General features: G+C 54.9%; 2 protein-coding genes across 2 annotated transcripts in view; both read left to right on the forward strand.

The window, feature by feature from the left end:
* LOC309679501 (glutamine synthetase) overlaps positions 1-4765 on the forward strand; it is a gene marked incomplete at its 5' end in the record, with an annotated part of 6860 nt that extends 2095 nt beyond the window's left edge. The window contains 4 exons of the mRNA XM_082492829.1: positions 555-701; positions 1615-1742; positions 2930-3129; positions 4026-4765. Of these exons, the coding sequence (XP_082348955.1) occupies positions 555-701; positions 1615-1742; positions 2930-3129; positions 4026-4347 (797 nt within the window). The 3' untranslated portion in view covers positions 4348-4765. The remainder of the gene's footprint in view (positions 1-554; positions 702-1614; positions 1743-2929; positions 3130-4025) is intronic.
* A 14891-nt stretch (positions 4766-19656) lies between these two features.
* On the forward strand, positions 19657-55981 carry ARRDC1 (arrestin domain containing 1; the record flags this gene model as incomplete). The annotated part of the gene is made up of 8 exons (XM_082492613.1): positions 19657-19774; positions 37374-37484; positions 52305-52355; positions 52913-53067; positions 53538-53720; positions 54097-54273; positions 54452-54863; positions 55818-55981. The coding sequence occupies 8 exons, from the start codon at positions 19657-19659 to the stop codon at positions 55880-55882; spliced, it is 1272 nt and encodes a 423-aa protein (XP_082348739.1). The 3' UTR covers positions 55883-55981.
* Between the last annotated feature and the right edge of the window lie 7208 nt (positions 55982-63189).

The raw sequence follows: 63189 nt of genomic DNA on the forward strand, positions 1-63189 counted from the left end.
CTGGCACGTTGTCCCATATCAGGATGGTTCTCTGATATCTGCATCTCCCTGGCAAAGCCCCGGTTGCCCTGAGCACTGCTGCCACCACGAAGAGCCAAGCCACGGTCAGCCAGCCTGGATGCTAAGAAAAAACGTGGAGCAGGAGAAAGATAAGGATAATTAAGCTGAGGCTGGTAGAAAAAGGAGGGGGTGAAGTAGTGATGGGAGATGTATAATCCCTGTTTCCAGATCTGGATGTCTGTAGGATGGGGCTGGGGTACGGCTCCTGGTCTCTCGGTGTGAGAGGAGGATGTTCATGGACCGTTGGTGGTTGTTTGGGGAGTAGGTGAATAAAACCTCTGTGGCCTGATGCTGTGGCAATGGAGTAGCTCTGCAAGGAGGAAACCAGTGAGCAGAGGACGTCACAGAAAGGGGGGATCTGCTCGCTGGTTTCCTTAAGGCTTCTGTGGGAAGCACTTGGCAGTGGTGGAGTCTCAACCTCTGAGTGGGATGGAGCGGAACATGGTGGGTGCCTGCCAACAACGTGGGTCTAACTTGGACCTCTCTGCTCCCAGAGACCAACCTGAGACACACGTGCAAGAAAGTCATGGACTTGGTTAAAGACAGCCACCCCTGGTTCGGGATGGAGCAGGAGTACACGCTGCTGGGCATCAATGGCCACCCCTACGGCTGGCCCGACAACGGCTTCCCCGGCCCCCAGGGTAAGTGCTCCCTCCCTTCCCCAACCCAAGTGCTCCCTTCGGCTCCCACCCCGCTGCTGCCCGGCACCAGGTGTCCCATCCCCGACCTTGGGCACAGCTTTCCAATCGCGGCTGACACCAGGCAGGAGCCAGAATGGGGTCAGGAGCCAGAATGGGGTCAGGAGCCAGAATGGGGTCAGGAGCTGTTTGCCAAGAGTGCCGGTTCCCCCGCAGCTCACGTGAGCCGGCCGGCAATGCCGCTCCCGCCGGACCCCAGTTGCACAAACAGCTCAGCTGCACGACTTGTTTGGCAAGGGCTGGAGAACTGGGCTGGAAAAACCTCCTCCCCGTGGCTGTTCAGGAAAGGGCCAGCACATTGTGCCCTCCTGCAGCGGGAAGCGAGCCCCAAGAGCTTCAGCTGCCTCCTGGGAGAGGGCCAGTGGTTTCCCAACCTGACTTAATCAGCCTTTTTGTGGAGACTGGCCACTTTCAACATCTCCCTTCCCCCAGGCGGGGAGAAGATCTTCATCTGACCTGCCTGAATGAGGAAGAGCCATATAAAACCACGGCAAGTTGAATTTTCTAGCCATGAACAATGTCGGTTGTTGTCAGAACAATCTCGGACGCTTGACGTGCTCCGAGGGTCAGTGAGGTGCCGCGGGGCAGACCAAGCCAAGCTTTCCTTATCTCCTGGCCACCTCCCAGTTGATGCATTACAAGTCCTGTTGAACTGCCCTAGATAAGGCTGAGGTTGTGCAGATGAATTGCTCCCGCTGCTGGTCCTGGAGCAGGGGTCGGTGGCTCAATGCACCATTTAATTCCCATAAATCCTCTGCAGATGGTGGCTGGTACCTGGGAGCCGTGGGACTGTGCTGCAGTGCTGCTGTTGCTCCCAAAAGCTTTACTTGGGTGGTGACTCCTCTTTCCTTTCCAGGCCCCTATTACTGCGGGGTTGGAGCAGATAAGGTGTATGGGCGTGATATCGTGGAGTCCCACTACAAGGCATGTCTCTACGCGGGGGTGAAGATCTGTGGCACCAATGCAGAGGTGATGCCCTCCCAGGTATGTGGGGACGGCCCCGCGCAGCCCCTGTTTCCACTGATGGATGCGAGTTAGTGTGAGACTGGGATAACCCAGCAACTCCCAGTTCCTCTGCAATGCCAAATCCAGTGACTCCCCACATGGGTTTTGTCTAGATAGGAGCAGTTGCGCTGCTCGGATGAAAATGTGCACGTTTGATTTTTCTCCTAACTCACCCCAGCGTGCAAATCCCTCCTTTTTGGGGCAGGCAAGTGAAATCGCAGCCGAGCCAAACTGCAGTGAACTCCTTGCACAGCTCAGCCAGAGCTCGGGCAGCCTGTGCGGAGCTGGATGCTCCCCTCGGCTTTCCTTCCCCTGTGGAGCATGGACGCGGGGGACGGGGTGAGCTGGGATGGGCTGCGGGAGCAGAATGTGGAGCGACGGGTGTCTGCGTCCTGCTTCTCCACCCCTGGAGCTGGGAAGCTCGGGTGGGACACAGCCTTGGGAAGCAGTTGTGGGGGATTTAGGTTTATTTAGGAGTTAGCCGGAGGGACTCCCTGATTGCGTTAAGGCGGGTGGCCAGACTGACCGCCGGCGATTTGGCCCTGCGAATCGCTGACTCTCCTGCTGCTGATGTGGCGGCGATAAGCAGGGGGGGGGCCTTATCTGCAGTGTGGCTGAGGCAGGACTTTTAACGACCCTGCTGTTTGCCCTGGCTTTTTCAGGGTCCTTCTTGGCTGCTTTCTGCATCCTGGGCTCGGTCTCGGCCAGGCCATGCCAGCAGCTGTAAATGCGTCACCCACTGCTTAGTCACCGTGGGTGGCACAACCCTGTCTCCGGCCGGGGAGGGAGCAGCCTGGAGAAGGACTAACAGGGTCGTCGTTAGTCACCTGCCCTGTTTGCAGTGTGGGTTGGGGGGTCCAGCACGCCAGCGGCTCCAGCACCAGCCTCGAAGGCAGGCGTGGTGCTTATTTACCTCCATTTTGATTTACATCCCCCTCCCCGATTTGCTCTATTTAGTCATAAGCAGTTTATTCCCAATTTTTTTTGCATGCCAAAGCTGTCCTGTTGCTTAACTCGATGCTCCTCATCCCCATCGCTGATTCTTGAGGGGTAAAGCTCAGCCGTAGCCCAGGCTGGCAGCCCGTGCCAGGGGGTGACAGGGATGTGATGGCTGGGGAGGCACGAACCTGCCCATCCTCACCAACGCATCCGCTCGCCTCTTCCAGTGGGAATTCCAGGTGGGCCCGTGTGAAGGCATCGAGATGGGGGATCACCTCTGGATGGCTCGGTTCATCCTCCACCGTGTCTGCGAGGACTTTGGCGTTGTGGCTACTCTGGACCCCAAACCAATGACCGGCAACTGGAACGGCGCTGGGTGTCACACCAACTACAGCACCGAGGAGATGAGGAGAGAAGGGGGTCTTAAGTGAGTCCTGGGGGGGTCCCTGGGATGTACCTGGGAGGTTTAAAGAATCCCAGACTGGGGGGGGGCTGGGAGGACCCTCTGGAGCTCCCCCAGTCCCACCCCCCGCCAGAGCAGGGGCACCTCCAGCAGTGGCACGGGACACGTCCAGGCGGGTTTGGAATGGCTCCAGAGGGGGAGACTCCCCCCCTCTCTGGGCAGCTGTGCCAGTGCTCTGCCGCCCTCACAGGAAAGAAGTTCCTCCTCATGTGTAGATGGAACTTCCTGTGGTCAAGTTTGTGCCTGTTCCCTCTTGTCCTGTCACTGGGCACCACTGAAAAAACCCGGTTCCCATCCCCCCGGCACCCTCCCTTTGAGTATTGATAAGCATTTATAAGATCCCCCCTCAGTCTTCTCTTCTCCAGACTAAAAAGCCCCAACTCCCTCAGCCTTTCCTCATCAGAAAGATGCTCCAGTCTCCTCATCATCTCCGTAGCCCTCTGCTGGACCCTCCCCAGCAGTTCCCTGTCCTTCTTGACCCGGGGAGCCCAGAACTGGACACAGTGCTCCAGATGTGGCCTCCCCAGGGCAGAGCAGAGGGGGAGGATGACCTCCTGCCACACTCTTCTTGATGCCCCCCAGGATGCCATTGGCCTTCTTGGCCACCAGGGTACATTGGGATGTCCTTGGCCATGTGGCAGCTCTCCATAGCACGTGTGTCTCGCTACCTGGGGGGCTGCACCAGGCAGTGCTGGGGCTGTCCCAGCTCTTCTTGTTTTAAAAGCAGCCGGTCATATGAGAGTGTCCCTTGGGCTGTCCTCGTCCCCGCACAGAAGGAGGGGATGACAGCCTTTCTGGCTGTGGGAACACCCCCTAAATGGACCTACTGAGAAACCCAACCCCGTTCTCCTCTCCCACAGACACATCGAAGCTGCCATCGAGAAGCTGAGCAAGCGGCACGACTACCACATCTGCGTCTACGACCCGCGGGGCGGCAGGGACAACTCCCGGCGGCTCACTGGCCACCACGAGACATCCAACATCTTCGAGTTTTCTGCTGGTGTGGCCAACCGAGGTGCCAGCATCCGCATCCCGCGCCAGGTAGGCCAGGATGGCTACGGCTACTTTGAGGATCGGCGGCCGGCAGCCAACTGCGACCCCTATGCAGTCACTGAGGCCATCATGAGGACAACAGTGCTCAACGAGACCGGGGTGGAGACCAAGGACTATGCTGACCACTGAGGCTGTGGGGTGGGTGGAGGTTTTTGTTTCTACATTAGCTTCTCACGTGGGATTTGTGCCCCTGTGGTGTCCTCGGCTGCAAGCTCAGACTCTTTAGGAACCTCGCTTCTGGTTTTGTGAAACGTCGCCTTAGAAATATATATATATTTTATAGTAAGAGGGAGGGACCCAACCTATTTTCTCAACCACTTTTTTTCTGGTTCCTGGTTTTAGGTCATATGTGGGGAGGTTTTTTTTAACACTTGGATTGAAATTTTTCCCGATGGACTTTACACTGTGATGTACATAGATCCCTACGTGGAAGCTGCAGCTGCTGCTGTTTGCACCTGGGGAGGGCGGGTGCTTTTTTTCCGTATCTCTGTTGCAAGGAAATGATAATAAATAATTTTCCTGGCTGCGTGGCAGCCGGGTTATGCTGCGGCGGGTGCGTTTTTCTGTAGCAACTAGAGCTCCATGGAGGGTTTAATTTGGGTCGCGATGGGTTGCAGCCACTGAACAGCCTGCACCAACCCTGGGCAGAGGCTGGAGGAGCGGAGATGCTGAAGGACCCCTTGGGCAGGTGCCTGGAGCTGCTTTGTCCCATTTGCTGGTAGCCGAAAGGCCATCTCCTTCCATCGTGATCCCCCGAAAGGCAAACAGAGCGGCGCAGGCTGAGCAAACAGCGGCTGGGGCAGCAGCTGGCGAGCGTTTACACAGGGCGTGCGCTGCTGAGTCAGCAAAACCAGCCCGGCACTGGGCACAGCCAGCAGCAGCCCTCCCCTCTGAGGACGCCTTTGGGTGAGGGAGCGGAGCCCCGGGGACGTCCCCCTGCTGCACCCCAGGGCAATGCCCCACTGAACCGCAGGGATGTGGCACAGCTCCTGTGGTTGGAGCCTCTTTACGAGGCGGGGTCATATATTTTATTCACGGAGCAAAAACCCCCAGCTGGGGACACGTCCATGTGTCAACAGGATCTCCAGCAGCCAGGTCCTGGGCGTCCCTCCATGCTGCAACTGTGGGGAGGGGTCGGATGCAAGCGCAGGGGACAGCTCTCGTGCCAGGGACACCTTGAAGAGGCGGGGCAGGTCCCTGGGACAGACCCGCAGGATGTGACCCAGCTGCAATCACCAACGGGGGTGTTACCTGGAGGCAAGAGGTACCAGCAGCATGAACGGACAGGGGACATCATGTCTGCTCCAGTGCAGTCATGGGGAAACTGGTATTACCTTTATCTTTGAATCCGACTCAGGTGATGAGCTGAGATGGAGGACCCCAAGTCCTTCCTGCAGGTCACGGCGCTGCCAGCAGAGAGCGGAGCGAGGGCAGCGGGAGCCGGGGAAGTGGCCGTGTCCTGGACCGCAAGCAGCCAGGAGCCCTCGGTGTCTCTGAGCTGTTCAAGAATAAATGTAACCCGGTCCCCGCCCTAAGAAGGACAAATTTTTCTTCCAGAAATTGCTGTTTGGGATGTTTAACGTTTTTCACCAAACCCACAAAGCTGTCTTGTTTTCCTCTCATTTCTGTGATGCCTTTAATGGGTAATTTGAGCACTGGGACAGCGACTGCTGGATGCAGCTGGAAAATCAATGAAGAGCTAAATCTGGAGCAGGAAGGCTCATGTTTGTTTCCCTGACTGTACCAGTGGCTTAAAGTACTTCAGCTTTCATCATACTGTGCTGTACAGCCCCTGCTAAATTTGGGGAATCATGTGAATCTGCATTGCCAACATGCATACATCTTTGGCCGGACACAGCACTGTGGTACATCCGAACACTTTGTACCTGTTCCCGGCTGTCACCCTGCGATTCCCCTCTGATAGAGGATGTTCCTCTTTGGCAGACGACAGTGGAGACCCAAGGACTCACCCAAAGCCACAGCCAGGAATTTTCCCTGAGTTGGGATCAGGCCTGGCCACTGTTTGCTGGGGATGCTGCCCACCAGTCCCCATGCAGCTGGAGCTGCTGTGCGCTTGGATGCTTTCAAGCTATCCTTTGCCAAAACACAGATCTTGCTTGTACTTTTTGAGGTCAAAATGAGCCAGAAACCATATGTCAGGTTGGGTTTTTTTCTCCTAAAGCAGGAGTGATTCCCACCCACGGGCCCTGCAGCACAGGGGAAACAAGGACGCTGGCAAGTTTCCACAAGAGCTTTTCTTCTCGTTTTGGTGTGCCCACTGCTGTCGAAGGCGGGTTCAGCCAGCGGAGCAGGTGCTGGGGATGGAGCCAGCCCTCAGGCCGGGGCTTGAGGCCATGGGGGGAAACAGTGTCCCCATCCCCATCCGAGGGCTGGACGGTGCTGGGAGGAGCACCCAGCATCACCCGGTGCTCCATGCCGGACCACGATGGGTGGGAGCAGTGCCGGGACCCCCAGGTGGAATTCTCCCCAGGATGAGAGGCTGCTGCAAATTGGGTAATCGTTAGGTGGGGCTTTCCCGGAAGATCCCCCCAAGGAGACTGGGCAGGGGCCTGCGAAGCCCGCGGGGGTGGCAGACGCGGGGCCGGAGGGTTATGCGGGCCCCGGCGGCGGTTCCCGGGGGTTTGCTGCCCTCCGCAGGCGCAGGCACACACCGCCCGAGGCTTTGCCCGGCTGCTCCCGGGGCTGTGCTGGGAGAGGGCGGAGGAGCCGGCTGACAAAAGTCTTGTTTCTAAAAAAGCCTTGGGTGGGCGATGCCGGCAAGCCCCTTTTTCTCAGGCTCTGGCGGTGCCCACCACCCCCAGGACCACCGTACGCACTCACCCGCCGGAGAGACGCACCCGCCTTTACCAAATCTTGCATTTCCGCACAAGCACTCACAGATAGTGGCAAATAAATACCCCTTTGGGTTCTTTCCTATAGCCATCCCATCGTGGAGGCACAGAGCTGGGTGCTGCCGAGGGGTGCGTTACCCCTCGGGACAGGGGTCCGGGGGCTGCGACTCAGCAGACTGATGAGTGGCTCCGGCAGACAGCTCCGGCGGGCTGCCAAGCTGGGACACAAGAGGACCAGGTGTCCACTGTGGTGCCATCCTTCATCCCCCACCACCGAGCGCCCCAGGAAGGCGCTGCAGAGGAGGACACCCAGGGCGGGCGAGCATGGTGACCACCCCGTGATGGGGAGCATCGGCGCGGGGGCTTGCAGGTTTCGCCATCTTCAGATCTCTTTTCATCGCTATAAATTCCATTACTCTGAATTCAGTCAAAGCCTTCAGGATTTTTTTTTTTTTTCTGAGCCTGTTATAAAAAGGACATTAGAATTACAATTCTCGTGCTAACAATAGCATTACTCAAAGCCGCTGGCCAGAAGTAGGGAGCTGTGGGTAGAATAAAGACCTAAACTAAAATGTCAATAACTTCTTTTTTCCCCTCCCCATCTCCCAGCCTGCACAATCTGCTTGGGTCTCTCGATCTTAATGAGCATTAAAATGGTTTCAAATTAGATCTACAGAAAATTGAATTTTTTTCCCTCAGAAGCTTAGTCTGGCCTTTAAAGGCCAGTGATCATATTTTGGTTTTGTATAAGAGCATCTTTGATCTCGAAGGCTCTCAGCTCGCAGAGAGACACGGCTCATTACCAGCAATGCACTGCTGTTGAAATGCAGCCACAACTGGAGGGGAACAGGCATCACGCAGCGGCACCCGATGTGCCAGGAGCAGAGTCTGGGAGAGGTTTGGCTGGGGGACGCTTGGTCCTGGCCCCCCACTGGCCCTGCGCGGCTCTCCTGGTCTGAACCTCACTCCCAAGGAGCCCGGCTGGCACGTAGGTAGGTGGTCAACCTCCACCAGGCTGGTGCTGGGTTTGCAGCCCGCTGCTTTCAGCTCAATTTAGTCCCTAAAAGTATGGGATGAAAGAGCCCCAGCAGTCCACCCTCAGCTCCAGGTCCTCGGGGACACCCTGGGTGACAGCAGTGTCTTGCTGAGAGGGTGATGCAGCCCAGCCCCTGGCAATGCACGATGGGTCTTCTCATGTATGTGATTGACTCGCGTGGCATCGCCGCTGCTCAAACCCCTCTCCACATGCAAGCATGGGGCTCGGCCACAGGTGCTGTGCGGGGAAGGGGGTCATGCAGGCTGCCAGAAACCTGTCGCTGGCTCACTGCTGGGAAGATACAGCAATTAGACTTTCCAGGAAAGCCCGTTACCATGGCAGGGCACTGGGAGCAGACGGTCACTTACCTCATCCACAAAACGAGGGGGATTTAGTCTGGGGGGACTACATGGGCGCAGCAGCTGCAATTACACCCCCTGCCTGCTTTGCATCTGGGTGATGCACCGCAGTGCAATCACGAGCAGCACGATGCCCTGTGGCAGCACCCACTGTTGGGGGGTTGGTTAGGGGCACTGGGGACGGGTGACTTTGTGGTGAGTGGCGGAGGGTAATTTGGGGCTTGCACCTGGGCGTAAGAGGAGCCAAAGGGTCTGCCCTGGGAGAGGAGCCAGCAGAGGCTGGTACCATGCAGAGCAGGTGAGCCCCGTGTCCCCATCAGCCCCATGTCTCCATCAGCCCCCACAGGACTGCACCATTCCTGCTCATCTCAGCCACGATGGGACAGGCAGAGAGTCCCCGGGCCCCTGGCGAGGACGGGGCAGGGTCTGCCTTGGTGGTCCCAGCTGCAGCAGGCACTGCTGGTTTGCATGGAGGAGATTTTTTCATCGAGGAGCGCCATGAAGCCCACAGCAGCGGTTTGATGGTTGGCTTGAGAAAGATCTGCTCCCTCAGGTGTCCCTAAAGCAGCCTCCACAAACGAGTCCTTAATGACCTGGAGCAGCCACCTCTGCTCACCCCAGCACCCCCTCTGAGCACCCAGTCCTACTGATGAGACAGATAAACTACAAAAAGTGCCATACCAGCTGGAGGCAGGGGGCTCCATGAGAGCTGGGGGGGGGGTGGGGGGGGGGGTGGGCAAGAGCCGCACAGGGTGTCAGGGCACTAACAGGCTTTAATGGCCCTGACCAGCCTCACCTGGAGGCCCAGCCCATGGACCCTGGGGGTCTATTTAAGCTCTGCCAGGGCCATCACTCCCTGCCTGGGTTGTATTGAGGAGTGTTGGTCTCCCAGACCATCACCCATGGACTGATTTCCTAGCTTGACCCGTCTTACTGCTGTGGACCTGCCAGAAGATCACCAGGCTGTGTCTCACCCTGACTACCCTCACTGACCCTGATCCTGAACTGCAGGTTGATTTTCTGGCTTGATTTTAGACCCACCTCATTGTGGGGGACTTTCCTGAGGGTCTGGGCTCCTGGTTGAACCTTTCTACTATCTCTGGATCTGCCATGCTTGGGAGCAGAGGGATGTGGCTCTTGCTTGTGAGACTCTGCCCTGTAGCTGTGGTGTCTCTTCTGGCCTCCTGGACCTTTGGGAGCTCTTGGCTCCTGCTGTGCCTGGGGGGGGGGACACTGTACAAAGGGCTACAGGAGAAAATATTGCATGGGGAGAAGGGGGATGGGGGGGACTATGGGATATAGGTGCTAGAGGGAAGTGTCTGCTGGGATGGGGGACCTCCTCTGTGGTGACCCTTGCTGTGCTTCTTCAGTGCAAGGTCCTCGGAGGCTGGTGGTACCCACCGCGGGGGTGCCCGGTGTGGAGGAGGGAGGTGACCCGTTAAGCTGTGCAGGAGTGGTGGAGCTGTGAAGCTGCAGCTGATTTCTCAGGTGCTGCTGGTGGGTAGGTACAGGACCAGATTCCTCACTGGTATCTGTTGGTCCTGCTGCCTTTTGAAACTGCACATCTGTCTGGTTAAAGGCTGCTAAGGATGTGGCCTTGGCATTTGCCAGGCTTAAGAGAGAGGGACAATAGCCTTAAATTTCTTCTGGCTGCCCTTGAGGTGGGAGGACATGTGCTCTGCATTGTCATAGTGTCAGTCTCTGCAGGGCTCTGTTGCAACACTGAGAAGTTTCCAGTATGGGGTCAGCTTCCCACAGTGCCACCTTGTGCACAGGCACGTGTGAGGAGATGGGAAACAAAAAAACTGGACCCTACAGGATGTGCACACTGGAGAAGTCTGACTGTGCATGGGGACAGGCAGTGGCAAACTGGGTCTGAGGAATTCAATTTCTTCTTCAATCCTGCTTCCTACAGCAGCTGAGAAGTGATGCCAGTGATGGGGTGCCATGAGCAGGAACGTACTTGCAGAGGAAGATGAGATGCAATTGCCGGGATGTCTTTCTCTTTTTCAAGCCCATTTTGTTTCAGCTCTTTGCAGCTCCTGCAGGTGCTTGGGTTGCAGCAAGGGAAGGCAAGCGGGGAAATTATCACGGCAGAGCTTGCTAAGAGCAGGAGGGACAGGTCAAGCTGTCCTGTAGTCAGGCAGGTGTCTGGTGGAGAGATGATTCAAACCCAAATGAAGCAATTTCTTCTGGTGCTGCTGTAGGCTGATAGCTGTGATAACACAAATCGAATGCATTTGTTGGCCTTGATTCACATCATGGTAGGTGTTTTCAGTGGCCGAAATGTCAATGCAAGGCGGGCGTTAGGATGACAGTGTAAAAATAGCTGTAGAGAGGAGTGGGCTTTGAATATTTGCCCATGGGAGGAGCATGCAAAGGTGATGGGTGCTGCTGGGGAAACAGAGCTGCTAGTGAAAGAACCGGTTTCATCCTAAACCGTCTCGGGCTCACAGGATACAGGGAGAATGAGGAAATACAGCTGTCATGCTGTAGCTCAGGGAAAGTAAAAAGTTCTGACAATATCTGGCAGCAGCTGATCTAAGGCAAACACCAGCCCCGGGGAGAATAGTGAAATAAGATCAATCTGGGAAGTCTTAGCTAGGATGAGTCTGTCTTCTCCATGGAGCTTAATCCAGGACATGGACCCACACTGAGCCTGGGATGTTTCCACCTCACCCCCATATTCACAGGGAACTGAAGCATGCTGTTAACAGCCATCCTGGCTGTATTAATCAGGCATACCATGTTTTTTTCCTCCTTGTCCTCAGACAAGGGTCCCATGGCTTGTTACACCAGCTCTTTGGCGCCTAGTCCTTCTCCCAGCATTCCAGGGAAGGCTACCGGGTCCTGTACACAGCTCACTGCTGGTCTGCCCCGAGCTGGCTTGCTGCGCTTGCTCACCGGTTGTGCTGTTGTAACACACTGATCTGCTCTTTGCTTTCAGTTTAATGGGTAATCTTAGATCTCTTAGATCGCCGTCTGTGGCTCTCCAAGGCGTGTGCTCTGCCTGCCTGGCTGCGCCCGCTGGGTGTTTCTCTGCCTCTTTCTTGCCAGGCTGCACCCTTGTACCTCCCCTGGGTACCAGAGGCTCTTGCCACTGCCTCTGTGCTGCTTGGCTCAGCCCCTTTGGGCCCCTGTGCTAGGACAGGTCCCTGGGGTGGCATGGTGGCTTCAGCACACGCTGTCCCAGTGGGTAAACTGCGTGATAGCTTGGCAGGTTTCCCTCACAGGGGTAGTGTGGGCAGAGCAGACACGGACATGCAGAAGCTCACCACGCTCAGCTCCCACCAGCATAAGTGGCGTGGAGGCAGACAAAGCAGTGAGGATGTACCCACAGCTTTTTGCCTTCACTTACCTATGGTGGCAGGTGCTGGCTGCTTCCCCGGGGCGGTTTTGCACCCAGGTCCAGCCCTGGGCCACACCAAAGTCAGGTGTATTTTCTTCTGTTGCCACCCTGCACCTCCCAATGGACCTGTGTAGATGGGCTGGGCAGTTATCCTCCGTGCAGAGAGCTGGGGGTTGCTGGCAGGAGCAGTGTCCCAGGAGCTGCTCCTTGAATCTGTCATGAGCTGCTGTCCTCTGCTCGTCACTCCCTGGGGACAGCGGGTTTGATTTTTGCCAACTGGCCCAGTACAAGGGCCACAAAGCAGCTGGCTGCACAAGTGTCATTGTTGCCTGGTCACTTGGTGAAAATGGGTTGTAGACCCATCTTCAACTACTTTATTTGCCACCAGCTCACCTGGCAGTGTTGTGGGCTGGTAGGAGATGTCCAGCACATGGTTCTAACATGGGCAGAGCCTCCACCAGCTCCTTCTGCGAGCAGCACCATGCGGATGTGTGGATGGGGCAGAAATTACTCATGCCGTGGCAGTAGAGGACTTCTTAATGATGTGTCCTGCTCCAGCCAAGGTAGGTTTGTCAGATGTGACTCACCTGCTTCGTCACAAGTCTGGGTGGCCTCAGACCAGCGACCTTTGAGTCTTGTGTATTAGCTCATGGAAACCCAAATCAATATTAACTGGGAAAAGGGAAATACCCAAAGAGGAACAATTCCAGGGCAGCCCTGCTGCGGGCAGAGGGTGAGTGCAGGGACTAGCAGGGGTAGGAAGAGCAAGGTGCCTTGGTTGGGGATGCCTGTGCCCCCCCTGCTCTTCCACCCAGCATCCACCCATGATGCAGCCAGACAGCAAACTCTTTTGGAAAGCATTACTTCACAAAGAAAAATGTTCAGCGGCTGACAGTGCCCTCAGGCAGAGCACTGCTCTAACAGCAGCTTGGGCTGAGAGATTAACTCCTTCCCCTGCATGCCTGGATCTGGGTGGCTTTGGGGTCCCCCCCCATGGCATGTCCCCAGGGCCAGCACTGCTGGTGTGCCATCCTGTCCCTTACCCAGGTCGCGGGTGATGGAGAAGGGGCTCTGCATGTCACCTCATGCTATGGAGGTGTGGTTTTGTTCAGAAGGGGACCCTGAGCTGTGGTACCGGGTGCTGGGCTGCTCGCCCCGCCAGAGCTGCTCGCAGCAGGAGGTGGGGGGGTGTCAGTGTCACCCTGAGCCCCTGTCGTCTGGACGCATTGAGCCATGGTTTGACTCTGATGTTCTGCTTTGATGTGTGCCAAGAGGGTTGCTCTCTGTGTTCCTGCGGGAGCAGGTGCTGGGACATGTTTCTCCATGCTGGGAATTGATATATTTTGCTCTGGACACATGGAGTGACTGATGACAAGCAGGAAAATGAAGTGTTTCTCTTGGCAGCAGGGGAAAACGTGTGCTGAGAGAGGGCGTGGGATTGTCTGTGTGCTGGTGGAGGCAGCTGGGTGTGGGAGATGAGCATGGGTGTTGTGGGGTGCCCCCACCCCAGAGCTCTCAAGCTGGGTCACTGACGTGATCCTTGCTGCACAGTCTCCTCTCCCCACACACCTCCTCCTGGGCTGCATGGGGAGTTGGGGGACTTCTTGGTGATTTTTTGCCCCTGGTATCTAGGGCAGGGTCCATCCCACAGCTTTTTACCAGCTAGAAGTGGGACATCTGGGCTGGCTAAGGAAACTAGTCCTAGCAGGAGGCTGCTGAGCTGCGTAGAGATCCACTCCTCTCGTTGGCAGCTGTGATAGTCTCGGATATCACCACTGCTGCCTTATGTCCCTGGGTATTCACCGCTGCCTTTCTGCTGGAGGTTATCTCCACAACAGTCAGCAACGTAGGAGTGCTCCTCAGCCTTTTTGGGGGAGGGGTGGGGAATTCAGTGGATTTAGGTGAAAGCGCTGCAGGAGGTGGGGTGGTGGACTTTGCATGGGAGTGGGTGATGAGATGTTGCATCCCTGATGGTGAGTCCATGGTGGGGCATCCCAGCAGGTACAGTACCAAACATGGGAGTGTGGGCAGGGCTGAGCGCTGCTGGCTGGGGTCATAGCAGGTTGCTCTCTTGAACTGTGCTGGGGAGATGTTAGAGGAACCTGTTACAGGGAGAAAGGCAAGTAGAAGAATTAGGCAGTGAAGGGATGGGAGATGTGTGCCAGGTCAAATATGGGATCCAATTGTCTTGCACCTCAGGTGAGGATCAGGCAGGGTTAGTGATCTTGCTGCTGTTGGACCCTCTGCCTGCTCAGGACATCTCTCGGGATGGCAAATACCCGGGTGTTGGGCTGCCCTGCTCCCACAGCACAGCCTTTCCCTGAAGAAGCCCCCCTGGGGTCCCCACGAGCTTTGACATCATACGTGCTAAATGGCAGCTGCTGCCTTTCCCACACGTTGTGGCAACCCGAGCCCAACCACACATAGCTGTACAATGAGGGAGAAATGCAAAATGCTGCATGGTGCTGTGGGAGTCCAGCCCCTGGTTTCAATGTGGTCCTCTTCTCAGGCAAGGTCCTGCTGGGATCACTGAGGGTGAGTGAGTGAATCCTCCTCTTCCCAGAGCCTGTAGGCGAGAGCAAACCAACCGCTGTCCCCACTCTGCCTGGGTGTGGATATCAAATGCCGTGGAGAAAGGGAGGACAGGCATCCCACCACCTGATCCTCCTCCTCCTCCTCCCCAGGCCCACGCTGAGCAACGGAGGCTCTTCCAGTGAAGCAAGAGATCAGAAATCCAGGCAGCGCGATTAGAATTATAATAATGGTAATTAATGCCTTACCTCTCTCTAAGGATTTTCTAGTGAGGCTTGCCAGGTGCTGGCTGGGCATTAACTAATTAAAGCAATAGCACCCATGTGAAGGGGATGGGCATCAGGTGGGTCAGGGGATGGCAGGGGCTCAGCTGGGGGCTCGCTCTCCCTGCCCTCATCTTCCTCCATGGCTTGGGGGGATGATTAAAAGGGAGGAGCTAGCTTAGGAGGGATGGCCCCGAGTCTGCCCTCTTCCCCTGGGGGTGAAAGTTAATGTATGGGGGAGAAGAATGGGCCAGGATCACCCCTGTGTCACCCAGGGATGCTCACCGGGTCCCTAGTGATGTAAGCGAAAGGGCTTGCACGTACCTCTGTGTGCATTTGGGGACAAATAAACTCTAATGCATCAACTCCTGTGCGTGCGTGTGCCTGTACGTGGGAGGCTGCTCCTGCGTGCAGATTTTCATCGATACACAAATGCCAGTATGTGGGCTTGCATAGACACAAGCCAGCACAATAACACCAAGGCTGGAGAAAATGCTTTACAGGGAGAGACTTGAAGAGCTCAAATTGCTCAGTTTATCAAGGAAATTGAGAGGTGTGTTGATTTTGGTGTGTAAGTACCATCAGAAGGACAAATTACTCGGCACTAAAGGACCCTTTAATGTCAGAGAAAGACAGAACAAGAATCAGCGGCTGAAGCCTGCCGAAGTCAGACTAAAAAGCAGGCATGCACGTTAGCAGCAAAAGCAAACTGCCAAGGGACATGGCAGGGATTTTTGTCCCTTGGCGAAGGACAGTCTCAGCTCTCTGGTGGAGGTGTCTCAGCAAAACTATTCTGTAACCAGGCACACAGTATGAAGATAAGCAGGTGATACTATGCTGTTACAGCCCCTGAGGTTTTCTTTTTGTTGTTGTTGTTTTCCTTACTCCTTGAATGAGGTCTGGGACACTGTCTCAGGGCACAGGGTCGTGAAGCACCCACGGAATGGAGCCCAAAGCTGCTGCCTGTCCCCCTCACAGGGGTGCCTGCAATCTCTCCTGTGTGGGTTGTTCCTCATCACTGCTCCCTTCTCATCATCCCCAGGAGTGGGGCTGTGGTAGGGCTAGTTGTCCTCACATCTGGGAGGCTTGGTGCAACCGTGGGGTGTATCAGGCAAGACGCAGTTCCAGGAATGGCTGAAGGCTGCTGCAGAGTCCTAGGACATTGAGATCCTAGAGCTTTGTACACCACCAGTGGGACATTTAGCTCCAATGCCGCCATGTGCCCTTGGGGAAGCTGCCTGGGACCTTGGCTGTGGCCGCCTGCGAGGGGAGGGTGGGTGTGCAGGAAGGTGTGGCTGAATAATGCTCTGTATGTGAACTGGTAAAAGGTGTCAGCACAAACCAAATGAGTAACCCTTGTTGCTCTCAGTATCAGATGACGTAGTTGACTGGCCAGGGAATCAGCTGAGAAGCTGTGACGTACTTGGCAAAGCAGGGAAATGATTTGGGAAGGTAATAAATGTAAGTGTAATATAAAGATATCAGTATTATGGATTTTATTTACATTCATAGGTATATAGAATCGTTATCAGTGGTGTATATAGTGTAACTATATCAGCAGTGAGCACTCTTGCTGTTCACATGTATTTCAGTTCAAGGGAAATTTAAGAAACCTAATGGGTAACTTCCTTGGCCACGCTGCTCTGCTGCTTGATCCCTTCCTCCAACGCAGCTGACCCCTTACAGGGTGCGGTGGGCAGACCCAGCCAGCGGCAAAGCCCGCACCCCATCACCCGCTCGCTTCCCTCAGTAGGATGGGGGAGAGGTTGGAAAAGCAAAAGCGAGAAAACTTGAGGGTTGAGAGAAAGACTCCTCATCCCCTTGTAAGAGAGGGGCTAGAAAGCAGGGGAGGCCAGGCAGCACCCGGTGAGGCTGGCCCGTCTCCCCAGCACCCATGTACCCCGAAGCAACAGAGCGGGTGGAAATGACCTTGCAAACTACAAATTGCCCCAGGGGTAACGTGCTGCTGCCTCACCCAGAAGTGTTCACATCATTAAATCCTGTATCAGTCATGGCTCAGGTATGCCGGGGCATTTCCGCGGTGTCTCTCCCTGAGGACTCCTGGAGTCCCTCGCTCGGCTCAGCCCCACCGGGAGAGGTGTCCGCATCCAGTGCAGGGGAAACTGAGGCACAGTCAGGTGGGGCTGTGCCTTCTCTGTGTCACCAGGCACAGCTGCAGGACAACATCTGCAACGCCAAAAGAGGAACAGAGTTAAGTCACAAGACAACGCCTACGACTTAATCGTGAAGTCTTTTGCATATATATAACAATACGTATATAGGTAGTACCAGACCTGCAGCTACAGCTGATCCCTTCGTCGGCATATTTTGCCCACGTGTGAGAGCACTCACAGCCGCTCTCCCAGAGCCTGTGGTCAAAGCTCGGCTGTGCAGAGCACAGCTCAGGTGTCAGTGGGAGTGTTTTATCAATAAATGTTTTGGTTTTTTTTTAATAACTAGTATGTTCTTTGTCAAGAATTTTCATGTTCCTTGAAGTTAGGGGAGCTTGATGACATCTAAAAGGAAAATTTTATTCTAAAACCAGGGCTGACATTTGTTTTTCTTTTCTCTTTTTAAATTTCCCTTTTAATAAGGGGAAAAAGGAGGAAGGGAGAGCAGACTGAACCCAGAGGAAGTAAGATTTCCCACCACCGCAGCAAACCCTTCAAAACATTTTTTTTTTAAGCAGAACAATAGCCCAAAATAGCAGGAAAGTGAATCTTTTACAGTTTACCAAACATCCTTAGCCTTTTTTTTTTTTTTATCCGCTCCAGATTTTGGTGCTGTTGACTCCACACGAAATTAGATAACAGGGGTGACTCCAGGGCACATGCAGGTGAGCAGGGAGACAGGAATGCAAATACGCATTTGACTCCAATGAGTAAAATCCTCCTGAGCCCAGCACCACTGGGCCACATATGGGGAGCGCAGGCACCAAATATATTGAATTATACCCGTCTAGTTACATCTCGGAAACTGCTACACATGGTGCACCTGTGGTCCAGGGGATAGATTAATGTCATGGCATCACTGCCAGCCATGTCACGAGAGGGGCTCCTGTATTTGTGTCTAAGCGCACAGTGCCTGTCTTGCAGTACTGTAGCTGTGCCACAGCGAGCAGAGCCGTGGCCGGAGCGCCTTTGTTCAGCTTCTGGCGCAGGAATCGTTTTTATTCACGTTGTGACCTTGGGCGAGCAACTTCACCGTGCTTAAAATTAACTTTTCTGCAAACAAGGCGCAGAAACCTCTTTGTGTCAGGAGAGCTGTGCTGCAGCGTGTGGGGCTTGGTTTTGGTGAAGGGTTTTTTTTCCACGCCGAGTTTTTTTTGCATGCAGCGGTCCCCCTAGGGTGAGGGTGCCGCCGCAGCGATGGGGTGGCCTCAGTGGTGCACAAAGCCCTGAGTGAGGCCACTTTCAACTGAGGAAGGGGGTTCAGTAAAACCTGCTGTAGCTCAGGGTGCTTTTGCCCCCCCCCCCCCAGTTTGTTCGGAATTGCTGGCAGAGCTAAACAGGGGCTGCAGAGTCTGATGAGAGAGGCTGCAGGCTCTTCTTACAAAAAAAAAGAGATGAGAAAACCGGCGTGCGTAGCCTGGCAAAACAAAAGCTAAGGGCAGCACAAGGAGAGTGGTGTATGGATGCGTCCCAGGGTACGCCCCGCAGGAGGAGACGGGCTGCTGAACTACACGCGGGCTGGAAAAATAAGAGGTAGCTTTTAAACACTGGAGGAGGGAGGGCCTGGAAGAGCTTCCCAGTGGGAACCCTGTGCTCTGGGAATACACAAACTCCCCTGGTGCTTTATGAGGGGTTTCACATTGCGACACCCACCGTACGGTGGCACGGAGGGTCCCGCAGCCCTGTGTGGTGTCACTGCAGGTCTGCGGGAGGACATCTGGCCACCCGGCCAGGTCCGGGCTGGGTGTGCTCTGCAGACAAACAGCTCATTTTATACTTAATCATTCTGTCCGTGTATGCAGCCTGCTCGTCAGTGGCCGGGAGGCCTCACCAGGAGGTGCCTTTCCCCAGCGCTGCGTTCAGTGTGGGTTTTACAGATGGTTTTTATTCGGTCACACAGTGCTGAGGGGAGACACGGCAAGTGTGACGGAGGGACGCCCCGCTGCTCGCTCCCTGGCTCTCCGGGATGTCCCAGCCGGGTCAGACACCTTCACCCCGCTGATCTGCGGGGAGCACGGTGCTGTCCTTCACCCCTCAGCCCCCGTCCCGAGCAGCCATCGGGCCCCCTGTATTTGCCTCTTGCTGGACACTTACAGCAATTGGGGTTATAAAAATAGGAGGGGGGAGAGGTGACAGCTGGGCTGGGAGAATTACAGGGAGGAGATCAGATTAGAGGGAGCAGGGAGCACCAGGAGGCAAGATGGCCCCATGCTGGGGCAGACAGCTCCTTCCCTCAGAGCCTGGCCCCACAACCTGCTCCTTCCCTCACACCCTGGACCCACATCCCTCACAGCACAACCCGACCCCACCAGTTACCCCGTCCCTCGCAACCTGGCTTCACAGCCAGCTCTTTCCCTCACAGCTCAGCCCCACAAGCTGCCCCGTCCCTCACAGTATAGCCCCACATCCGGCTCCTCCCCTCATAGCACAGCCTGGACCCACAACTGGCCTCATCCCTCACAGCTCGGCCCCACAGACTGCCCCTTCCCTCAGAGCCCGGCCTCACAACGGACCCCTTCCCTCACAGATCAGCCCCACAGCCAGCTCCTTCCCTCACAGCACAGATCAGCCCCACAGGCTGCCCCGTCCCTCACACTATAGCCCCAGAACCGGCTCCTTCCCTCATAGCACAGCCTAGACCCACAACCGGCTCCCTCCCTCACAGCTCGGCCCCCCTTCAGCCGCTCAGTCCCTCAGGGCCCGCCCCGGCCCCACGGCGCGGCCGGGCCGGGGCGGGAGGAGGCGGGGCGGGGCGGAGCCGGCCCGCCGGGGCAGGGACGTCGCGGGCCGGCGCGGCGCGGCGGGGCGCGGGGTGGCAGGTATCGCTGCCGGCGGAGCGGGCCGGGTTGGGCCGGGCCGGTTGGGACGGCGCGGTCATGGGGAAGGTGCAGCTCTTCGAGATCCGCCTGGGCGAGAGCCGCGTCGTCTACAGCCCCGGCGAGCCGCTGGCCGGCACCGTCACCGTGCGCCTCTCGGGCTCGCTGCAGTACCGAGGTGAGCCCGCGGCCTGCCCGCCGCCTCCCGGGCTGGGGGTGCCCCCTGCCCGCCTATCCCGGGCGGCGGGGCCGGGGCGGGGTGGGCCGGGCCGGGTCCCCGCCGCCCGCGGAGCCCGAGGGTGGTGCGGGAGCCCCGGGGGCCGGGGGGGGCCGGGGAGCCGAAGCCTGGGCGGGGGGGGGCGCGGGGAGGAGCCGGGTGTCCCCCCCCCCCCCCCGGGCGCTGGGGACCGTGTGCTTCGGGGGTTGCGCTTCGCTTCTCCCCCTCCTGCCACGGTAGGAGCAACCTGCTGGATTATTTCCTCCTCTCTTTCCTCTTACTTTTTCCTCCCATCCCATGAAAACCAAAAAGACACAACCCAAAACCAACACCCCGGCCCCCCCAAAATAAAGCCTCCCCCCCAAAAAAAAGGGGCTTGTTTCGCAGGATCCCCTGAAGCTGGTGGGTGCCCATGGTGGTGGTACTGAGGGTGGTCGGAGGAGCCTGGCCCCCGCGTCAGCCTTTCCCGCAGCCCTGCAGCCTCCCTGGGCTGCCAGCATCGCTGTGGTGGTGGCCACTGAACGCCGGGCCCTTGTGCTCCTGGGTCTGACAGGGCACCAGAATGTATTTTTTTATGGGACGAGGCCCAGAGGAGATACACGATGGGGTGTCCTGGCTGGTGGCTGCCCCTGCCCCAGCAGGAGGGGTGTCCACCTGTTTGCCAGCACGGCCCGCAGCTAGCGACCATTTCGTAACATCTCGAATGAACTTGGACAGTTTTGAGTTGTGGAAGTACCAGATTGGGAGACGTCCAGGCTGAGGACACGGCCCTGTGTGTGCAGGGAGAGAGCGCCTGCCTGCGGGGCAGGCAGCGGTGGTCTCTGCTGCCTTCGTGGTGCAGGAGGTATTGGGGGACGTGGGTGGCTGTTGCTGCAAGTGAGACCCAGGGCCTGTCGGTGGCTTGTGCAGTCCATCGGGATGGCGATGGACTGGGGGGAGGTGAGCTGCTGTGGTCAGATCATCCAAACTGGGAATTTGCTCCCCCACCCTAGAGGAGTCATTTGCATTTAGAAGTTAGTTTTGTGCTCAGTGCTGTGCAAATGCAAACTGATTTGCTGTTTCCCCTGAGGTTGTCTTGCTTGCTTCTCCTTTGTGCACACTTCTTCCTTTATAACAAATTATTGGGGGGGAAAAAAAGGACCAAAGAATGTAAAATGAAAAGTCTCTGGAACAGAGGCTTCAGCCTGGATGATGGTGCCTATGCTTGCCTATGTCTTGCTTTTGCGAGCACCTTTCCCAGTTGTCTGCAATAGCATTTTGGAAGCTTCCTCGGGAAAATAATACCTAGGACAAGTGCAGACTTGTAGCCTGTTTAACTCCTGTCGGAGCAAAACAGTTGCACATCCAGTGTTCATCTCTTTGGAGGATACTCCCAGCCGCACTTCTTCCAGCAAAGACGTTCTTAACAAAGTGTGGCTGACTTCCACCCTCGGCCCATCCCGTTGACTTCCACCCCTGTTCCTGAAGGCGCCTCTTGGGCGAGATGAGAGCGTTTGGCCTTGGAGGGCTTGGTTGTGCTGGCCCCTTGCGCTGCCAGCTGGCTGGGGCTGGCCACGGTTACACCTTGCTGTTGCCTGTACAACTCCCATCTTGGAGAAGAGCTCCAAGGTTCTGCTCTACGCCAAATCTCCTTTGCTTCCCAGTGTGCTGCAGCTGGTTGTTGTGGGGAAGGAGGAAGATGTCTCTTTGTTTTGGACTTTCTTTCTCCTTCCTTATTGCTTTGACTCTGAAACTTCAGGGTTGGGCATAAGTCATGGTCCTGCAGCCAGGAGGGGTTTTGCTCTTGGATCTGGTGTTTGATGCTAATGCACGGATTTTTGGTAAGAAGCTGGCGCAGCTGAGCAGGGCTCTAGGAGAGCTGCCAGAAGCATCGAGCCAAAATCTGCGGTGGGCTGTGTATGGCTGTCATTCTGCTTCTGTGCAGAGGTGACCTGAGCGGCTCTTTTGGGCTGATGTCCCTGCAAATTGGCTTCACCAGCTGGGGTGGAAACTTTCCATAACTGGTGTCTGAGCCTGCCCAAATAAGTCACGTTGGGATGCGACACCAACGTCTGCAAAGCACAAGGTGACTCTTTGCTGTGTGTCCTCCCTGCTGCCCTGTATCCTACGGTCTCTGGTGTTTAAACCCTCCATGTTGGGGCTGGAGGTCTCTCGGATGGGCGCCCTCTCCTTCCTTCTGGCTGAAAGAAATGTCTCACTTCAGAGGAGGCGGCTTGTGTAGCTGCTGAAACATCCTTCTTGGTATGACAGCAGGCAACTACTTGCTGGAAAGAGGCCTTAAAGGAACTAGTCAGCCCTGTTGAGCTCCATGGGCTCGGCAGCAGAGGAATTGAACAACCTCTGAGATGCTGTGGCTTTCTGCTGGGGTGTGGGGACAGGTGGGTGGCATCAATTTGTCTTATATAGTATATACACCTGCACCTTCTGTGACCAGCAATGACTTTTCAGACTGATAAACAGCTCCCAGGAGAAGACATGAAGTCCTCGCCCATTGCAGTATGACCCACAGCACCAAGGCTTGGTGCTTTCCATTTCCTGAGCCGGGCCAGTCTGGTGTGGTGGCTTCTCTCTGTTGTGGTTTTGGAGATCACACGTGCAAACAAGCCTGTAGATGACTGCTTCACATGGTAACTCATTTTATGGCTCTTGGAAATGGCACCTTCTGAAAGGTGGACAGTACAAACAAACAAAGCTTGTTCTGCCTTGCTAAACACGCCAGAAATCTTGGGTCATAGGAAAGCGTAACTGGAGACACACCTTTCGGGATCATAAATGCTCCCACCTACACTGTGTTCTGTGCCAGCCCTGCTGACTAGCTTTTCAGTGTGACTATGTTCAGCAGTACATCTTCTTGAGCTGACCATACAGCAGCATCACCAATGATGACTGGCCTTTGGTGACCCACGCAGACCTGCTGGGGAGGCATGCTTCTTGCTGTGTCTGTGCCAGGCTGAAGGTCCTTTCCTGAAAACTTCTGAGCCTCGAGGGAGAGAGCTGATGAGAATTCAGAATTCCTAATCATTGTGCCTGGCTTGCTGGGTAAATCATCAAACATGAGTGTACAAAGAATAATTAATCTTAACAGGAAGCTGGCACTGGGACAGCTGGAGATGGAGTTAATTTGGGGGGAGGGAGGAGGGAAATAAGTTTGTTCAGAGCAGGGCAGGCAGCCCCGGTCGCTGGCAGGAGCGTGCTGGAACAAAGGCTTGTGCTGCTCGGGGATGCTGGAGCACTTTCCTCTCAACTCAGCGGCTTCCAGGGGCCATGCGGATTATTTCGGTCCTGCTGCCTGCCATTTAGCGAGGCTTCTTGCAGGCAGAAGTGTAATGTTAAAATAATAGCCCTCTCTCTCAGGTCACTAAGAGTAAAGAAACTGCAAGTGCTTTCCAGCGCAGATTTCAGCACTTTGCTATTCTCCACTCTATTATTTAGTTGTCCAGGTTTATGCAGTGATGACTTGACTTTAAATTCACTCCCTTGAACTACAAAGCTCCAGACACAAGTACCTACGTCTGTTCATGCTCTAGAAGTACGCAGGTACATAATTCCCATTTCTGCAGAGCAGAAATCATAATTTCCTTATCTATTCTTACCTCTTGTATAGAGAACTGAGAAAGCTAGTGGTTTTTCACCACCAAGCTTTCAACCAAACTGGGGGTTGAAAAGCAGGTCATTCGAATCCCAAGTCATGTGTCCAAACTAAAAGATGACTTCTGTTTCCTTAGGAGGGCAGTGGAAAGAAGTTTGGGTTTAGCTAATGTGTAAGGTGGTTCTTATGTGCCCTTCCTGGGGGAAAGCGGTGACACTGAGTTGGCCACAATTCTCTGCACCACTTGACCTCCTAAACAGAGGAAGACATTGGTCCTGCAGAAAGGCTGTGGGCTGCATAGGAAAGTAATGTTGAAAGGATGGATTCTGTCCCTGGTTAGCAGCCTGAAGCTTGCTGTACCCTGAGATGGAAGTCTGTCTTCTGTAGAAGTGGATTTCAAATGTCAGTGCTTGACGGCATATGTCACCTATAACTCATCAGGGTGGGGGAAACCCCACAGCTAGTCTCTGCTTCGGGGTGCAGTGTGCCAAGGGAGCGTGGTGGCTGCAGGACACCCGCAAACTTGGTGGGGTTGGAAGGCAGGACCAGATCCAAAGCTGTCACTGTCCCCGGCGATACCGGCAGTGCCCGGTGAGGTCCTCGAGCCGTCTGGCATCCGCTAGCGGTGGTGGGTGCCAGGACAAGGCGAGGCTGGCAGTGATGCGCAGGAATGCTCACGTATCGTTCAGCAGTATCGCTCCGGCAGGCTGGATGGCTCCTGCTATAGGGGAAGTGGATTAACTTTCTTTTCTCATTGTCTGGAGTGAGACAGCAGGGAGCTGTGTGGCCAAGTCTGTCTGAGGCGTGGAACAAAAGAGGGATTTTTGCTCTCCTGGCTGGCTTGCTGCTAGAGCTGCAACTCCTCTGGAGTCAATAACTAATCACGAGATTGTTTTGTGTCTCATCGCTGCAGTGTGTGCCTCTGTCTGCTGCTCCCCCCACCCGTGCACCACTTGTGCTCATCTGAAAAACTCTTGTTTGCCGCTCTCCTTGGTGAGGAGACTGCTGCGGCCTCCCCTCTCTTGTTTAACAAAATGGGAGAACAAGTGGAGTGAAGTTCTGTTTGTCTGATTTGCTTCCAAGTGTGACAAATGGGGTGTGAGTGCTTATTCCTTCCCTGGAGCAGAGCAGAGCTGGCAGAGATGTAGCTTGTCTTTCAGGGCTGGAGTCAGGTAGGCAGTAGGGAGGCTCCCTGGCTGGAAGGAAGGAGTCCGTGGGTTTATGTCCCCGCCCTGCGGAGGCAGCTCCCCATTCTCAGCACGGCCCCGCAGGCAGGTTTGGGTGAGGGGGAGCAGCCGGGGGTGGTGGTGGCTCGGGCCAGCCCCTCTGCCAGGGGAGGTGTGGGTGCATGGATGGGCGTGCGCCGCTCCTAGGGTGTTGTGGAATAGCTTTTGCTGAAGGTCATCTTCAAGGAAGAAGTATGTCTGTAGAAGCTGCATAGCTGCCACTTGACTTGGCAAAGTGTTGCTAGAGGCTCTTATCACCAGGAAGAGTAGGACAGACATGTAGACCATCCTCAGCCAAGAGAAGAAGGGCAGTGGGGTGGTTGGGTTGTGCTGCAAGGCTGCTGCAGACCCGACCTGTGCAAAAACATAGAGAAGGATGCTCTGCCAGGCATTGGGGCAAGTCTTTCCTCCTCCCGCTCAGCTCAGATGCTCCTGAAATGGCCTGCCAGGCACACCAGGGGCTGGGTTTTGGTTTGGTGCCTCTTCTCTTGAGGGCTGATTGCCGAGATATCCAAGGTACAGCCTTTAGGCTACTGTTCTGACCTCTGAAATCTGGTGGCGGGGATTGCTGTGGAAGTTAATTACCTCTTTGTGCTGCTTTTATAATCTGTTGCTCTTCAAATCTCTGGTGTGGAAGTGCAAAGTGCTTAGGAGAGGAGAAAATGAGCAAAGGACCAGACTGCTGCCAGTCAGCGGATTTTTGTCTTGTGCATGGTTGTGCCTGTGTGTGCTCAGTCCCCGGGTCTTGTTCAGGATTTGAAACAAGAGGTGAAATGGCTTCAGACCACCAAGATGTGCAGGCTTCTGCTTCCTTGTGACAGCTTTTAAACACCAACTCCACATCCCCCAGCTCTCTTTGGCTGGTTAAAATTAGCTGATGGGGTGCCAGTGTGAAGTGTGAGCTGGGTATTTTGCTGTGAATAGAGGTTTTTCTCCAGAAAGTGCTTAGCTGTGGCTGGGTACTGCTTTGTCCAGCATCAGGTACTGCGTTCAGAAGGGTGGTCAATGCCATGGGGTTAAATCTGAATGGCTTCAGCAAACTCCCGCAGGTGTATCGGGACCCTGAGATGCTGGATGATGGCAGTGGAGAGGATTTGGGGGGTGTCCTGAGGTAAGGATGGATGCTGCATTTGACCCCCTTGACAGGGTGAGGGTGGCAAGCTAGTGCCAGTCTGGAATTATTCAGACCTAGTGTAAAAACACCCAGACCTTTGAGCACCTTTAATCTCGATTATCAGATATCCATAGCAAAAAGGCTGTTTCCAAGAAGCATAAATCATTTCTGGAGCACTAGTGCTTATAACTTCCAACCCTTTGTTCTTGCTGACGGAACTGTGCTCTTGGTCGTTCCGGCTCCAGCAACTCAGGCCAGAGGTAACAGTGCTGCTGCAGCATGCTCTCCATCCCTCCTGCCTGAATCCCAAATGCTCCCTGCAATAAGACTTGAATAAAACTGGCTCAGAAGGCAACATCTCCAGGGAGGAAAGCTCAGCATGTGGGTATGAGTTGGTGCCTTCTTGATAGGGAGTGTCAGTATAAGATTGAATATCAGATCCAGGGGTTTTACTCTCAGTTCCAAATTCTCCGTTTTCTGTCTGCTTGGACCTCTGCAGGTGTCCAGCCTGACCGTGAGGACTTAGCAACTTGTAGCACTCCTAGCATAGCGGGGATTTGTTATGTATCTTGTGCTGTGATAATAACAAGAACATAAGTCGTTTTTCCAAACTGATGATCTTGCTATAAATAGAATTCCAGCTGCTTGCATTGAATGGCATCAAAGAAAATCATAGGAGCAGCTCTTATGCAGAATGAAGTGGATTCTGGCTGCTTTCTGCGAAGATGCTGGGGCTGGGGGAGGGGGATTTCTTGACAACCAAGACGTGCGAAAGCAGTGCTCGAGAGCTCTCTGTGGCATGTGAAATTTTCAGCGGGGAGCAGGTGAGGCGAGGCAGCCGGGATTTCCCATCACGCCATCCCACGCTGCACCTTCCTGCCTCTCCACTGGAGAACCTGCCTGCGCTGGTACCCAGGCGGAATGAGGAGTCACTAAATGCAGGATTGCTTTACTGCTTATAAACAAGGCTTTTCAGGAAAATGCACTTGAAACCTCCTCTGCTAGGGGGAGGTGAGCTGGCTCTGGGCTTATGCCTGGGAGCTGCAGCAGTGCTAAATCACTTGGAGGTGTCTCAACAAATTCTCGCTGCTGACTTGTGAGTTCAGTGCCTGGAGAGGAGTGGAGGGGAGCCTTCACGCAGAGTTACGCGCAGTTGCTTGTCCCCTGTACTCTTCTCTCCTAGTACGCGCACTCCACCCCCTCACACCAAAACCATTATTTCCAGGATGGCTGAGCAGTCCTGGACTTGCTGCTTTAGTCCTCCTCAGTCCCTCGGAGACAGAGGCTCTCTCAGGACCCCTGGTTATGGTGATACTGTCTGTGCTCGACCCAGGTGCGTGTGGTAGGGGTGTCCAGCCTGAAACAGGTCTTTTTCTGGCCGTCAGGGTGCTGACCTGACTTTGCAGGTGCTGCTGTCTGAGAACAATGAGCGTGTGCTGGGGAGTTCATGCCCAGGAGCATCCCTGGAGCCCCAGGAGGGGATGAAGGAGCATCACCACCTCTCCTGAGCATCTGCATTGCATCTGCAGGGCTGGCCATTGCTGAGAAGACCAGGCGACCTGTGTCAGGCCATGTTTTGGGTGGCAGCAAGGATCTGTCAAAATGAGCATCAGCCAACAGGACTTGTTCTGGCCTTCACTCCTAGACAAGTGTATCTGAGAGTCTCAGAAGAAAATGAGCGTGACTCAGTCCTGCAGCAGAGTCTGGCCCACAGGAGCCCTTGTGCTCTGGCATTACAGTAAGCCTGTTAAGCATGAATTTCCAGAACTCTTTGAAGCCTTTATTTAGAAAGAGCCTGAAAAGGGAGTAGGCTCTGGTGAATCAACCTCTTTGTGGTAACTAGAGAAACCTGATCAGTCGTCTGTTTATCTGCCTACAGTGGCTTTTGCACTCATTGTGGAGGGGTGATGCTCCTGCAGTGGGGGCAGAGGGGCTGTCTGGGGGGGGAGGGGGAGCTCGTTAAACCTGCTCTGAGGTGTGGGAAGAACGATGAGATGCGGAGCCGGTGGTGGTCAAAAACAGAGGTGTGTTCCCAGGACATCAGAGAGCTTGGCCTCCCTGGCTGCTCCTCATGTCAGGTGAATTGCCGGCTTGTTCTGCCAGTGAGGTGGGAGAAGGTGCCTGGCTTTGCACTTGCTGGGAGAGGACAAAAGAGCTTGTTAATGAGTTTAAAGGGGCAGTTTGTTACAGTGTGGACCTGACTGGTCTTAAAGCACCCAGCAAATGCATCTTGGGACCTGCAGTGCTGTGTGGTAGACTGTGGTGGGGTTTCTTGCCCTTTTCTTCCATTTTTAGATGACCATGAAGTGTACCGGAATATCATAACTGCTTTGGCTTAAAGTAGTGCTAAGTGCTGGGTGGAAACTTATTTCAGTTTGGGCAAGCAATTAAAAAAGAAGTTCCTCTCTTCTGTTTAAGCACTGCTCAGCCCGAGGAAGCGTGGCTGTGGTCCCTGGCTGGCTGAAGTGTTGAGAGTTGGCAGGTCCTGGCATCTGTCAGCATTCCTGTGAGCCGGGGCGAGCTGCTGGCTCTGCTCCACTTGTCTGGCTGCACGTTGGGCATCGGGGACTTGCATTCCCCTCCCACAGGGTTGTTCTAGGGACCAAACACTAAAGATCAAGATGCTTTGACTGCTTATGTATGTACAGCCTTGTTTTGAAGAGCACAGCTTGCTTCAATTGAGGTTGTCCAAGGCTCACAAAAGCAAATTTAAGTTGTCCAGATCCCCTGAGAAAGATGATGGTGAATTAGGACCTGCCTTGTTCAGGAGATCATGAGTAAACCTTGCCTGGACCTCACTGAGATCCTAAATACGAGGTGTTTCTGCACCAAGCTGACAGCATCTGCTGCTCAGAGGTGCCGATGCTGGCAGGCAGCCTCCAGCCCCACAGAGCTGGGGGTAATGGCTCGGGGCAGCGAGGCAAGGGTGAGATGAGGAGCTGGGCTGTACCAAGCTGTACCGAGCTCTGTGCAGGAAGGAGGATAAGGAAGAGAGCGCTCAGGAGGTGGCAGAGGTCATGTTATTTGCTGGGATCTGCTGGGTAAGACGCTGAGCTGCTCTTAGCCAGCATGAGATTTGCTGCAAGCCCTGCCTGCAGCTCAGTCCTGCCCTAGTAAAAGTGCAGCCTGCTCTCTTCTGGATGGGGCAAAGGGGAGCGTGTCTCGAGCATAGCTTTAGAAGGAGGGCAGGCACACTAGTCTCCAAGCAGATCAGTCTGTCCCTCTGAATATCTGTCCAGAGAATTAGAAAGAAGTGTCTTGAGACTGAAAGTTGGCTTCACACACCAGAGCAGTTGAAGATCCACATGAAATGCTGCTGCTATCTCCTCCAGCCTTCTGCTCCTCTGCATTTCCCCTCTGATGCTCGGAGAGATGCGTATTAGGAGAGGAGGCTCTGAGTGCTGGCAGTGCAGCTGAGGTGGGTGGCTAGCATGGAGATTTTCATAGTGAGCTGTGAGATCTACTTCTCCCTGCCCAATACTTAGTTTCCCTCGGTGCCTCCTGTACTGCTGTCTGATCTGGCTGTTCCCAGCACTCAGGGGCGTCCGCATCTGCTGTCCTGGCTTGAGAGGAAAAGTCTGGTCCCTCAGCATGCTGCTGTGGTGCTCAGTCGCTCTCCTTGCACGAGAACCTGAGGGCTGGCATTGCCAACCCCTGCCCCGTGTGTGACAGCAGGCGTTGCATGTAGTAGTTCTGCTGGGCCATGCCACCTATTTAGAATGGGGCGAGAGTTTGGGCTCTCAAAACTGGTCCAAGGTACAACTTTTTCCTTCCCTGCTTCCTCCATAGCCGCCATCAAGGGACCGAGCCCGGGCTGTTCCTGAAGCAAGCCTGGGGGTGTGTTGGTTGGCAGCCTGGCTCCGTGTCCCTGGCGGGGAGGTTGGGGTAGGTGGCACGGCGAGGGGAGTGATAGCTGTGCGGCTCTACGCCTCTGCCAGACCTCACGCACGGGCTCTTGTGCTGCCTGGCTGTTACAGTGCAACCACCTCTGCCCTTGTGGGCTCCCAAGGCAGAGTAACTACATTCCTCCCCAGTTCTCTTCCCAGCCTGTTTGAGTGATGCAGCACTGGGACCTACATCAACCCAAAGCTTCAAAATAAAACAACTTGTCCTTTTTTTTGGCAAGAGCCAGATTTGGAGAAAGGAGGTGCTGGAGGAGTCCTTTCTGGAGGGTGCGTGGTGAGCAGCAAGGTGGTTGTGGCAGCAGCAGCGTGGCAGGGATCAGGAAGAAGGGCCGGACGGGGTGCAGCCCCTCAGTCGGGCCCTGCATGCAGATGCTGTGGCGTTTCGTGCCTGTTGCTAAGGAGCTGCGGTTGCCTTTGGCAGCAGAACTGGCAGATCCAATGCAGAAACTTCATGGCATTGTGGCCGTCCCCCTCCCGCAGCCCTTTTGGCCTTGTTCGACAGTCAGTTTTTCACCTGCATCCCAACGTGTGCGCAGACAGGCTTGTTAAATGTACTCAACCAGGGATTTTGTTCCAGATGTTCGAGATGACCCCCTTCCTCTGAGGGCAGCCGGCGTGCTGATAAAACACTGTGATGCTATAAATAAACCTGTCAGGTCTGCAAGGGAGAAGAGCTTTCAGTTTGAACAGGAGTTTGTTCTAAACAGGAACCCAAGTGTTTGCTTTCTTCCCTTGGGATGTATGTTGACCCCTGATTGTGGGGAGGAGCTGGAAAACCTAAGTTTCTCAGTTGCTCTCAACCTGATGGAAGAAAGTGCTTGCAAAGGGGAGAGGATGGACCTGCCTGGAAGAGGACTTGTAGAAGATTTTGGAGGCTTCTGCATTTGCTAAAATGAGGACATCCTCTGTGTGTCGATACCACCTGCACAGATGTGCCCCTTCTTGTGCTGGCCTAGGACTCTGGCTAAAATAACTCGTGCAGCCAGAATAATGGCTCTGGGTCACTTTGCCTGTGTATCAGAGCCGACACTCCACTGTTGTTGCTACAGGTGGAGTTTTTACAGGCTGTGTTTGGGAGCTGGTCCAGCCTTCCTGCAGCGTGGGGCTGCATTGAAGGGGTCTGGGTGTCCTGCCCTGGAAATCAGCTCACCGAAAGGTCAGGGCCAGGAAGGGAGGGACTGTCCCTTCCACTGCTGTCAGTGATTTGGCTGGTTCAGTCTCTTGCAGGGCACAGAGGGTAAGTGCCAGCCTGGGGGAGGAACGGCTGAGCAGCAGATCTTGCTTCTGGAGACTAAACGGTGCTAAAGCTTGTGCCACTGCAGAGGTGACTGAAGGGTGGTCCTGAGCCCCAGCTGGGCTCGCGTGTGGCAGGACCATTGCCCACAGAGACAAAGATGGGTCAAACTATAGCAAGGACTCGGTATTTCACTGGGAGCCTGTCCGCAGTCTCAGAGAAGAGAGCTGTGTTGGACTTGTGCAATGGGCTGGCAGGCTGCAGGAGGTGGCATGTCCCCCTGGGTCATGGGGAGCAGCAGCCGAGTCCTCTGTGTGCTGGAGGCTGCTGGTGGTGTGGGAGATGCTGCTTGACATGTGTCAGCTCCAGACAAGTCTCTTCCAGGGGCCGGGCTACAGGCTGGGTTTTAGTTGAGACGGAAAGTATGAACTACTGTTTTAGACAACTCCTCTCCTTCCATGTTAGAGGCCAAATCCCCCTCCTGCCCCTGTGCTGCGCTCTTGGGAAGGAAGAAGATAAAAACCTCCCCAGACAATTGTTAACCTTGTGCCAAACCCGCCGCTGCCTCCAGCATTCAGTGTAAGCTCTGCTCTTGCCTCACTGGCTTATGAAATGCCCAAGACTGTTTGTGTCTCAAGAACTGACAAGATAGACCCAGAAGGATAGGGACAGCTAAGAATTAATTAGGAGCTGTTGGTTTAATTAGTAGTGTCTCAGTATATTTGTGTGCATGAGGGCTGGGCGCCGGGGGAGTCGTGTATCTTGTGAGCTTCCAGCCTTCCTGCTTAGAGGACATGAGCCCTTTGTGTTGGAGGTTGTACCAGTGCGTTTCTGTGTCAGGGCCATCAGTACAGAAGCCTCATCCTGCTCCTCTTTGGGGTTTCACCTTTCTTGGTGTCCACTTCTCATGGAGCTTTTCTAGGAATTACTCAGTCTCTATGAACTCATTGAGAGTAACTTGCTCTGTCTGCAGGTCTTGCTGACTCCTAGGCTTTCCATCTTTCCAGCACCATCTGGCCCTGCTTTGCTGGGAGCATTGGTAACCCCCAAGCCCGTCTTCTTCATCCAGATCCAGGGCAGGGGCGTTACGGGGACAGAAGATCTCAGGCCTTACCAAAACTTGAGCTCTTTACCTCTTGAACCCAGAGGTCTCGCTCCAGGGTGGAGCTGTGGTGCTGCATGTTGAAGTGGCCTCTTGCTGCTGCCCCAACAGCTCATCGATCTGTCAAGGGCACGTCCCCACTGCCATCGGTCGGGGAGTCATTGGGGCTCAGGGCGATCCATCACCCCCTTCTCCCAGGGCTGTTTCTGGCCCTGGTGGCTTGTGGAGCCAGAGGAGGTGGCTCTTTCCCACCTCATGGGAGACTCTGTGCATACAGCTCTGTGCATACAGATGGCAATTTGAGGGAATCTAATTAAAACATGGTGATAGCTGCCTGCCACGGCTCTGGTGGAGAGGGATGAGGAAAGGGGGCTCTGGCTTCCCGTGGCTGGTTTCCATGAAATGAAGACTTACCTGATGGAGATTCGCTCATCTCCCACAGCACTTTCTCCCCCTCTCCTCCCCTGTTATCTGGATCCAGGTGTGCACAAGTTTTACAAAGGGTATCTCAGTCCCTGGGTACCCTCTGAGCCTGTTATGAACACATGCCCCAGTCCCTTGTGCTGTGCGTGGTTGGTGCAGACACACGGAATGGCTTTGCCATCCATCTCATCCCATGCTCACAGGGCCGGGCAGCCCCTTCCCTGCAGCAGGGACGGCTGGAGCCTCCGGGTCCAACAGACTTGTCTGAGCCTGTGTGCTGACTTGAGTAGGCTTCAGCTGGCAAAAACCCAGCTCATCAGCTCTTCTTCTGTCTTGCAGAGCAAGAATAATGATGGGACAGTCTGTTTGTCCTGTGTAAGCTGCTGCCACCCCTGACTGTTGTAGCTTTTTGTTGCTTCCTCTCCCACCCCAGAAAACCTAAACCAACCAAGCTGTCGGCATCTCCTTCCCCCCACCGCTGTCTGTTGCCTGTACCTGTTGCAGCGGGTGTGTGACATAGATGGAACTTGAAGCCGGAGGGGGTTGCTTGTGACTGGGGCTGTCCCTGCTGCTAAGTGCAGGGTGGCTGGTGACACTCCACTTGCCTAGCACGTGACTGGATTTTGGAAGTAGGGATGTGCATGTACAACCTGCTGCTGGCAGGGGAGGCGGATATGTGTCCTATGCTTTCCTCTCACCCAAGGTGCAACACCAGCTCCCCTGAGAAGGGCGGCTCACTGGGTCACCAGAAAAAGTAATTGGAAGTCTATGGCTGCTCTCCTTAAATCACCTTGGAAGAGGGCAGACGTGCCCAGCTCTTGGCATCTCTATTTTTACTTTGTGCAGAGATGGATATGGCTGAGCTGTCTCATTTTATTTCCAGTGTTTGGCGTGTGCTGTAGCGCATTGCTAAAGATGTCTGCTGAATGCAAAGCTGCCCGCTTCCCTGAATCCCCGGGGGACTGCAGAGGTGAAGGGCTCTTGTCTTCTGTATGACTTTGTAATTCATTTCTTCTCTGCTGCTCTTTGCTTCCCCCTTCCACTTGCCTTACAGTTTTTGGAATATTTATTTATTTATTTATTCAAAGCAGCCTGGGTAAACAGGGAGCGGGAATGTGGTAACTGGGGCCACTGGTAGCACTGGATTCCAGAGACATTTTTATTGGGTTTCTAATAACTGGAACTGGCCTGTTCTGACGTAGAAAGTTTTCTTCTTTGCTCTATCTGCAGCTTGGCACAGAGATTCCCTTGGAAAGGCTCAGACTGCTCATTTCCCTTCCCGACAGTCGAGCTGACAAGCTTTGCACCTCAGGTGGCTCTAGTTGCAGCAGCTCTGATGGTGCCAGTTTGCCAGACCTGTCCCACCAACACCATTTTTAGTTTGCAGCTGCCCCCAGCACCACGTGCCCGAGTTGTGCCTGTCAGCTGCCCCATGTCCTTCCTCCTGCTCGTGGGCAGGAGCCCATACGCAGCAGCCAGGCAAGTCCCCAGTATCTTCCTTTGCCCATGGGATGTTCGTGGAGAGGCTAATTTCATGGTTAGCTGCTCCAAAACCTGGTTAGGAACAAGAAGAATGCTTTGACCTGTTGAACTGATCACCTCTGAAACCTCCTGGATCGCCTGAGCAGCCTCCAGGCTTTTCTGCTGTGGCTGCGGGGATGAAATGGGGGGGGGCTCTCTGGCTGCCCTGGACCCACTGCCCCCCAGCGTCACCCACCCTGTGGGGGCCTGGGGATCTGCTGGCTCCTCCAGGAGCCTGAGGGGGTGAGCTGGGACATGCGATCCCTGTATCCAGTCACAGCCCCGTTCCCACAATGCATCTGCTTGGAGTTGTCGTCTGTCTCGTTTCTCCCCCAGTGAGGCTGGGAGAGCTCGTGTTTCTGGAGTAGGTTTGGAGAAGATGCTCCAGAAAAAAAAAATCCCCTGCCACTTGAACTGCCCTGAGTCTTGTCCTTGTCTTACATCTGGTGACTTGGTGTGCCTGGTAATGGTATGCTGGCAACTTTGGAGAGTGTAGAGGATAAGAGAGAGAGTTTCTCCACTGCTGTGAGAGGGCCTTCAAACTTTTTGGCTTGAAATGTTGCTTTCTGCCCCTTCAGTTGCCCTCACACACCTGGAATGGCAACCCCAGGGTATGTGACAGTCAGGAATGTGGCTGGAGAGGGCTGCCCTAGGTGGGGACGAAGGGCTGGGATGCCTGCGAGCCACGGAGCTCTGCATCCAGGAGCCGTCCCTCCTCTGTAGGCACAGGCTGGCTGCAGCCACACCAGTGTGGCATGTCAGTGGTTAACTGAGAAGTCTTGGAGCTGACAGCTCCTGTGCCTGCAGTGGAGAACTCATGGAGAACTCGTTAGCTAGCTGCAATGAGACTTTTGGACATGGTCTGACTTTAGCCCTTATGGTGGGTTAGAGGGGGGTCCACCAGGCTGCAAACCCACTGCCTTTGGTTGCTGAGTCCATCTCCTGTGGTAAGGGAGAAGGGCCATAGCGTGTATGTGCTTGAACGTGCCCACCCACCCGCCTCCCAGGAAGGAGAGTGCCTCAGCACCGCAATGCAGCAAGCAGGCTTGAATTAAAGACCGTCATCCCCTTATCTAGGCATTGCAACAGATGGTGGTGATCTATAAACTTCTGTGGTGAAGGGAGGCTGAGGGGGAGCCTGTTCAGGGGCTGTTGCTCCTGAAGGATGTGAATGTTCTCCAGTTCTTGGTTGGGCTTTTCTCGCTCGCATCTCCTGTGTGAAAATGTGAGAGTGGAAAATTTAAGCCTGGGGTTGGTTTGACTTGAGCCGTCCAAGTTATCTGGGCTAACTCAGAGTAGGGCAGGCTCATGGTGAGCCCAGAGTTGTGGCAGTATGTCCGAGGTGAGACCAGGAGAGCTGGTACCAGTGCCTGGGTGCGCAGGATGCCACCCTGCTAAAACCACTTCCTGCTCCTTCTGATGCTGAAACCCCACGTGGTTTTGGCTCTGCCATCGGGCAAAAGAGAGGATTGGATGTCAGCTGGGGGTTCAGGGGGGTTCAGTGTTGTGGTTTGCTTTGGGAGGGACCTGTGTCACCTCAGACTGGGTGTGCTGTGGTGCAGGTGGCTCTCTTTGCAGGCCATGCTCTCCTTTTCATCCACTGCCTTGGAAGTGCCGATGCACATTGCAGAAACAAACAAGCGAGCCCATGTCAGCCTTGCTGCTATATTGATGTTTGGTTAATGAGAGTTGGCATCTAGAGCTGCTTAGCCCTTGCCCTTGAGTATCAAACAGCACTTGGATGGGCCTCGGTGTTCAAAGTCATGATCAGGCTGTGAAGGTATTGCAGCAGATCTGATGGGGAGAGGGCATTCTTCAGTGTGGGGTTAGAGACTTTAAACCCTGAGGAGTCCATTCCCCCTGAATGCATGTAGCAAAGCACAGGTAAGGGGGCTGCAGTAAGAACTATGCATTCCCTCTGCAGAGAGGGCTGAGTTTGGGTTTCTTTCTGCCCTGTTTTGAGTCAGCATGGAGGCCATGGTCCCACTGGCCAGGCAGGTGCTCTGGAGAGCTGTTTGAGGTGGTTGGAAGCAGCATCACTTACAACCCTTGGTGTTTGGGTAGGTGGGTGGAGGTGGTGAGAACAGCATGGCTGAGGCTCGTGGAGTGGGGAGGGGTAGAGCTCTTAAGCCAATGCAAATTGGCCGTCTGCCTCTCAGGGAGATGCTTCCTGCGAGACCCGGCTTGAATGCAGGGGAGCAGATGGGTGAAACAGGAAAAGACTCTCTTCCTGCCACCTTCCAGCCAGAACTATTCACCTGATGAATTTGGTGGGGGAGTTCTGTGGCATCCACTAAAGCTGTTGCAAAACCTGGTGAGAATCTGGACAGGAGATATTCAGGCTGCGACAGCCCTGAAGGCCCTGTTTGTGCCATGATAGGTCTGCCTGCATCCTCCCTGTGTGGAGGTAGCACCACAGAGCATCTCCTGCTGTTCCACGAGGCCAGTTTGTCTGTCTCTGTGGTCCAGTGTCGACATCGGCTTGGTTTCAACCTGCTGTGAATTGGCCAAGACCAACTGAAACTGTCTTGTGGGTAGCTCTTCTGAAAGCCACATAGTCCTTCTGAAAGCCACTTTGCTCATTAACGCTTGTCCTGCATCAGGACCTCCAATCACATTGATAATCATGTCTCAACAGCCAGACACCACTTCAAGTGAGTGGGTTTCTCCTCCTGTTAGAGACACAGGGCTCACAGCAAAGCCACACAGCAAGGTCTGGAAGCATCTGAGATGCCATCTGACCTTCTCAAAGCAAGGAGAGTAATTTGAGCCATGTTTGTGCTTTGCCTTGGGAAAGCCACCCCAGAACTTGAGGCACAGCTGGGCTTGTTTGTGCTGCACTGGGGATCCACCTCTCTGCTGGTGCTCCGGGCAAGGCTGTACACCTTGTTTAGCTGGCTGATGGGCTTATGCTGAACATGTCTCTCCTCCTGAGGCCGGTGGGATGTCCAGCTCTTTGTGGGGTGAGAGGCAGCAGAGCCCTCTTGCCGCTCATCCCTGCCTGGACAGGGACACTTGAGTGTATAGGAAAGCGTCTCTGCCGCAAAGGTCTCTGCTGTCAGCCTGAGTGCAGGGGCTGATGCACATATTGGGAGGGGATGTTGTTTAATTTGAGAGAAAACTAGAGAGGGTTACCTTTCGGGGAGCTGAAATCACTGCAGCTAAGGGCTTTCACAGTCCAAGGAGGCCAGCATGAGGGCTTCAGTGGCCATAACAGCTGGGAGTAGCACTGGGATAGGAGAAAGTATGCAACAGCACTGAGAGTAAGGGGAAAATGTGCTTCTGAAATGGAAGTGTGACCCAATTCCTCTGCTCCATTTTTCTACCCTGTGCGTGTTTTCATGAGGCACTGCTCCTGCGCAAGTCCACATAACAGTACTTGAAGCAAGTCTGAACCTGAGGTTTCACTTTCTCCCAGTGCTTACATGTGTGTTTTCCCTCAACAGCCATCAAGGTCAGCTGCGTTGGATCCTGTGGGGTGTCTAACAAGATCAATGACACAGCATGGACTGTGGAGGAGCAATATTTCAACAGCACGCTGTCTCTGGCAGACAAAGGTAAGGTCCACAAGGACATGGTGGAGACCTGTGGCTGTGCTGTTTCCTGGTGGGAGATGGGTGATTCTGAGATGGTCAACAGAAATGTATCCCCAAGACTTCAGCATCTTCTCAATGTGAAATACCCCTTCACCGACTGCCTTGGCCTGCGCGCACAACATGGGAGCCAAGATTAGAGACTACAAGAGCTTAGAAGGAGCTGTGCAGAGAGGCATTCTGAATAGCTGCAGAACTTGGCAGCCACACTGCAAACAGCGCTTGCATATCCTCTGGCCCTGATCGACCTGAAACGGGGCTGCCAGCCAGCGACTTCTCTGCTGTTTCAAGACCCTGTGGCTTCACCTGTTCCGCTTCCTATGGGTGTTGTCTATGGCAGTCACAAAACACTGATCAAAGCTAGTCAATAGGAGCCAGCTGCAGGTCAGAAGTAGTTTGCACCGAAAGGGATGTGGAGGTGTCCCTTGTCCTCCAAGCAGAACGACCTAGGATGGTTACCAGCACACACTCTTGCAAGCCAAGATGCCCAGAGATAGCGACAGGGTTGTATTATCCTGTGGGGTAAAGTGACACCAGCAGCCTCTGGGGAATCTGGGCTCGAATGAATGCCGTCTTTCTGCTGTTAAATAGGTCAGTCTCACCACAAATAATTCATGCTGTGCCCTGGCTCCTGTTGAAATCAAGAAGTGCTAGTATTCACCTGCTGAAGGGGGTGGCTGTAGCAGTAGCTGTAACATGGCAAAAGCCCAGACTAGCAGGAGCTCAGCACTCTCGTGCTGTTCTGTCTATTAACAGGAAATGGGTAAAACTGAAGTGGCAGTTTCTGCTAGCTCAGCAATTTTTCAAGCAGAGCTTTTAGCGTCAAAGGGAGACTGACCTCATCCTCGCAGCAACTGGCAAGAGCGCTGCTTGCTCTCAGGTCCCAGAGAATGGAGACAGCTGGCTGGCTTGCCCCTTGGCTTGGCTCATAGCCCGGGGGCTGCAGTTGGAGGTAAACTGCCCTGGAGGGCAATGAGAAATGTTCCTGCCTGAGCTTGGATACAGCGCTGAGCTCTGCCAGAGAGCCCAGCTGTGAATGTTGGGGAGCAAAGTCCCAGAGGCTTTATAAATAAGGTGCTGCAGGCCATTGAGCTTAGGTGAGTTGGGAGCTGGAGGCTGCAAACATTTGTGGACTTCTGCAGAGGTTTAAGCCTGCAATTACGCTGAAAAATGCACCTTCCAACTTTTGGGTTTAATATTTAATGAGTCAAGGGAGAGCGGGGAGAGCTGTGGTCGGTTCTGTCCTGGTAAAGCTGAGCAGTGGCAAAAGCCAACCAGGAGGTAGGAGTGGGAAGAAGTGGGTGTGCTGTTGGTTCTGCAGCCTTTGGGGAGATTTTGATAGCTGCTTTGGCAGTCATTTCTTGTGAGGTTGCCCTTGGGAGCCGTCCCCTTGGCAACTATGGCCAGTGTGGACTGGGAGGAATATAAGGAAAATGCATTGATGGCTACACGCTTTCATGGCTCTGAAGTGTTGCCTTTGAAGGCCTGAAATCCAAAGATGGCCAAAATGTGGTATTCCCAGCTCTTTAACTGTTCATGGAAAGCTCTGGTCTTTTGGCTCTTAATTTTCTGGGACCCAGACTCATCAAGTATCACCCAGTGCAGTGCTGCTGTCTGTCAACCCACTGGTACTGTGGACTCTGCTGGCCTGAGACTTGAGCGGGGGGCTGGGGCTGGGACGGCAGGGCTGGGCTGCTCGCTCTGCGCTGGAGCCGGTCACGAAGCTGGCAGCTGCCCGGCTGCGTGCCTGGGTTGAGATCGAGTCAAAACGGGCCAGCTGAAATCCTCCAGCACTACCGCAGCTCCGGGCAAGTGAGGCAAGAAATGGTAGTGCGTGACTTATCAGATGTAATGAATTGAAGGGAAAATATGTCCTGTAGGACTATATAGAGTCCTGCGCTCGAAAGCTGAGGTGTGTTGTAGTGTCAGTACTGTCCTGTCTTGAGAAGCTACAGTGCAATTACAGGGAAAAGCCTGGTCCCAGCAATCAATCTGGAGCAGCATGCCAGGATTTTTAGTCACTGACCTGTGCTCTTCTGCCTTTTGTGTCAAAGTGGACACAACTGCTGGGAGCTCTCAGCCTCTGGCTTCCAGCTGCCAGGAGGCAGATATGGAGAGGGCAGGCAGTCCCTGTGCATTGGATTGCAGCGGAGAGCAGTGCTCGTGGGGCATTTGCTCTTTGTGCGACTGGTACAAGCTCAGGAGTTATGTTCTGGACTTTCCATGTTTGTCCCATGCCCATCTTCCCATGCCCACGAGGACGCAGGGTAGCAAGCGATGGGACACGGGTGGGAGAGGGCAGTGCTGCTGCTGCCTTTTGGACCAGAGTCCTCCACCAGAGACAGTTTTGAAACTGTCTCGTGCAATTGCTGCACTGGGCTGTGCGGATATGGAAACAAAAGCCCTGGGGGTTGGCACAGCTCCAGCCTGCGGCGTGAGGAAGCGAGATAAACGGGCTGCCGTTGCAGCCCTCGCTGTGACATTGATGCATGTCCTGGATGGTGGAGCAGCAGGGGAGCCAGGCTGCTTCTCCCTGACTCTGCCTCCACGTGTGCCTGTCTGTCTGTCTGCCTCCTTCCATGGGGCCGCTGGCAGCACGGCATGGCACGGCCCTGCAGCGAGGCAGTGGCTGGGGTTTGCCAGGGGAGTCGTGCAACGGCCTTGTGGACACAAGCAGCAGGGCAGGCCTCTGTGCTGACTCAGCCACGGTGTTTTTAGGCTCCCCAGGAATAGCTCTCAGCTGCCCCGGCGTTTCCTGAACAGAACATGAAGGAGCTTCAGATGGACGGACTGTCCCTTGGTGCCTGCTCTGCTCTGAGCTGTCCCTTTGCCCGTGACTCTGGCCAAGAGCATTTGGCAGGGACGGGCTGCTCCAGTGTCTGGCTGCAAAATGGTTTGGGATGCAGCTGCCTCTGGGAGTGGGTGCTCCCCACGGTGCTTCCATGCAGGTCTGGCACCCGTCTGGGAGGGGAAACTGAGGCAGGCTTGTTCTCCTGGGGCATGGGGCATGGAGCTGGACCATGGTGTCCGATGGGTGATGGCAGGAGCCCAGGGTGTGGGTGGTTTAAGGGAGTTGGAAGCATTCCTGATCAAGGACCCTCAAAGGAGCATGGAGCCAACCTGGCCACTGGCTCGCGACTCCTGCCCTGGCTAGTGTTGGACAGCAGCAGGCGAAAGGCAGTGAGCACCGCGATCAGAGGTTACTGCAGCTGTGGACAAATACTATGGTAGCGTATGGGACTGTCCTGCCACGTGTGTAACAATAAAAAAAAAAATTAACCCCCCCCACCATGCAGAACCGCCCGGGGGTGAATGAATACGTGCCTGTTCCCTCAGGTGAGGGCTGGCTGAGCCCAACCTTCCTTCTCACACCCTGAAAAACAAAGAGCAGGAGGGAGGGCAGGAACTGGGGAGGCCCTGTGGTTCGGGGTGGGGGAGTGCTGCCTTTCTGTGGTGCTGCAAAAGCATCTCACCCACGAAGGGGGATGTCACCTCCTGGCAGCACAAATAGAAACTGAATGGAGGAAGGGGAGGAACTTGCTTCTGCCTCGAAGGACTCATGCATTCCCCTCCTTCCAGCAATGCTGTTACTGCTCCTTTTTGAACTTGAACCTATGCATTAAAAAAAAAAAAAAAAAAACAACCACAAAGCAAGGGGGAGCAGCGTGTCCCTGCTGGGGAGGGGGGGTGGTGGTGGTGTGTGTGCAGCGGCCAGGCTGTGCCCTGGGGCAGAGAGTGATGCCACGCTCCTCGCTGGCACCATCCCCAGCGCTCTTGCAGAGGGCTCATGCAGCCCAGTACCTTGGCTCGGATTGAGGGAGGACCCCAGGTGTCCCCAGGGCCATCTCCCCTGTCCCTGGGGAGCAGCCTGTTCTCCAGCGGGGCCACAGCAGTGCTGGCACCTGGGGGGGACGGTGCAGGCAGGCAGGCTCAGCCTGAAAAACAACCCGCCTCGCTCTCTCCCTTCCCACATCCTGAGCAGTAACTTTAAAAAACAACGAGCTGGGCTCTTTAAGGACACGTAGGGGGAAGGGGAGAGGAGGTTTGCAAAACTATCAGGGCTTGGATTGCTCTTTAAGCATCTAAGAGCGACTCCGAGCTTCTCCACCCACACACCTTTCCACTGAAATAAGTGAGAGGGCAGCTCGTCCTCTGTAGCATCAGCTGTCGCTTTTATTACACACTGTTTTGTTGGGTTTTTTTAAGGTGTATGTTGTATGAGAAAGGTGGCAGGCCCTGAAATAATCTAGGTGCCCACTTTGCAATGTAAGACACTTATTGAAGGCACTGGCCTCATCCTTTAATTTCCTTTCTTGCGCCCCCCCCTCCTTAGAGCAGCACCCAGGGTGCGGAGGGCTCAGCACCCGCAGGTTGGTAACCAGTGTTTTTGCTGCAGAGGACCCTGCTCGCATCTATGCTGGTGCGGTGCATCTCCTCGCTCGAGCAGCGCAGCGCCTATGCCCCAGGAAAGCCTCTTGCTGGTGCTGAGCGGGGCCGAGCAGCACGCTGGAGGCAGCGGGCACCCCTGAGCTGCTGGGGGATCGTGCAGGGTTTGTGCTGTAGCCCTGGTGATAACACACAGGCCAGCAGTTTAATGAACTCCCTCTCTTTACATAAAAGCTGCTGGAAAGCGCTGAGCGTACCAGCCGGTCTGGAGCCTCTCGCTGCTCTGTTTGCTGGAGGACACAGTGCAGCGCCGGGGAGGTCCCTCAGTCCACGGGTGGCCTTCTGGGGAGGCTCGTCATCTGTCTCCTGGAGGGGATGCCAAGACAGGATTAGTTTTTCCCACTTGGCCTGGGTTTGACTTGGACACTTGCTCCCTGGTGCTGGTTTTTCTTGGGTCCTCTTTTTGTGAAGAAATCCAGTAGGGGTGGGAAGAAGTGGAGGGGGGGATGTTGGGTTTCTCTAGGTGTCAGCAGTGCAGGAGATCAAGTACACCCGTTGCAGTGAGTACAAAATAGCACCGCTTGTACCCGCAGCTCTCCAACACAGAAATGCTTCTCTTGATGTGATATAATGGAGTAATTCAGCTCTGTGGAGGCCTCCCACTCCTCTCCCCCTCCCCTGCTGCAGCTCTGGCCTTATTCAGCCGGAGAGGAGCAGGTCCGCCATGTACCCACACGGGGCTGTTTTCTTTGGATGCCCTGTATCTCTGAGGGCACACACAGCTCCTGCCCTGTGGATGGATTGTGCATGCAAAGATAGACTTCCCCCCTCTCTCCCCCCCCCACCCCCCCCCAGTAAATCCTACTAGTACCTGAGTTGAACCTGTGCGGGGAGCTGGCTGTAATTTCCAGCTGACCTTACTTTTGGCAGCTTGTTAGCTAGCTAGAAGGCACTGCAGGGAATTCCTGGCTGCTCCACATGCTTCCTTTGCTGGCACATTTCTTGTACAAAGAGCTAAAAAGGGGCAGCTGTGCATCACCTCTTCCCTGGGGTGGCTCTTTGCTGGCCTGGCAGTGTTGCCAACAGTCAGCACAGGGTGATGATCCTGTCTTTGCAGCTGAATTTAAAAACCTTGGTGACCTGACTAAGCAGGCATGGAGAGATTTGAGTTTCTTGTTCTGTGCTCAGGAATCGCTGTATGAGCAGGAGGTAGTGAAGCAGCAGGTGATGCTCCTGGACAGCCGCTGGCCAGGCGAGAGCAGGAGGGTGCCCATGGGCAGCGGTGAGCCATTAAGGATGTGCTGGTGCCAGTTCTTGGCTGCACTGTGCTGCCGGGTTCAGGAGCAGTAACTTGCAGGTTCAGCCCAGGAAAACCACGTGGAAGGACCTCCAATTGCCTTGCGTCACAGCAGCTTCCTCAGCACTTCCCGTTTTCTTGCCTCAATAGATCACTGTTAATCATCGGAGGTTTTTTGCAGCATTGCCATACTGCCAGATCCTGCTAATTCATTGAAAATGTCACTGAAAAATGCTGACACAGAGATTTGTAAGCAGTGGGGCTTTTGCCCTGGCCTCAGTGCTGAGCTTTCTGGTGTGTTTTGTTCCTCTCCTTGTACCTCCCGTGTTACAGAAAGGTTTATTTCAGCAGCATTAACCGTATTGGAGTACGGGATGTTGTTCCTGCTGTGTGTTTGCTTGCATGTAAATCCAGCGTGAGTGAGTTGCTGCTTTGAATGGGAGCTTGGGGCCTGCTGGGGACTGTGCTCCCTCACTGCTGTATGGCAGCTCTGCTTGGTAGCAGGAGAGCTCTTGTTTGAGCAAAACTAAACTGAGCTAAATGCCGAGTCTTACCCTGGCAGGCCTGGCCGTGTGTGCTGGCAGGTCACTCTTCTGCCTGTTGGCTGCTCCCTCTGTGGCACCTGTATCTGCTGCAGGGAGGGCATGAGCAAATGTGTGCGTTTACCCTCATTTGTTGCAGTTTTTAATCCCGTGTATTAGCTTAATCCACCAGAGACTGAATTGGAGTCCTCAACGCTAAAGCTGCAGTGGCCTGGCATCGCCTGGAGTGTCCTGACACAGACGAAATCAATGCTTCCCATCTGACGTCTCTGATACAGCCTCCTGCGAGCTAGAAGAGCTCTGACCTTCTTGCTTACATCTAATATTCAATTTTCTGGGCTGGAAAGGTAGATGAGGAGAGACAGGAGGGCAGGGTGCTGGCTGTCAGGACTGCAGTGAGAGTGATGGTTCTTCCAGTAGCTGGGGAACCGATATCCTGTAGCACAGGGCAGAGGCAGGGCTGCCTGTTTTGCCACCTGAAAGTGCAAACACAAACCTGCTTCTTTCCTGCTGTCTGCCTGGAGAGCCTCGAGAGGAGAGTACCTGAGCTGTGCATCAACAACACTGGTATCAGTCTAACTCAGCACCTTCGGAGGAGCTCCCCTTCTCCAGAAGAGGGGGAGGGCTGATTTTAGGCAGCAGGAAGACTACATTGCTACAAGCAATGGCAGGGGGACCAGCAAGAACTGGGTACCTTTCTGTACTACATGATTTGGCCAGCACAGTTAGTGCATCACTCGCTAAGTAGCCAGAGAGAAATTGCCATATGGCCCAGCCTGCTGTTCCTCTACTAGAAGAATCAAAAAATATGTGTACTCCAAAGGCGCAGCTTGTTCCTCTGCTCTAGAGCAGCAGCGTCTGCGTGTGCAGCAGGAGGGAACAGAGCTGCTGCCATCTGCTTGGCAGGTACTAGCTGGGAGAGCCGGAAATGGGGGCAGGAACCCCATTTCAGCCACTCCCCAGCTCTGTGCCTGGGGTGCAGGGACACTTTCCAGGCTCCTAGTTGTGGCTACGGAGCAAATGTCCCCCTCCTCTTTGGGGGCTGGAGGGAGCAATACACAGAATATTTATCGTTTTTGCTCTAGTCTAGTCGTGGATGAAGCCTGGTGAGGCAGAGGTGTGTATTGTACTGCACGCTGCGTTTCCTGGCCCTGCAGTCTGCTGTGTGCTCAGACGTCTGGGCTGTCTCTCCCAGGGCACCGGAGCGTGAGATTTCACCGGGGTGAGTAATAACGCTCGGCAGAGTCTGGCATGTTTGTGCATCAGTGACCAAGGCATCTCCCAACCTTTTTCTGGCTTTTCTTCCTCTGGCACCAACCTGGAAGTCGTGGCTTTGTCATGGGGGCGGTCAGCCTCGTGGAGGGATGGCTGTGACCGCCTGTGGCTTCCAGCTCCGCAGGGATGGAGTCACTGTGGCTAGGGAAGCCAACCTGGGAGGAGGTGTTTGGCAGATGTCCCTGTGGTGGTACTGGTTTGAACGTGCAGCCCAGGCAGATCTGGCCCCACTGGTACTGTGAGACTGACCTGTTTGCATGGGCTGCTAACCGAGGAAGCTGCAGAACAGCCCTGGGAAGCCCAGGCAGGATGCATTAGGTAGAGCCTTGTTCCTGCGTGGCTGGTTGTCTCCTCCTGAACGCAGCCCTGCCCTGCTCTCCTGCCAGGGCAGAGGCTGCCAGAGGACCTTTCCCAGCCCTCGGCTGGCTGCCTGTTCACCCTGTGCCCGTGATGACAGGGCAGGCGGTTTCCTCTCTCTCTCGGAGGGATGGCGGTGTTGAAGGGCTGATGACTTCTCTGGCTGCCAGCTCTGTCTGGGCAGCACCGGCTGGGGGAGCTGCGCTGCTCAGAAAAGAGTCCAAAGCCTTTCAGCACCTGGGCTGTGGCAGAGGAAACTTGACTTGGATCGTTTGTTTAGCAGTGTAAATACAGACATGTGGTCATTTCACCCACACGCAGTTATGACGGTGTCATGTTTTCCCATGTGGTTGTGCAGTGGTGTTGCTGGTTTGCAGTTAGTATGGGGAAACCTTCATTGATCAAAGCAGAGCTGTCTGCGAGGAGAGAACAGTGCATCCATCAGCAAGGTGGGCTCAGGGGCATGGTCATCTCAAGCTTTGCATGGGAAACTCAATTATTTCTGTCCCTCCACTGCACATGAGTGTGACCATAGATGCCCCAAGTGCTGTAGGACGGTGCTGTAGCACTGAGGTCTGTTGCATCATGTAGGGCAGGGCTCGGGGCTGCGCTCCCCATCGCTGGTGATGGATGCTCCGCAGGCTCTGATTGCCCAGTGGAGCCCCACGTGGGCCTGGCTGTGTCACCAGGTTACCTCCTGGGGACACAGCAGAGGACTTGGCATCAGCCCTCTGGATTGAGGCACTTTCTGCACTTGATGTGTCCTCCCAGGCCTCCTCCACGTCTGCTGGTAGAGGCGAACGCCCCCCTGTCCCAGCATGGAGCGGAGGGGAGCGGCTGAGCTGTGAATGGGACAGTCCATTTGCTCCAGACAAATCTTCACTGGATTCAGGGAAATCTTGGAGGTCACTCTCTGCTTTGCACTGTAAGATGGTTCTTCTATGCTGTTAGCGTGTTGTTGCTGCTCCTGCTGCCTTAGTTTCATTTTTTTCCAGGCTGTCTGGCACAGCAGCTCCTTTCCCTCCAGGAATTTTTAGGGAGGATGTTTCCGAAGGCCATGCGGGGGTGGCCAATCTCTGCTGGCTCTGCTCCTATCGGAGGAAAGGCTGTTGCAGGTATGTCTCCACAGCAGAACTCTGCTAATCCAGATGCCTCTCCTGCCTAACGACTTTCTCAAGGTATTTTTAGCTGTACATAAACTTCAGGAAAAGCTTTTTGCGGCCAAGCACACTGTGGCCTTTGTTCAGGCTTCTGGGAATGGGGAGGTAATGGCTGCGTGCGGCTGCGGTGGCTTGCACAGCCCTTTCCCCTCGCAGTGCGTTTGCAAGCTCAGGAGCATTGCCGCCTGCTGTGTGGGGCTGTCAGAGACCCCTCGAGCGATGCTGAACTCCTGCTGACCTGCTCTCGCCCATGCACAGTCTGTGGCTTGCTTTAGCAAAGCTCCTGGTTCAGGAGCAGCTCAGAAAGGAGCTTGCAGAAAGTGCTGCTCCTGCCGGCTGCTTGCGTGTCAGGTTGGCTGTTGGAGGAAACCATCTCACCTCTGCCTGCTGCCAACAGCCGTCTCTGTTGCAAAGTCAACTTGTGGCTGGAATTGGCACATTAAACGTCCTGGATCTGTACTTGAAGCTCTTAAGGCTGGAGGGACAGGGACGGTGAATGGCTTCCCGTGGGCTTTGTGTCCCCCTTGCTGCTTGGGTGCTGGAGTTGAACAGTGGATGCGGCCGGGCAGGCAGAATGGCTCTGTGCACAGTGCACGATACTGTGTCTCCCTTGCTGTAGTCTGGGGATTCTCCCCAAGGCACACGTTGCCCTGTCCTGCTGTTGTGGTGGCTGAGCAGGACAGGTGAGCACTGCAAGTGTCCCTTGCAGGGAGCCGAGGTGTTTTTTGCTGCCGTTTTCCATGCAAGAGGTACCTGGGTGTTGGGGCAAGGTCAGCCTGTGCCCTGCCCATGCTCACGGGATAGCTGGGACAAGGGATATTGCAGACTTTTCCCATTGTAGCAAGGCTAGTCAGCATTTGGAAATGGAAGCACAGCCTGTAGGAGCGAAGTTACTGTCTGGAGAGTTTAAGAGCAGTTGCCAGCTCTTTTCCCAGTATAAGGGGGGGACTTGCTTCCGGACTTGCCAACTTTCCATCTGCCAAAGGCATCAGACCGCATGGCAAAAGGCCAAAATGGCTTTGTAATCCCAGGCAGGTCGGACATGGACCCTTCAGTGTCCTTGCTGGAGGAGCTCCTGCCAGGAGGGGCAAGCGTCTAAGCCTAGCAAGGCTTTTGACACTGTCTCCCATGACATCCTCATTAGGAAGCTGAGGAAGTATGGGCTAGATGAGGTGACAGTGAGGTGGATTGAGAGTTGGCTGCGGGACAGAACTCAGAGGGTTGTGATCAGCGGCACAGAGTCTAGTTGGAGGCCTGTGACCAGTGGTGTCCCCCAGGGGTCAATAGTCCATTCAATTTTGTTTAATATATTCATTAATGACCTGGATGAGGGGACAGAGTGTATCCTCAGCAAGTTTGCTGATGATACCAAACTGGGTGGGGTGGCTGACACCCCAGAGGGCCGTGCTGCCATCCAGCGTGACCTGGACAGGCTGGAGAGCTGGGCAGAGAAGAACCTAATGAGGTTCAACAAAAGCAAGTGCAAGGTCCTGCACCTGGGGAGGAAGAATGCTAGGCACCAGTACAGGTTAGGGGCGGACCTGCTGGGAAGTAGCTCGGAGGAGAAGGATCTGGGGGTTGTAGTAGACAGTAAATTATCCATGGCCCAGCAATGTGCCCTTGTTGCCAAAAAGGCCAATGGAATCCTGGGCTGCATAGGGAAGAGTGTGGCCAGTAGGTCGAGGGAGGTCATTCTCCCCCTCTACTCTGCACTGGTGAGGCCACAACTGGAATACTGTGTCCAGTTTTGGGCTCCCCAGTTCAAGAGGGACAGGGAACTGCTGGAGCGAGTCCAGCGAAGGACAACTAAGATGATTAAGGGCTTGGAGCATCTCCCTTACGAGGAAAGGCTGAGAGCGCTGGGACTCTTTAGCCTGGAGAAGAGAAGGCTGAGGGGAGACCTTATTATGGCATACAAGTACCTAAAGGGTGGGCTGAAGGAGGATGGAGCCAGGCTCTTTTCAATGGTTCCAAGTAACAGGACGAGGGGGTAACGGGCACAAGTTAGTACACAGGAAGTTCCGTTCAAATACACGGAAAAACTTCTTTACAGTGAGGGTGACAGAGGACTGGAACAGGCTGCCCAGGGAGGTTGTGGAGTCCCCTTCCCTGGAGATTTTCAAGACCCGCCTGGATGCAGTCTTGAGTAATGTGCTCCGGGCAATCCTGCTTTAGCAGGGGAGTTGGACTGGATGATCTCTAGAGGTCCCTTCCAACTCTGAAAATTCTGTGATTCTGTGATCTGCTCTCCTCCTGCCTGCAGCGGGAAGCAGGTAGGGCCCAGGCTTGCCTGTGGTCTCCGCTGCCTTGTTGCTCCACAAAGTGCTCTGGATCATGCCTGTGCTTTCACAGGAGTCTCCTGTCTTGGTCGGATTTGTCTGTTTTTCTTCATCTATTTTTATTAACCCTTGTCTCTGAAATAGCTTTTGGCAATGAACTCCCACACCCCTTCCGCTTTGCTCACCAGTGGGATTGTCAGAATCCCTGCTCAGGGTTGCCTACAGCTGAGGTTGGGGGTCCCCAGCCGGACACAGGGCTGAGGGTGCTGCTGCCCCTCGTAGCCCCTGGACCAGTGACCTGCTCAAACAGCCTCTCTGCTTTTGATAAGGGCAAGAAACGTAGTTGTTTACCTGGACACTGGGGCTCTGAGAGCATCCGGCTGTTCGTTAGCTATGCTGGTAAATGAAGCCATGCGTGGTGGTGTCTGTGCCTGTGGGTAGGCCCTGGGTGCTCAGTCCAGCCTGCTGGAGAATTCCCTGTATGTGGAGGATCTCAGGGGTGGCATAAAGACACTTCTTTCTTTGGGGGAAGGAGACTGGGGGCTGGAAGGAGCAGGTCTGAAAGCAAGAGCTACTGCTAATTGCCTGCAGCATCTCTCTGCTTAATGGAGTGGAGAATAGAGCTTGCTTTGTTTCCCTGGCTCCCTGCTTGGTGCAGGGCTGAGGTTTGGGCTCTCGTGGCCATGAGCCAAGCACTGCTGTGATGCCCTTGGCCCATGTGAACTGCAACGGGGCACAACTTCAGTCTGGAGTAGCTGGTCTTGGAACTCATCGCTGGCCGTGAAGAGTGGGAACAGTGTTTTCCAGCCCTCGTGGGCAGCTCGTTGCAGGCAGGAGCTGCAGGAGGGATTTGCAGGCTGCTCCCTGCCCCAGGTGGCGTCACAGCCAGCCTGAGCTTGCGGTGAGCCAACAGGTTTCTGGGCTTGGTCTGAGCTGTTGAGGTGGTCAACCCTGACCTGTGGGCAGTTCTCATCTGGTGACTTACTTGGAGGCTGGGCTACCCGTGAGGAAACTGCATCAGTGCCACCAAGTCACACAGTGGCTTTGACAGCCGAACCTCATCCTCTGCAAGTGCTGCTGGCCATGCATGTTGCTGGAAGAGCTTATTGCCTTGCTCAGTGCTGCCATTGGGAGCAACCTTGAGGAGCCCTAGTTTTCTGCAGGGGGTTAGAACTGTGAACTTGCAGGGTCACTTCCAGCCTGGCTTTCTGTTGGTGCACAACAACGGGGCAGGAGCTTGACTGACATGACTTGTTGGATCATGCTGCCTGTAATGTAGGAGAGGGACTTTCACTTTGTGGAGTCTGTGAGCTCTTCCTAAGGGTCCTGGAAGGGTTGCAAAGTTTCATGCTGCTAGCAGGAGACTTGAAATCGCTGTCTGCATGCTCACCTGGGGCTCTGCGGGTTAGACAGCTGGAAAGTCTCCAGGTCTTGGTGGAAACTCAGTGGCCACTATCCTCTGGGACTCCCATCTCCCTTCCTTCTGCGCTGCGGTAACGGGACTTGCTCCCTCTCCCTTTCAGATGGAGCAAAGTCCCCTTACTGCAATGCAGAAGCCGCACAGGAGAGTTGGTGTATTCCAGTTTATCGATTCGCTTTCCAAAAGTAAGGATAACAGGTATAAGATCAATGTTGAATGGTGTCCAATAAAAGGCAGAAACCCTTGGAGCAGCAAACAAGCACTGGGTTACTTGAGTCATATTAGCCAGGCTTTACCCGGTAACCAACAAGCAAAGGCACCTGCTACATCTCAATCCGCTGCCTTTAACCAAGCGAGGCTTCCCAAGAAGGGAAGAGGAGAAGCTGTCCCACACCTCTGTGCCTGTCCCAGCTCTGCAAGTCATCAGGCCTGGCAGCGAAGGCGGTGACCGGCTTTGTGCCTCCACCTGGTGACAAGACCGAGCGTTGCATTTTAGCCTACATAATTGGGTTTTATTTGGGGGACCGGGAGGGAAATCACTAGGGAGGTGTTCTGGGTGGGGTGATGGGAATGAGCAAATCTTGCTCCTCTCTGTAAGGACAAAATATATAAGTAGACATCTCTTAGTTTTCTCCTGACTCGCCTTTGTAGCGATATGCAATAGGATGCTTGTCATATTATTTGTTCTGCCTGCCTTTGTGCTGCAGGCGGCATGCACACAAACTGGGGTGTCCTTAGGTCTCTACACGGTGGCTGAACAAGCAGAGGGGTGAAGGTGTGGTTTTTCATGTGGTGAAGGCTGCACCAAGTCAAACGCCACCTCCCCTGGCCTCCTTACCCGGATTGCAGTGTCAGTGTGTGTGTGGGGGGGTGATTTACCCTTCTTTCTTCCCCACCTCCCCGGTCACATAATCCACTTAATCCCCTGACGATAGGACACTCTTACGGTCAGTTCTGTGGAGCCAATATTCCTAACGGGCAAGCTGTCTCCTCTGTCTTGCATCAACAAAAGAGCCAGCTAAATCTACAGTCTTGGTACCCCCAGCAAGGATCCTACAAAGCAGCGTAAACACGGCTCGATTTAATCAGTATCCAGGTCTCCTCTTAGCACTGCCAACTTAAAACCAAAGCCTCTCATGGTTACACGTATTTAATGAATGTGGATAAACCTTAGTGCTTTTCTTACTGAAGGCAACTTTGGGAGCTGCCTGATGTTACTGGATCACGCTGTGGGTCCAGTTCAGCCGTCGTGGCTATCCTGGGAGGGAGCTGGGAGTCTGGATGGGAGTGCTGGAGGGTGGATAGGGTCAGGATTCTGAGCCTGTAGCTGTTGTTCTAGCTGTGCGCTGAGCCTTGGCCCTGATCTGTGCCCACCAGGTCACTGTTGCAGAGTGGGAGGCAGTTAAAGAAAACCAGTGTTGAGGTTTTAACATTGTGGAAATCTTCTCCTTGGCTCCTGTTGTCTAAGCAGCCAGGCTGAGATATTGCAGGTCCCTTCTCGGGACCGGGAGTAGATTTAGGCCTGGGAGATGGACCTCTGGTTCCAGCTCCTGAACACTGTGCGATCTGCATGGAGCTTGGTATGCAGCCAAGGCTATAGTGGCTTGATGCCCACCAGATCTCCTCACTGCCCTCAGACAGTGCCTCTGCTTTCTCACCTTCCCCCTGACTGCCTGCAGCCTGCTTGCAGAAAGATAAACACACAGCATCCCTTCTCCATGCCCTGTGTCAGGAGTGTGGGGTTAACCACTTGCTATGGCACTGGGATCCCTTAAATCCTGTCCCAAACCACCTTATTTCTAGAGTATCTTAATGTGGAACCAGTCATTGGGAATGGAGATGTCTCCTGTCCCAAAGAGAGGTGGGTGGCAGCAGATGCTTACATTGAGTCAAGCACTGCTCGCTGGATCTGGAGGATGAGCATGGAGTTGTCCAGTGGGCTGAAGGCAGCTTAATAAGTTGTGTGTTTTTCCCCAGGTGGTGGCCTCTCTCCAGAAGATCATGCTCCAACACCGCTGTTCCAAGGCGATGGCCTGTCCCACTTACCTTTTACTCTTGTTTCCCACAGGGGTCCTGACAGCCGGAGAGCACAACTTTCCCTTCCAGTTCCTGCTGCCAGGTATGGTGCAGATAAACGGCCAAAGGCATTTCCATGTAAGCCTTGGCTTTTGCAGCCTCTGGAGCTGTGCTGAGCAGGACTTGGGCTGGATGGTAGAGGCAGGCTGGCAGCTTGGCCCGGAGACACTAGAGGGAGCATAAGGTCAGCCACAGACAGCAGAGGAGCTTAGATGAGCAAGTACCTTCTGCGCTTGTGCAAAGACAGGTCTGAGCTGTCGCTGACACCTCTCCAAGCATGACCTTATAAGCTCTCTGGGTGTGCGCAGGAGTCCTGGCCTGTGGCTAGCTGGCCATCCTGCATGCACTGCACTCAGGGAGAGGATCTCTGCTATTGAACCTGTGACTGCAGAGGATCCCTTCTATGGGGAGGTTGCAGCAAGGTCTCCAAGTGACCCAAGTATTCAGCCCCAGGTCTTTTTTTGGGGAATCCCCATGTGCTCTGTCTCTAAGGTACATGCAGAACTCCTTGGGTGAAGAGGGAAGATGTTTATAGTAACTATCTATTTCCAGTTCAGGAACACTTGGCCTGACTCAGCTTTATGGTCTTCTTGGTTCTAGCCTCTGCTCCTACATCATTTGAAGGCCCTTTTGGCAAGGTCCTCCATCAAGTGAAAGCTGTGATAGACACACCTCGCTTCTCCAAGGACTACAAGTGCAACAAGATCTTTTATGTTCTCTGCCCTCTCAACCTGAACGACATCCCTGACATTGAGGTAAGAACAAGGAGGAGCATGGCTGGGAAGTACCAAGCACTTGTCCTTGTCACACATGCTGTCTGGGGAATAATTGGGTGGTTGGACAACTCTCTGACTGCATGCTCTGACTTTGCAAGAGCAGGACAAGGGCTCTTTATCTGTCCTCCCTTGCCATCAGTCCCTGCTCCCAGTCATTTTTGACTCTTCTACACATTGATTTGGAAGATTTAGGTGAATTTTCAGCATGCAGAGAGGCGTTTGCCAATAGCACCAAGCGCTTGTAGAGACCTGGGTTTGAGGAACTTGCTTTGAAGGGAAGGGAGACTAATAGGACAACAAAACTGGGGGGATGGAGAAGAGACCTGTTGTCTGCAGCAGTGCTGTGTTGCTGGTTCATTGTGTCCTCTTCAGACCAGATATTTCTGCTTGCTGTTTTTGAATCTTTGACTCTCTTGAGCCAACATCTCTGTCTTTCTGCTGTCCTGCAGCAGCCCAACACTATGTCAGTCACCAAGAAGTTCAACTACAAGCTTGTGAAAAGTGGCAACATTATCTTGACCGCCACCTCGGATCTGAAAGGGTACATTGTGGGGCAGGCAATCCAGCTCCGCACGGACATAGAGAACAAATCGGGCCGGGACACAGGGGCTGTGGTAGCCAGTCTGCTCCAGGTAAGCATCCGAAAGGGTGATTCTTTGGCTTGTGCTGGTAGACCACCTTACCCCTGAGACATCTATGAAACTGGGGCAGTTCTCACCACAAAGTGCATCTCTGCTGTGTGTGGCTGGGGGGTGGCAGCGTGGAGTCCAGACCTCTGGCTAACTCCGTTTCTTCCTGGGCAAAGAGGTGGTAGAACTTGTCTTGCTTATACCAACTCATTCTGTCACATAATGATGGGTATTTCTGCCTTGTAATATGCACATTAGGTTTTCACTCATGCTTATTTGACGAAGCAGTTGGGTGGTTTTGTGTCCTGACTTATGTTTGTGGAAGATGGAAGACCATCTGCAATCTTTCTGCTACCTGTATTTTCTCCTGTCTGTACAGAAAGTGGCTTACAAATCCAAGCGCTGGATTTATGACCTGAGGACCATTGCGGAGGTGGAAGGCTCAGGAGTGAAAGCCTGGAAACATGCAGAATGGAAGGAGCAGATCCTCGTTCCAGCGCTGCCCCAGTCCATTCTTCAGGGCTGTAGCCTCATACATATCGACTACTACATCCAAGTGAGTACCTCGATGCTCCTGGGGAGCTCCAGTGGGCTTTGCTGCAGCTTCTGTGCTCCCCTCTGGGTTGAGCTCGATTGCTGAACTCCATTGCTGTGTGGGTGGCCCTCGCATCAGGTGAACCTTCCCAGTGCAATGTATAACAGAGAGGATGCCACTGTTTTTCCTTCTCTTCCAGGTTTCCCTCAAGTCTCCAGAGGTTTCAGTCACTCTCCCCATTTATATTGGTAACATTGCTGTGAACAGGGTGCCTCTGAGCCCCTCCCGGTCCATCCAGCACATACCCTCTGCAGTGGTACCCAGTGCCCCGCCGGAGGAAGAGGAAGCTGCCAGCGGTTATCACCCGATGGACAATATCTTGATCCCCACCAAAAGCCATTCCCAGCAGCAGCCGTTTAGCTACGCCCCAGGACTGAGCTTCCAGGAGATAAGGGTGGACTCGGAGCAGACAGGCTCCCCAAACCATCCCACGCTCTGCCTGTCGACTGGCGCCACTGTCCCTTACTACGCTGAGGGGAACGTGGTGCCCGTCCCCACGGCCAGCTCTCTCATTTTGCCTCCGGAGTACAGCACGTGGGGCTACCCATACGGTGAGCAGCGTGCTCCTGAGATCTAAACGGGCTGGCGGTGTGGTAGTAAATGTCTCCCACAACAAGAGTCTCCTTGCTAGCTGCGAAGTAGGTGGGAATATAGGGATGTCAGCCTGCCAGGGCTGATGTCAGAGGGGATCATGAGATCTCTCTGCTTTAGCCTCCGGAGGAGTCCCCTCTTACAGCTGTAAAAGCCGGCTGTCCGTTCCCACGTCTACGCCCGTGCCTGCCCTGGGCTTGTCGTGAGAGGATCTCCCTGTTCTTAAATGAGCTTTCAGCCTCCCACTGATAGAAAAACTTCTTGGCTTGTGGTGAGGCTGGTGGGAGCAGAGCCAGGAAAATGATGCAACTGAAATCTTCTGTCTGACTTGGAGTGGGCCTGCAGCTGGGCTGGAGACACAGGCTGTGGGGGCGGGAGCTGAGAGACTGTCCAGAATGGAAAAGCTTAGGGAAATCCCAACGTGCTGGATTCCTGGAGCTGTGCTTGTCCCGGATGTCAGGGACCAGTGGTGCCTGTTAGCACAGACAGAATGTTAGCACAGTCCTACCCAAATAAACCCCTTTGTTAGCAGTGGGGTAACGAGACACTCACCGTGTCCCCTCAGCCCTGGCTTGGGGCACACGGAGCACGGGTCACCTGTGATGTGAAGTACATCAGGATGCTCGTGAAAGAAGGGGAGAAACAGAACGGGACTTCGAGGTGCTAATTTTAACCCCTGGAGGGTTAAAATCAGGACAGGGATGGAACTGGTTGGCTCAAATTCTGCGTGTGCACACGCAAACCCCATCTATTTCAGTGGGGCAGGTTATAGGGTCCTGTAGAGAGAGTGCCTGCATGTGTGACGCGTACATGTGAGCCGTTTGCTTTACTCTGCATCACATTACATAGACTGGGGTGAAGGGAACCTCCCAAACACCCACTGTAGCCACTCTTATTCTTTCTTTCCCCCGCAGAGGCGCCTCCATCCTATGAGCAGAGCTGCAGCAGTGCCAACTCCAGCATCAGCAATGGCAACTAGCCTCCCCTGCTTCGAGCCCTGCTGGCGCTGCCCACCCCCAGGCGCCACGGTTCACCTGCCTACTGCAAAGTCTGGTACAGCACAAGGCATCTTTTTATCTCTCCGGCTCCCTGGGGGGAGTCAATGGCGCATCCTGGCCTGGGCTTTTGAAGTCTCTTTTGGGGAAGGGGGGGGAGGGGGGCGGGGCAAGAAACAAAAAGGGCAGCCAGAGCAGCCTGCAGTGCGTGTGTGTAGGAGAGGTCTGGGAAACTGAACCGTCTCCTGCTCCACCAAGTGCTGGAGAACTGGTTTTGTCCCAGGGATGCCCTCTGCAGCCGCCTGTGTTTAAAGTACTGTAGTCAACACTAACTGCTTTACTATCAAAGCACCTGCGATGCCTTATCTGAAACGCTCCTGACTGGGCATGTCTCCACTGTAGGTGAAGGCTGGGCTGTGTGGACCTTCTCTTCTCTTTTAGGGGCCACGTGCTCTCCAGAAATGGTTTTGACGGCCCTTCCTCCCTGTCCTCATAGGTCCTAAGGGTAGCAGAAACAGGAGGTTTCTTGGAGTAAGCAGGTTTGGAAGGTCAGGGACTCTTAAAACGCCAAAAGCACAAGCCCTCGCTGTACCTGTGTTGTGGGGTGAGTGACCTTTGGTCCTCTCGCAGCAGGCTGCACCTCTGCCTGCATGTGGAGAGAGGAGAGCGGGCTCTGGCAGCAGGGAGCTCGCTGGGGCACTTGCTCGTAACCCAAGAGGCCCTGATGAGCTGTGGAGGGAGAGCCCGGTGTTACTGTGGGGTGGCCCCCAGCCAGCTTCTGGTCTTTTTCAGCAGGGGCGACTTTTCTCTGAAAAGCCCCGTAGGAGACAGTCCATCCTTGCTCGCTGCTGGACCGCAGCACCCAGGGTGAGCAGCGCTAGTCAGTCCACCAGCAGGGGGGACCACATCCCCCATGTCCCATCTCCCACCCCTGCAGGGTGCCCCCTCCATCCCAGCTGCCGCTGCCTTTGGCAGGCCAGAATTACACGACAATCATGTTACAAAAGTCTGTCTGATGCTACCTCTGAGTCTGCCCAAGGACCCTGTCCAGGGGAGCCCTTCCCTCTGGGATGACCCTCCCTCGAGGCTCAGCCAGGCGTCTCTCGCAGGAGCAGTCCATGCTGCCAAGGCAGCGCGCGAGGGTCTGGGGACAGTTCTCTCCGCAAACTGGTACTGGTTTACTGCTTCGTTCCTGAGCTGCCTCTCGAGCCACACCAAGATGCGAAAATGAGTGAGCTGGAACACAAACTGCTGCGCCTCATTTGCAGCCTCCGCTGGACCTGGCAGGTCAGGGGAAGAAGCTGGTGGATGTAAACCAACTTTTTTTTTTTTCTTCACCCCTTGTTTAGCTTTTTTAGTATTGACTGCCCAAGCTGAGGAAACCACAAACCAGATATTTAAGAGTCACAGGCATCCAGCCACGGCTGAAACTGTGGACTGCAGACCTTTGGCACCTCTGAGAATTGGTCTCCACGCTGGGCGGGCAATACCTAAGCAGCCTGTTAGAAGCACTGCAGCTTCTGCCTCCTCGCTTGAGCCCGCCTCTGCACACCCCTGGCAGGCAGCTGGGGACAAGCCCTGCTTTGCACTCTTTCTTTGCAAATGCTTTTTATTTTCTTTTTTATTTTTTTAAGTGTTGAACTGCTTTAAAGATAGTGTAGAGAAGGTGCCGTTCTGAGCAGTGCTGGCACAACATGCACCAATGTTGATAGAATGATTGTCATTGTCCCTGAATATATATATATATCTATATGAGATGAAGTTTTGTTTTTAATGATTGAATTCATAAATACAAATTTTAATGCTGTATTTAATAAATTATTCTAAGAGAAATGCTGTGCTTTTTCATCCATTTCTGATGCTTAATCCATGTGCCTGTTCATGCCAAATCCAGGAATGCACCTTGCTGATTTCTTACCAAATGAAGCCAGTTTTTTTGCTCTCACCAGGAAGGACGGTGACTTCTACCAAAGCAGCTCGGGGGAAAACAAGCACGGTGCAGCCTGACCGTGGTGCTGGGTTCATAGTTCCAGAGGGTTGGAGGCAGTTTGGGACCACGTGGGCTCGGCTCTGGAGAGAGCAGCTGCCGCACTGCTGCTTGCCTGGCCCTGTGTACTGAAGCCGTGATTTGTGCAAGTGGCCCATGGGTCCCAGGCAGTGCTCTCTGCTGTCCGAGTGGAGAGGTGGGCTGGTGGGGAGGAAGAGGAGAGTGGACTCTCCCTTTGGGAGGACGGAGATGGAACAGTTGAGGTCTGGCTGGAAAGGCTGGATGCCACCATTTTAGTAAGTTTTGGAATAAACTTACTAAAAATGGAAGAAGGCTCCTCCTCCCACCTACGGTTTGGTGATACCATGTCTGAAGCATGTAGGTGTTGCCCAGATGTTGTCATTGCAAGTAGCCTGAGGTGTGTCTCAGACACGAGGATCCTTCTCTCTGCTTTGCCTGGTGGCCTGTGCCTCCCATGAAAAGCATTCTTGATGCAGAGGGTGTCAAAGGCAGGTGCTTGTTTGCTCTTAATGGTACATCTCTTCCCCAGTGCTCTTCCTCTTCCTCCCAGTTAGTGATGCTGTTTTGCCTGGCTCAGCCTGTAGCTCCTGTGGCCTTTCTCGCTGTCGGCAGTACGTATCCCTGCGTTCAGGCTTCAACCCAAATACCTTCCATGCCTCTGGAAAAATTCTGATGAGCTGGTAATGCTTCTGGACGTGCTGTGTTGGGCTACAGGCTCCGGACCCAGCCGGGGTCTGGGAGAGGCAGCCTGGGCCGGGACTGGGTTCCCAGTTCCTTGTTCTCCATCCCTGAAGCCGAGCTGCTGGTGCCATGTCCAGCCCATGTTCCTTGGCTGGAAAGCTCGAATGCAACTGCATTCAACAGAAAACAAGAGGTCACTATGATGCCCTTACGGACCCCCAGCCAGTGTCTGTCCTCCTCGTTTAACCTTTACAGCTGGGAATGCACCCAACGTGGTGGGGACTGGGAGAGGAGAGGAGATGCCAGCTGTATGTCACCCAGCTCCTGTGTTGTGCCCTGCGTCTCTGCCGTGTTCCTGTGCACCTGATCTTGCTCTCCCACATTATATTTGCCACAGCCTGGTCCCTTCAGCACCTCTCCCTGTACACAGTGTCCCCTTTCCAAAGCAAGGAGCGTGTGGACACGCTCTTCTTTGCTGGTGAGGAGTGTCCATCTCCGCTGGCTGCTGTGGTGGGAGCAGGAAAGAGTTGGAGCTGGACCTCATGGTGGTCCTTGTTCTTGTGGATGGTGGGGCTGGGCACGCACAGTTCCTGCAGGGAGGGGCTTCTCTGAGACCCTCGAGGTGGCCCTGGCCATGGCACGGTGGGTTATCGCCCTCGGTTTGTCTCTGAGCACTCTCGCCGTTGTGCGAGCGGACAGAAATAACGGGCAAAGCGCTGTGGTTTCCAACCTTCCTGCCCAGCCTTGCCTGTCCCCCAGCACTGCAGCAGGGGACCAAAGCCACAAAGAGCCTTGTTCGTGTTTCACGGACTGCTCTGAAATGGTCCAGGACTGCGGGACGGAGGAGTTAGTCCACCTCTCCTTAAACCTACCTGCAGTTGTGGCCTCAGGGCACGGTGACAGCAGGGTCCTGGGGCTAGATGAGGACTTTGGATGAGCGATGGGGCTAAAAACGTTTGGGTGAGAGTACGTTCCCCTCTGGAGAGGGCGAGGGATCAGTCCCTCTGTCTTCTGCCTCGCTGCTGTCTCTCTTCTCTGTAGCCTCTCTGGCTTCAACCTCTTTCAGTCCGGGGGGAGCTCCCCGGATCACCCCTCTCTCCTCTTGCTCAACTCTGGAATAAAGAGGAAAAAAAGCCCATTTTTCCAAACCCAGCTCTGGGTAAAAAACTTCCGCGCTCAGGAATTCATTGAAATTCCTGGCTCAAATTTGTAAGCAATTGTTTTTTTGGTTTTGTTCGAAATGGGGAGCGGTGGGGCGTGAGTGAAGCTTGTGAGCTAATTGTTTCCAAACTCAGTGTTCAATGGAAAATACCAAAAATATCATCTGTCCTTTTTTTTTTTTTTTCTTTTTTTTTTTCTGCTGCTTCTTTTTTGTCCTTCGTGGCTTTGTTCTTGTCCCGCTCTCCACATGTGCTGCCTCCATGGTTTTGGCTTTTTCCAGTGTTGTTTGTGTCCTCCAACACTCCACTTCGGTACCTGTTGTCCCACTGCCTGCAGGAGATGGGGAGAGGGGAGACGGGGGGGGGGGGGGGGGGGGCGCAAAGGCAGCTCTTTTTGCTGGAGGGTGGTTCTTTTTTAGCTTTCCACTGAACTTTGAGTAGTTTTGTAAAAGTTATATTCGGCTAGGAAGTTTTCCTGTTGAGCCAGCACAAGAGAGGAGATGAAGGGTTTTCTGGGGTCCGTTTGTTTTTTACTCTGTATTTTAAAATATTTCCAACTATCTGCAACAGGAATGTTCTGTCCCTCCTCCCCAAGAGAGACTGGTGGGGTAAAACCCTCAAAACTTGTGCCCTTTCTTGTACCAATACTCGTGGCTGTAATTCTTTATTCCTGTGCTTCTCTTTACAGATTTTGGGGTTTTATACAACAATATTTGTGATGGCTCTGTACAACCTAAGACTTCTGTGCAATTTATTACTGGGTTTTAAAATGTAAACGAGCAGTTTTACATGTTTACCACTTCTGGGGAGTATTTTTTGTCCTGGGTTTTAAACCACCAAATGTAAAGAACTGAGAAAAAAAAAAAAAAAAAGTAAATAAAGCTCTCCCTTTTTTAAGGCCATGGGTGCTTTTGCTCAGGGTAACTGTGTGATGAGCGCCGTCTGTACACCGAGAGCCGCTGGCCGGGCTTGGCACAGTGGGTGAGAAGTGGCTGCTGGTTTTCGGAGGAGGCATACGCCTCGACAGCCCCAGCTCCGAAGCTGATTTACAGATGCCGTGAAAGCAAAGCCATGTCTGCTCCAACCCGGCAGGGGAACCGCTGGGGTGGGTGGCCACAGATGGGCTGACCTACGCTCTCCATCACTGCCGGCATTGGGAAAGGTCCAGCTGGAGGGATGCACTCTCCCAGGCAGAGGAAGCACTGGGGACAGTTGGGTGGTTGTCTTCCTGCTGGTGGGAATCCAGGGATGCGGTGGTGGGTCCCTGCTGGGCTCCGCTTGGTGCGGGAGAGGGCGACGTCTGCCCGGGCTGGAGGGCTGGGGCTGGAGCCGCCATGGCCAGGCGCTTCGCTGGCCCCGGGCTGGCTGGGGCTGAGCCTCTGCCCATGGTTCCGCAGCTCCATGGGGGGCTGCAGCAGCCGCCTCAGGAAAATGGGGAGTTTGTCATAAACCACATCTTCTCCTTGCCCTGCTCACGTTAATTAGCACGAGGCTAAACTGGTGGAGCCGCAGGGCTCGAGGTGGGACGAGAGCGGTGGGAGGCTGTGAGGGCTCTGCGCGTTCCCCGTTATTTCGGCTTCTTGCGGGAGCCTCTTCCCTTCTCCATGGCCCGGGGGGCGCTTGTCCCAGCAGCTGCAGCGTCCCGGGCTCCAGCTGGGAAAGATGGAGCCCCAGAAAATGGGAGAGATACCACCAGACCCACCCCCCTCCAGCCTCATCGGCCGTCCTGCCCCACCGACCTCGCTCAGCCCTGTCCCAAACATTGGCACGAGGGTCCCTTTGGGTGCTGGGACCGGGGCGCGAGGTGGTTTGCAGGAGCAGGGCTGAAGGTGGGCGATCCCCTCCCTCCCTCCCTCCACGGCCCCCTCCGTGCCCAGCCAAGACCCCCAGCGCAGGGGGTGTGGTGGTGGTGGTCCGGGGGGACCCCACAGCCCAGGCTCCCCCCACGCGGGGTGCTGCTGGTTCCCCTTCATGCGGGGAACACTCACTCCATCCCGGGGGAGTGAGGCGGAGGGGGGAAGGACACCCATCCCCACCACCGCCCTCCTCAGGGACCCCCGGGACCCCCTCGGGGTCCCACACACACCTCGAGAGGCACCGGAGGGACCACGTTGGGGGCTCAGGGGGGGTGTTTGTGGTGGTGGTGTTGCTTTGGCCCTTCCAGAGCGGGGTGTGTGTGTGTGTAATTAATTAATTAGCTGCTGCTAAATCAGCGTGTGGGCGGCGGGGCCCAGGGCGCAGCTCCGGGGACTCTTATTTTGACCGCGGCGCGGCCGAGCGGGGGCAGCCGTCGCCGCCGGGACGGGCTCTGGGGGCGGGCGGGGCCTCCCCGTCCCCTCCATCCTCCCCCCGCCCCGGGGGGCAGCGCTCGGGCCTCTCTCCGTGCCCTGAGGGGTCCGTGCCGTGTTCCCCCCCCCACCGCTCCGCGCCCCGACCGGGCGGCACTGCGGGGCTGGAGCGGGCCCGGGGGGCCCAGCGGAGGTCGGGGCCCGGCTCGGCGGAGGCGGTTGGGCCCCCCCACCCCACCCCGGGACGGGCGGGCCTGGCCGGGGCTCCCCCGGTGGTCAAAACTTGGGCGGAATTCCCAGTTTACCCGGGGCTCCGCGGTGGGTTTTTGCTGTGTGTACCCCCCGCGGCCTAAACCCGCCCGGTTCCCCCAAGCGCATCCCCCGAGGGGCGCCCGCGGCCCCTCCAGCGCTGCCCGCGGGGCTGCGGAGCACGAGTGGGGCGGGGGGTCCCCGCAAGGCAAAACCGGCCCGGGGGGAGCGGGGTGTCCGTGGGGAGGGGGGGGGGGGGGTGTTTTTGGGGAGGGGGGTGTCAGTGTGGGGTGTCGCTGAGGAGCGGGGGTGTCACTGGGGTGGGGGGGGTCGTTGAGGACAGGAGTGTCAGTGGGGAGCGGGGGGGGTGTCCTTGAGGAAGGGAGTGTTGTTGAGGAGTGGGGGTGTCATTGGGGAGCGGGGTGTCAGTGTGGGGTGTCATTGGAGAGCGGGGGGATGTCGTGGGGGTGTGGGGTGTCATTAAGTAGTGGGGTGTCAAGGAGTGGGGGTGTCATTGAGGAGTGAGATGTCGGTGTGGGGTGTTGTTGGGGTGTGGGGTGTCGTTGGGGTGTGGGGTGTCATTAAGTAGTGGAGTGTCGAGGAGCGGGGGTGTCTTTGGGGAGCTGGGTGTCACTGTGGGGTGTCACTGGGGAGCGGGGGTGTCGTTGAGTGGGGTGTCGCTGGGGAGCGGGGCTGTCAGTGTGGGGTGGTGTTGGGGAGCGGGGTGTCGTTGAGGAATGGGGTGTCCTTGAGGACCGGGGGGGTCCGTGGGGAGTGGGGTGTCGAGGAGCGGGAGTGTCATTGGGGAGCAGGGTGTCGGTGTGGGGTGTTGATGGGGAGTGGGGTGTCAGTGCGGGGTGTCATTGGGGAGCGGAGGGGTGTCAGTGGGGGGTATCGGTGGTGTG

Source organism: Vanellus vanellus, assembly GCF_965231255.1.
Source record: "Vanellus vanellus genome assembly, chromosome: 18".
Classification (NCBI taxonomy): domain Eukaryota; kingdom Metazoa; phylum Chordata; class Aves; order Charadriiformes; family Charadriidae; genus Vanellus; species Vanellus vanellus.